Source organism: Mya arenaria, chromosome 14 (assembly GCF_026914265.1).
Source record: "Mya arenaria isolate MELC-2E11 chromosome 14, ASM2691426v1".
Taxonomy (NCBI): Eukaryota; Metazoa; Mollusca; class Bivalvia; order Myida; family Myidae; genus Mya; species Mya arenaria.
The window spans coordinates 31,927,244-31,996,827 of NC_069135.1; the positions used below are offsets into that span (position 1 = coordinate 31,927,244).

Sequence of the window (69,584 nt, forward strand, 5' to 3'; positions counted from 1 at the left end):
AATAACTTCAATCATAGACATAAGGTATATGCATATAATGATTAAGAGTTTAATACTGTACATGAATAAAACTACAACTCAGGTACTATCTAGTCTTTTGAAAACCGATTGTACTATCGATAATCGGTTACATGAGTGGAACCGATCATCGATAGTAAAATTGCAACCGATTCCCAACACTAGCAAAAAGACACTTGAGTCGAATATGGCACAAATCAAAACACTATTAATTTCCCTTTCATTATTTGTATTACTGGTTTAAATCACTTTATAGACATGTTATTACATAAATTATGACACAACATCATTACATATTAAGATGCACTTTAATGAAGCACTATTTGGTTTAATGACATTATTTTGACAGTGCACAATGATACTTGTTATAATCACAATTATATTGCAACAGAGTAGAATTGGGCTGTATTGGATGTTGAATACGGGCTACATATTTTGACATATGTTGTGAGTGGGGTTTATTGACTGATATAATTAATAGGGTTATTAGTACTGCGATTTGATCCGGGAGTTTGTATTCGATTTGAATGGAATTTTACAGATTCAGATTTCAAGAGGTGTTAGCCGAGTGAAATCAAAATCTTCAAAAATCCAAGAGAGTCGAATCCAACATTTCAGATCAAAACTCAGTACTAATAACCCTTTTATCATATGCATTACTGGTTAGATCACTTAAAAGCCACATGTTTTCATAATAAATGTCATTTTAATGAAATTTTGTTATGTTTTATGATGTCATTTTAACATCGCGCAATGATATTTGTTATGGCGTGACATCACAAGAGTGGAATACGGCCGTATTACACTGGGGTGGAATACGGACTACTGTATTTTGCGACATGTATTGCGTGTGGACTTATGATGGGTTTATAATAAACTAAAATACAATATAAGCAATACATAAAAAAGTTACAAATACTCAGCTAATCTTTACTCTTTACACTTCCAGGTGGCCAAGTTTATAAAGAAGAGAGCCAAAAACAAGCCTTATCATTTCCTACTCCGACCAAGTAACAGAGACAGGTCAAGGCTCACAGCATCAATATTGTAAGTCTAGAGGGTAATTGTTGAGCTTTAACTTTATTATGCTCCCCTTCGAAGAAGAAGGGTATATTGCTTTGCACATGTCGGTCGGTCGGTCCGTCGGTAGACCAAAGCTTGTCCGAGTGATAACTTTTCACATGAAAATAGGGCCTGACCAGTAGATGACCCTTATTGATTTTAGGGGCCATTGGGTCAAAGGTCAAGGTCACAGTGACATTTAACACAGAAGATTGTTTATGTGATAACTTGACACTGCCTGCACCCATGGCCCTCAAACTTGACTTGGAGGTCCATGCATATCTCATTCAATTGTCCACATAATCCTAAGCACAAGATGGCAAGCCCTGCACTGGTTAAATGTTTTCTGGGCTTGCTCAAGTTCTGGGTTTGTTATAGCAATGCTAAATCAAAAATGTAGTGCCAAGCACTAGTTTAAGAATTCGGGCTTGTTCGTCCAAAAACATAATTTCGATGACTGATATGATATCCATGGTTACTGTAGTTTTAGACATATTCCAAAATGTATTATTTTTGTATGATATAGAGGATATTTGTTTATTTCAGTGTAAGATCGTATTTTATTTCACGAGTGTCATAGAAAAACATATTTTCACGAGTGGCGAAGCCACGAGTGAAAATGTAGTTTTTTTATGATCACGAGTGAAATTAAATACGATCTTACACTGAAATAAACAAATTTTCTGTTTCTTTTATGCTTATTTTCGGAGTTTTATTTGTTTTTTATTTATTTCTGAATTACCCTCTTTTTTGAAAAGGGTGGGCTTTACGCCGCTACCCGTGGGGCGCCCCTCATGCATAATTATAGCTGTCAACTTTTCTACTTTCGGTTTGCTGAGAAATAGTTCTCTGCTATTCATTCTTATTGCTTAATATTCGCTCGTTTTTTATTGCAAAGCTTTATGAATAGTAAACATGAAGTATTATTAGTGCACTAATGTTCCAAAAAATAATTAAAACACTTTTTATTTTAACCAAATTACTACGCCGCTATTTATAGAATGAAAATTTGGAAGGTCAAATGTGTTAGCAAAACAAATGTGGATACTCATTGGATTTTAACCATTCTTCTTAATTTAAGACTGGATATACGCGTGTTTTTAAAGTAAGTTAATTTTCAGTCATCTTACTGTCAGAGACCAGTCTGTTTCGCTTTAAAATGTTTATTTTCCGGAAGAGTAAATGCCCGCTAGTTTGTTGACACATTTTGAGAGGTGGGTGGGGTAAAAAATATCGGATCTATCTGTAAATTGTTGTGTGAATTCTCCAGGAAGCTCATTTTACGTACTACAACGGTTAACAGTTCAAAATACATTTGAACGATGCTATAAAATTTTATTTATGTTCGAACAGTTGTTTTTGTCTGTAATTTGTTTGGAATGAAAGCAAATGTTCGAACATTCAGCTTCAAAGATCAGTAAAATGTTTGATAAACGGGATAACCGGTAATAAACGGTAAGTTGTTAATTTCCAATTATATATTTATTTAAATTTATAAAATATTTCTTTATTTTTTTAAACATTTTTTGACATAATTTACTGAAGTCCAGTGTTCTGTTTTGACCAAGGCAAGTACATGTAACAACAAAGGATTTTAAAAGTAGTTCTGAAAATTGATATTTTCACTCCTTATTTTGCAGTGAAAATATCAAATTGATATTTTCACTGTTGCTATTTCACTGTTAAAACCCCATATTTCATTGTAAAGCATGAAAGAAAATGAATTTATTTGTTTGGGAAATTAGGGCTGTGGATAAAGTACCAAAGATAAAGAAAACAGAGCAAATTGAAGCTTCTTTATTATTTCTGTTGAAAATAACACAAAACAATTGAACACTCAACAATTGAACGTCTTATGTTAAAAGACTAAAACTTTCTTTTTGGTGAATGGTAGCTACCAGTAGATTTACTGATTTTTTATTTTATTTTTTTTAATAATTGTTATCATTCAACTTTGATTCCTAAATCCAACTTCACATTTCTAGGATAAATTAAGCAGGTTACCAAATTTTATTGTATAATTGATACACATTGGTATGTTGTTTTCTTTCATGCTTTACGATGAAATATGGGGTTTTAACAGTGAAATAACAACAGTGAAAATATCAATTTGATATTTTCACTGCAAAATAAGGAGTGAAAATATCAATTTTCAGAACTACTTTTAAAATCCTTTGTTGTTACATGTACTTGCCTTGGTCAAAACAGAACACTGGACTTCAGTAAATTATGTCAAAAAATGTTTAAAAAAATAAAGAAATATTTTATAAATTTAAATAAATATATAATTGGAAATTAACAACTTACCGTTTATTACCGGTTATCCCGTTTATCAAACATTTTTAATACTAATCTTTGAAGCTAAATGTTCGAACATTTGCTTTCATTCCAAACAAATTACAGACAAAAACAACTGTTTGAACATAAATAAAATTTTATAGCATCGTTCAAATGTATTTTGAACTGTTAACCGTTGTAGTACGTAAAATGAGCTTCCTGGAGAATTCACACAACAATTTACAGATAGATCCGATATTTTTTACCCCACCCACATCTCAAAATGTGTCAAGAAACTAGCGTGGCATTTACTCTTCCGGAAAACAAACATTTTAAAGCGAAACAGACTGGTCTCTGACAGTAAGATGACTGAATATTAACTTACTTTAAAAACATGCGTATATCCTGTCTTAAATTAAGAAGAATGGTTAAAATCCAATGAGTAACCACATTTGTTTTGCTAACACATTTGACCTTCCAAATTTTCATTCTATTAATATCGGTGTAGTAATTTGGTTAAAATAAAAATAGTGTTTTCATTATTTTTTGGAACATTAGTGCACTAATAATACTTCATGTTTACTATTCATAAAGCTTTGCAATAAAAAACGAGCGAATATTAAGCATTAAGAATGAATAGCAGAGAACTATTTCTCAGCAAACTGAAAGTAGAAAAGTTGACAGCTATAATTATGCATGAGGGGCGCCCCACGGGTAGCGGCGTAAAGCCCACCCTTTTCAAAAAAGGGGGTAATTCAGAAATAAATAAAAAAACAAATAAAACTCCGAAAATAAGCATAAAAGAAACAGAAAATTTGTTTATTTCAGTGTAAGATCGTATTTAATTTCACTCGTGATCATAAAAAAACTACATTTTCACTCGTGGCTTCGCCACTCGTGAAAATATGTTTTTCTATGACACTCGTGAAATAAAATACGATCTTACACTGAAATAAACAAATATCCTCTATATCTTCCATGGAATATAATTTAAAATATTGCCCATATCATCTTGAAATGCTGATTGCAGAGGAATCTTGAGAAATGAAATTTAAAAAGAAAATCTTGCTTTTCTAACATATTTCGCCTTGCTTATTATCTGTCTTACAATATTATCTATATTGTAAAATCTGGCATTGGTATATATAGTTAATATAGGTTAAAATAGTTTTTTGTATACTAATGTGCTTCATTGTCATGTTTCAGCTGCTCTGATGACAGTGTACGGCATACGACCCTAATGTCTGAACCTGGGGGGAAGCATGGAACCTTATATTTTCTAGTGCCAGAAAAGAAGTTTGAGTGTGTTGAAAGCCTGGTAGATTATTACGCGAGCAATCCAGTGAAAAATCTTGAAAATGTAAGCAATGTGTACCTTCGCAAGCCAATAAAAAGGGATGACTGGGCTGAAGGAAGTCTTGATGGTGACTCATTAAAGCGAAGTGTTTCAAACAGGAGTATAAACAGTAATCAAAGCAATGGAAGTATTTCACGTATGGCACAGAGCATGTCATTCGATTCTGGAAGTAGTGCAGGAATGTCAGTGCCAGCTCTTCCGATGAGACCAAGGACCCAAAGCAACGGCTCCAATAGCACGATTGGGTCCGTGCAAGCAAGCATGCCCTCAAACATGTCTTATTTAAGTAGCAGACCACCATTGCCGTTACCTCAAGCTATAAACACTCAAAAAGATGATGGCCCGTATATGTATTCGAAAGCTCGTGATGTGTCTGAGGATATTTCAGAAAAGTTAAAGGATGTGTTGAAATCAAGTGAACGTTGTGAATGTGGCATTCCACGGCATTTGGCAGAGTTACCAATGGGTTGGACGGTTCATTTAAGTAAAGATGAAATGTCGAAAGGACGTTTGTTTTACCAGAATGATGCTGGTATTACTTCGTGGACAATGCCCAATGATGTTAAAATGCAACTTACGAAAAAGCACATACAAAATTTAACCCGTATTGACCCGAACTGGAAATTACCACACTGATATACATGTACATTGTGGGGTAAACTTAATCATCTTTGACTAGCTAAGATAGTTTTGTTTCTACTCCATTCTAGATTCTCATCACAGACCCCGATTGTCAGAAGTTCAAGAACCCAGGGGCTACATGTGTATATTTATTACCACTCTTAAACTTGGCCCAAAAAATATGTTTGGTTAGGGTTACATCCTTTTCCAAAACAGGTAGGGTAGGTAGGCTTTTTTTTTTTTTTTTTTTAAACTTTATATAAGAACGTTAATGTCATTATTGACGAATGCTGTAAAAGTAACATTCGGAATAAAGCTTTTAACTACATATTAAACACACACATTTATGACTTGTATTTTTTTTTTTTTTTTTTACCAATTGACTTTAAAAACAGTATTGTCAGCGCCTATTTCGTAGGTAGGGTCGGGTAACCCAAAACAAATGTTTTTTGTTTTTTATTGGGCTTTGTTCTTAGTGGTACCTCCGTGATTCCTTTCAGTATATTGGCCAGTTATATTTACTGTCCAACTAAACCACTTGGATTCTTGTGTTAAATTTAAGGCAGTTATTGAATATGCTTCAAGCCAATGCTTTTACTTTGACAAAATATAATGTTGGAAAATATCTTAAGTTCTGACAAACAGAACCATTGCTCCAGCCAGGATTTGAACATTCAAGGGCAGGGTGCTAGGTAAGAAAGGGCACTTTTGATGCGCATTGAATAAGCCTTTATCGTTCACTTGCAAGTGCCAATGTTCAATTCTTATTGTGTATATGTGGTTATTACTTTCAATACTAAAATTTTGTTATGAATACTTATTTCTGAATATTGACTTTATCAAACAAAAGGGCACAGCAGGGTGTAGTAGAAAGGCAGAAGGGGCAAGCAATGGGCCCCACCCTGCTATTTAGGCCTAACTAAGGTGCTGCAGAACTATTATAAAATGAAAATGAAACCACAAAAAATCATACTGCTTGCCAAACTCCTGCTTCCAATTTAGCCTTTGTTAATGTGATGAGAATCTACTATATATTTCTCTTGAAGTGATGTTGTGTTTATTTGTTGTTGTTGTTGTTGTTAATATATAAGTGAAATTTCTGTCTTTCATTCAATAACAGTGCCTTCATTGTATTGCTTAATTATGTTAATAACCAATGTAAAGTTAAAGGAGTTTTAGATGGGTAGAAATGTAAGGCATTGCTGTAGATGATAGTATGCTTGTACAGCTGATTTATGCATGTATGTTTATAATAAATATAAGGGTGGCTTAATATTATATGAGGAAAAGTAAAGATTATTTAATTTTCTAATTTTTATAAAAAAAATGATGAAAATTTAACTTTTTATGCACAGTACTTAAAACTAATATTAATTAATAATTGTCACTCACAATGATTTTGTTTAGTATTAAAATTATTAATGTGGTGATTTTAATATGATGCTTTTTTCTGTCATGTAAAATGTAATAAAATAACAATATTGTTGTGGAAAATATAAAACTACTGGTTTTTGTGGTGATTTTTACATGTTTCCATGACATTGTTACAGTTAAGTACCAGTTTCTTTAATATATGATATGATGCGCTGATTGTTCAGAACTTAGTTGAAGTAAACAATGTTGGGTTTTCTCATTGTTGTTAACTTTCAAATATTTACTGCTCTGGCCCGGATTTCTCGAAACTTCTTAAGTCCCTTATAACAGGATTAAGCTAAACTCATTATTTTTGCTGTTCTATAATATGCGTTATATTAACAGCTTTAAGTGGTTTTAGAAAATATATAAGAAAAATCTGTATGCTAATTAGAAGAAACCATTTTTTATCTATCAAAAATCATTATTAGTATGTATTTGGGCTAATTGAAATAAACAACTTAAGCCTGTTAAGCTTAAGAAGTTTCAAGAAATTGGGGCATGGTAAGTTAATGGACACATGTATGATCTGCAGTATTTCTAACAAGCTTTGAGGCAACTGTAGCAGCTTTACTTGTTTAAAGCTGCACTTTTACAGATTGAACGATTTGGCATCTTTTTTATTTTTTGCCCTGAAACGAGCCAATTTTTGCGAAAATCCATGGAAACCAGTTATATAAGACTGCTGACAAAAAATTGGATTGAAGATTTTTATATTTAAGTTCAAAAATTGATGTTTTATGCATTTTTCTTAAACTGTTACGGGTTAAGCCATAAAACATTAATTTTCGTACGGAAATATGAAAATCTATGATGTGATTTTTTGTAAGCAATCCTATATCATTGGTTTGCAGATATTTATGCAAAAATTTGCTCTTTCCAAGACAAAAATAAAAAAAAAGTTGTAAAAATGGTATATCTGTGAGAGTGCAGCTTTAAGTTAAATGTATAAGCACATCATAAAGAAGTTCACAGTTAATAGTTAACAACAACGCAGTTAACAATATTGTTAACTTTGACAGCAAACTTATGCAATGGTGTAATATGTATTTATCTATGTTGAGTTTTACTAAATGTTATTCTAACTACTTCCTGGTGGTTTTGTTTTTATTTAGGATAATGTAAACAGTGCTTAAGGGTTAAAGTATGTTAAGAATATATTTTCTGATTCATGTTACGCAGTTTCCTTTTATATCAATCAAAAAATCCTTTCAAAGTTTTTGCATGTATATGAGAAAGCGGCTCAGTGAACAGAACATTCTTTGAATGCAGGAATTACCGCATTTCTACTTAAACTTGAGTTTATGAAACAAGGAAGTTAAAATTTCTATTTAAAATTATCATTTTAAAAGATAGCTGATTTAATTTCTTGCATGATTTTTTTTTTAAATTACCGATACATGAATGGTTTATTTATGTCGTTAATGAATGATTAAGTATGATCTATCAATGCTACACTATACCTTCAAAGAGCATATTCGGTTTCTTTCTTATCTTAAATACTTCCTTTTATGCAGACACTATGCAGCATTTTATGATAATCAAGCACTTTTGAAAATTGATTGTTCATGCATGAGGTCACCAATAATTGATGGGATATTAAGGAAATCAATAATCTCCCTGAGATTCTATAATGGTATAAAAAAAAAAATGTACAGTATAATATTAACAGTGATTTTTAATCTAATTGTCTTTGTCTTACTAAGTATCTGGGATTATTATTAGAGTTTTAGCTGAAGAGTTATGTAAGGGTGATGCACCCTGTCCTTTTGGGTATCGCCCTTCTGCCCTCATGGAGACAACCTCTTGCCTTCATAGAATGAAATGCTCAAGTTGATCAAATAGTTCTTATGTTTTGAATGGAACGTTAAGAGTATGATTTTAAATACACACACAATTTACAAATTTGGCAGATGAAACCTTTTATTACTTCAATTAAACACAATTCATTGCATTTTCTGTGAAATTCATGCTTCACAGTCCAACTCAAGGTGCCCATTCTCCCTGCATGGCACTCTGTCCCTTTTCTGCAGCACCCTGTCCTTTTTTAAGCATGGCTAAAACTCTAGATTATCATTTAACAATTATAGGTCAATTAACACAAACACTTCACACGGCAATGTATGCATTTCATAGCAGTTAGCAGTCCTTTCATTATTTTTATTAGGATGCATTTTTAATTTTGATTTCATTATTGATCATTAATTCAAATGGCTTACCTATTTTATTATGATCATGAATTATGAGTTTGGAACAATTTTCAATTCATAATTCCTACTGCAATTAATCGTTATCGCTTTTGATTTTTAACCTTTTATTCATTGAACTTCAAACAGAAAGTGTTCAAGACAGCAAAAGCCAAGAGCGATGTTTTCCTTTAAAATTATGCTTTAGAAACTTTAATTTTTAATGGGTCTTCAATGATAAACAAATCTAAACTTCATGTGGCCTCGAACCTGATGCAAATCCTTTTCTATAATCATTATTATTAAGTTCTATTTGTGTTATATAAAACGAAATTAAAACTCTCTTCATTAAATTGATGAATTTTTGGTTTATCCCATTCACCTTTTAAATTTAAAATAAAAAAAATGAAATGAGATTTGCTCAACTTTATTATTATTATTATTATGCATATTGTTAATATTACATGTATGTATTCAGATAATTTGAAAGAAATCGCTTTAAGTAATTAGGTGTATAATTTGGTTTGAAATGATTATGGACATTATGTTACTGTACATATATTATTTTTGTATATAATCCAGATGAACAACTTGTACATAGAAATTGTTATTTTTTTATACACATTTTTACTCTTTTACTCACTGTGCTTAAAATTGATATTAATTTTTTTAATTGAAAAACCTTACCATGAAATCTATCCGTATTAAGCATTAAACATTTTAATCAAACATTTAAAACAACTTACAAACTTCATGATTTGTGTACGCATATAATGTATTTAAAGAGGCATATTTCACGCTAACACATATAGTACAAGAATTGTTATATCTTGAATTGCCAGTTACCTTGTATATGAAACTACATGTATACCATTAAAGATAAAAATTGAGCCAGGTGAATTATTATTCATGGTGATAACTCAAGTACAATCAAAGAGAATTGTATAATGTATATGTTCATGTGTTGTACATATAAGGGGTTGTAAAGTTCTGGATTTATCCTTGAATTAGGATTAAGAGCTTTTAACTTCAGACTTAATTCAACTGTTTTTACCTCGGACAATTCAACAGTTGTAAAGACTGTTTTTACCTCGGACATTTGCATAAAAAATAGTAGGAAATACAATAAAATGTGTATTAATGACTTTGGAAACGATTTCAAAATGGGTCTTACCTACTTAACCCTGCTCTGGGCATGACTTTCTCATACTCTAACTTTCAGGATTTACAATTAAAACCCTAGGCATATATTTGTGACAATGTCAGCAAGAATAAGGTCAGTGAAGGAAATAGTGACATTTCCATTTTTTTGTGAGGTTTTGTACTACATAAGCAGGCCATCTAGCTGTTTTTTAAAAAAGGTTTCTTTATATAAAATTAACTTATTGTTATGAGTTTGTTTTGTAATCTTATCATTTGGTTGAAATTTGTTTTTGTTGTTAACATTAAAAGTCCTCAAGCATGACCCAGTTTCGCAAATCGCAAAAACTTCACAAATAGTCATCGCATGACATTTGCAATTATTGTATCATTAATTCATTTGATTCAAACATATTTTATTTTCAACATGTTTATATATATATATATATATATATATATATTTAATTAATCATCAGAAATTAGTTCACATTAAATACAATTAATACATTTACATATAATATATTGAATCAGGTCGTTTAATGTAATGACAATGTTGATAATGTGGAATTTTGGTTTTGTATATAGCTGAAGAAAAATATAAAAAAACATCTCTCTTATTGTGTACTTTTAATACCACTACTGACTTTATCATATTCGATCGAAAACTTGATTGTACGAGTTTATCTCCAAAATGTTTACAAGCTAACTAAAATAAGATAAAAATCAGTACTTTAACAGAATGGTCCACATTATGTATTGTTAAATGGATTTCTTTTGAGGTTATGAATTCGTTTTATTTATTGTCATCAAAGTTTTAATGCAAATAAATTACTCTGAATTATACACACCTTCAGATTAAGGGAACTCTTCTATGAATAACATCACTGTCCTGTTCTCTATTGGTAGTTTTTTTTGTTGGTTAAATAACATTTTTTTTGCAATCTTTAGCAGTTTGTTTGGGTACTGCTCCCACTCTACAAGCTTTTGAAATTTAACTCATGCAGGGCATAGCATCAAAATATGTTTTAAAATGCGTTAAAATCACAAGAGCTGTTTGTGGTAAATATTTTTGTACCATATTAATTGTCAGAGACAGGATTGAATAAGTAGTGTCACTTAAATGCTAGTGTTTGTATATTGAAATACAGTTGTTGTTGGCTCGAACTGGATGTAAAGGACCAATTTCTATTTATTGAAGGTAGACATTCCTCCTTGGCTCAAATTTTCCGAGTCTCAAGGTAGTTTCACCGGTCCCTGGAAGTTCCAGCCATCGGGGTTTGACTGTATTGTTGTTGAAACTTCTGAGAGCTATTTATTGCATGATAAGGGCCCTGTTCAGATATATAATTATGAGAATTAATAAAGAAGAAAAAAAACAAGAATTTTTTTCGAAATATTTTATATCAATAATTTTTCTTCTGAGAATATAATTGTACAACAATGTTATTGTAAGTGTTGATATTTGTGCCTGGCCTCCTAATTGTTTATAAGAAAAAAAAAGAAGATGCTAACTTTCCTGGTGTTAAGTAGTAAATGTCCCTCAAATGCCTTTATATAAGCATCTGCCAGATTGTTAAAAACTCAATAAATAAAAACAATTTATGACAAAATAGAAATTTATCGACTGATTTCGTTACCAAATGGAAATTTGCCAGTAGTTGAAATTGTTGTAAGGGTTTATGTTTGTAAGAGCACTTCTAAATTATTAAAAGTATATCTGTCTGTCGACTGTATTTGTATGAACCTGAACGCTTCGGTAAGTTAGAACATTGAACACATTCTGAGATCTTGTTATGACTTTTGCTGCATTGTGATATAAAAGTATTGCTCTTATTTCTATGCAACTTTTCATGTATATAATATACCATATCATACCCCACGTTTGTATATAATTGTTATTTTATATTCAGTTATGTTTTTAAATGTATTTTATTGATTGAGTGTATATTGGCAGGACACTTACATGTCTGGGTATTGTTTTTGTACAAGCCTGTTTGTACCTCTTAAAATTATATATATTCTTTATAAGAACATTTTGCTATAAGTTGATAAATGTTATGTTTTTGTCAGTAACAAAATGAGTATACATCATATAGATATTGGACAAATGGTGTTAAGTTAAAGGCTCTATGCATTGTAAGGTTGTACTAAGAGATGTATAAAGATAATTAGGATTCCATTATCAAAGAGTGTCTGCAACTCAGCACATTTATTTGTTCAATGCATACATATAAACAATATCAATATACTAGTAACCAGCTTAGTGCTTGAGTTTATATTTTGTTTACTAACCCAGCCTCTATAAAAATCTACCGATACACCTGATTGAAATTATTAACGACTGACTGCTGTTTATCAAAATAATGCAAAGTATATTTGAGAAATACTGCCATCGGATTGGACAATATAACATTATCTGTAGAGTTTATTAATCGCCGTGTCATCAACCATCTGCCATTAAATCAATTATCTTAACAGTCTGATCATATAGTTTTTTTTATTCCTCTGTTTGTTATGAACACATTTTTTTTATATACAATGTAAATATACATTTGAAAATTGGTACTTGGTACCAGTTTATGAAATTGTTGCTTGGTAATAGTTATTGAAACTGGCGCTATGTACGGTACCAGTTTATGAATCTGTGTTGGGTACCAGTTTATTGGTGCTATGTACCAGTTTATGAATCGGTGCTGGGTACCAGTTTATGAAATTGTTGCTTAGTAATAGTTACTAAAACTGGTGCTCTGTACCAGTTTATGAATCGGTGCTGGGTACCAGTGTATGAAGTTGTATAAACAGAGTTAAACTTGTTTGTTCCATACAAAATACTCATTCTAGTGTATGCTTGTGATCATTATTACTTTATTTCAGATATACATTTGTATCTGTATATTTGACTCTTTTAATAAAAAGATTACTGACTAAAAAATGAGTTATTCTGATATATATTTTGGAAGAAATGTACAAAACTAACGAACTGTACCGGCCTTTATTATCATAACAATAAAAATGCCAAAATAAAACCTTGACCATGATTTCAAAGTATTCTCCGCCTTATTCCAGCCTTAGTTTAAGCATATTTTATTGCATGACGATACATTTACACATTATGTGATGATGATAACAACAAAGAAACAGAGACAGTGCAATGTAACAAAGCTTACGTTTATATATATAAAAGGACATGCAAAGGGATTGGGCCACGAGTTTTACCAACATCAGTTACGGCCTTTTCCCAAAACGTCACATGAAAAGCAAAACTGATAACGTTGTCACATAAACTATGAAACCAAATGTTCATATACATAGGAATTAGAATAATGTGTCAAATAACTACGAGAAAAGTGATTTCTAATTAATAGATCGTGTAATGCAATAAATAATAATAGAAAAGGTAGAAATTAAGCTAAGTGTAAGAAATAAGATTATGGAGAGAGATATATCAAGAGATAAAAAGAGAAAGATGGGAGGGAGAGGTGGAGTGCTCCTTGTGCTTAGTGTGGAGGGTTTAAGAAGCGATTTACCACTGTACTTTATATAGTGGTGCACTTAGTCCGTAAATATTGCAAAGACCCGCACCTCCATTTGGCTGGGGCCGGGATAGTAGGCTTATCTCAAAATATGACACCCCTTTTTGAATGTGGGTTAAAATTTGACTTCAGGCTTTCTATTTATTCTTGTGAACTGGCGGCAATTGCACTAAAAATGCTGCTCCAGCAAGCAGAAGCAAACAATATACACAACAAAGTAACAATACTATCAGACTCTTTAAGTGCACTCATGTCAATGAAAACAAGCTTTTCTAGGTCACGACCAGAAATTTTACAGCAAATACTTAATATAATAATAAATAATACTACACTGCTTCATGATCTAGGAGTGTCAATAACATTTGTCTGGATTCCTAGTCACATAGGCATCTTAGGAAATGAAATGGCTGATAAAATTGCAAAACAAGCATCAAGGCAAGGTTCACGAACAAACATCAAATTAAGCGTCCCTGAAGCATACAGCTGGATAAAGAAACTAACAAAAAAACAAATTTGTAAGAGACTTTGAAGTATATAAACTTGAGCACAATTTTGAGTATGGGGAAATTAACACTACAATCAAAACATATAGTACTAATACACTAAAAGATAAAGTATACACACGACTTCGTTTAGGAACCAGTATGCTAGCTGCTGAGAATTATACAAATACTGACTGCTGTATCCAATGCGGAGACAAAGAAACATTCCATCACATTTTCTTTAAATGCCCAACTTATATGGAACAACGAGAAAGCCTGAAAATAGAACTTCTGAAACTAAATATGTCAGTCATCGACAGGTATCATCTGCTGTTTCCCGAACCTGATATAACAGAGAAGGTAAGGGAAGCAGTGTTTGCATACCTGTCGGGAATAAACTACCTAAACAAAATTTAATACCACACAAAACAAAAGGTTCTATAAGAAATAGGGTCTAAATAGCACAGCACTTATTAAACAACATATGCAAAACATGTTCATTGTATACGCCGTGTACCTGTTGTTGGGACCCTTTTTGAAAAGGGTGGTAATACAATGACTGTTTTAACATCAATAATAAGCACAAAGCACAAATAATAATCTTCAAAAAATTAAAAAGCACGTTCATTGTATACGCCGTGTACCTGTTGTTGGGACCCTTATCAAAAGGGTGGTAATACAATGACTGCTTTAACATCCCAAGAAAGCAAAAAACATACATTAATAATAACTTGAGAAATAAAACAAAATAAAATAAAAGGCACGTTCATTGTATACGCCGTGTACCTGTTGTTGGGACCCTTATCAAAAGGGTGGTAATACAATGACTGCTTTAACATCCCAAGGAAGCGAAAAACATACATTAATAATAACTTAAGAAATAAAACAAAATAAAATAAAAGGCACGTTCATTGTATACGCCGTGTACCTGTTGTTGGGACCCTTATCAAAAGGGTGGTAATACAATGACTGCTTTAACATCCCAAGGAAGCGAAAAACATACATTAATAATAACTTAAGAAATAAAACAAAATAAAATAAAAGGCACGTTCATTGTATACGCCGTGTACCTGTTGTTGGGGCCCTTATCAAAAGGGTGGTAATACAATGACTGCTTTAACATCCCAAGGAAGCGAAAAACATACATTAATAATAACTTAAGAAATAAAACAAAATAAAATAAAAGGCACGTTCATTGTATACGCCGTGTACCTGTTGTTGGGGCCCTTTTTTAAAAGGGTGGTAATACAATGACTGCTTTAACATCCCAAGAAAGCAAAAAAACATACATTAATAATAACTTGAGAAATAAAACAAAATAAAATAAAAAGCACGTTCAATGTATGCGCCGTGTAGCTGTTGTTGGGGCCCTTTTTTAAAAGGGTGGTAATACAATGACTGCTTTATCATCCAAAAGAAACAGAAAGCATAAATAATTTCTTTTTTTTCTAAGTAAAATATAAAGCACGTTCATTGTATACGCCGTGTACCTGTTGTTGGGGCCCTTTTCAAAAGGGTGGTAATACAATGACTGCTCAAACATCCTAATGAAGCTTAGAAAATAATTCCCTATAAGTAAAACTTTATCTTAGTGAGGGGCATCACGATCCCCTCCGGCGCCTTGCTTAGAGATACGTTCATTACAAACAACAAATATGGCAGGTTTACCTGACAACTACAAACACATTATATTATATTGAACAAGAAAGTTGTCAAGAAAGAAAACCAATATCGGTATAAACTGTATAAAGACATTTTGAGTTAACAATTCTACCGATTTAAACCGTTACATCCATAGTGCTATTAGAAGTCCATGATGATTTTACATGCTATGGTGATGGTGTTGTAATATAACGCTTCTGGTCCAGGTTTATTGTTAGGAAAAACAGTTTTTGATCCTAGCCCTAATTCATTCATTCACTTAAAGATATTGAAATTTTGAAAATATACATGGTTACGACCTATTGATAAAAAAGAGAAGGCACTGGACCAGGGGCTACATACCTGTGTATAGAAAGTATACTATGTATTTTTTTATCCCGCACATACATATTAAAATGGAAAAAATCGGGCGCATGCATTTTAAAAAAAAAAAAAAAAAAAAAAAAAAAACCTATATTATTAATCATTATTATTTTTAAAACAACCATAATAACCCTCTCTATATATGTACATGTACATTTAAAAAACATGTAGGCAAAGTAATGTCAACGCACTCTCTGGTCTTGAAGAATTTCCAATAAGTAAATAGTGAGGCAATAGTCGGGCATCAACAACAAAGTGGTCAGTTCATATATATATTAGAAATATTAATACATATAGTGGGCAAAAAGTCCTGTTCTCACAACACTTTCTTGTCAATGAACTGACCGTGAGTCTTGCCCATCCTTCAAAAAAATACCATTCTTACACGTAAATGTTTTTTAAGATACAAGACTGGAGAAATGAAACCATATCCAATATTCAGAGCTGTGGGACCTCCCTAGATGTCATTCATCGCAGGTTTCGCGGCATTTTGGGTAAAAAATTACTCCTTTGACGAATATCCCATCAACCGATGGGGGTAAAACTCCCCTTTTGGCTTCAAAATTCTGTTTAAGTCACACTTGGGGATGTGACGGGGTCAAGCCATAATGCAGCCATTATAGGGCGCGGGCAGACCTTTATAAACTCAACAACAACAACAACCGTAAATATTACAACATTGTCCTATTAGAGAGGTTAAAAGATCCGAAAAGTAGTTTGTTTGTGCTCAGAGGATGAAATTGTCTAGTGTTACGAAAAAGTATCTGCCTTTCGACTATAAATAGTGAGAAGTTAAAGAATGATAAAAGATTGCTGACAAAAGATCAGATCGTAGATTTTCATATTTCCTTTCGAAAATGTGTTATGGCTTAAACCATTACTAACGGTTTAAGAAAAATGCATAAAACATCAATTTTCGAACTTAAATATAAAAATCTGTGATCAAATTTTATCAGCAGTCATATATCACTGGTGTCCATGGATTTTCGCAAAAATTGGCTCGTTCCAAGACAAAAAAATAAAAAAAAGTTGTCAAAACGTTCAACCTGTGAGAGTGCAGCTTTAATAAATGACTTTATATATTGATTTTCACTCATTTCAATTGACCAGGTTTTAATGAAAACCAGCGCTGGAGGAGCAAGCAGGCAGCCCGACGCCAAACCGGTGGTTTGTGCTCAAAAAATAGTTAGTATTGATGTATAGTGGCGAATCTAGGTAAGCAGAGAGCTCATGTGGAAATGTTCCTTAGGATTGCATTTGGGAGATGTGGGATCAAAGTCGCCGTTGCTTCAACAGAAAAATGGTTTCCGATCAATGACTTTAGTTATATATTGACCTTTACTGATTAAACTTGGTATGCTACACGCTCATGTGAAGACGCAACTTCAGAGTGCATTATGGGATATCTGGGGCCAAGGTCAACGTCGTTGTAATTAAAAATAGAATGAATAGTTAATGCCAAATATCTTTATTCAGGATTGACGAACTTTTAATTGGAATTCGCTTCAAGCAACCTGATGTAAAAACTTATCTTGGGATTGCATTAGGGAAAGTTTGGTCAAGGGCAAGGTCGCTGTTTTTGAAGATTGAAAAACGTTTTCTGCTAATAAACTGATGTAGGAATTATGTTAAGCAATGAAACATGGTGTGTGTAGAAGTAATTTTGGATTGCATTTATTGCCAAATTCAAGATTGCTGATACTTATATAGAAAAAAGGTTTCGAAACAATAATTTTGAATGATGTAGATTGTTGAAACTTGATGTCTAGAAAGTTCATGTAAATAAGTACTTGAAGGGATTACTAATAAACAGTGTCAATGTTATAATTTGAGTAAGGAATGGTTTATAGTGATGCAACTAGGTATATAGCAAACTTATCTAAAGATATACCTTTATAATGCTTTGGTATTTGTAGGGTCAAGGTCAATGTTACTGTTGCTTTAAATAGAAAATGGCCAATGGTTGACTGTATAGTTCTCAATCAATATCTTCAAATAATGATGTGAAGTGATGCAACTCGGCATGTGTAAACATAACTTGGCAGTGTATGGTGAGCGAGTTGGGTCAAGGCCATTGTTTATAAATGGCATTTTTGTCTCCATAACCAGGTATTAAATAATGATATAAATCGATGAACTAAAGCTATGTGCATGTACCAAGCTCATACAGGTGTAAACATTGAGTTGGTACAAACAAACAAGCCGATTTCGTCTCTTTGCGGCATTTCTAGTTTGTATTCGTATTCAGCTAATAATTATCTTCAGATGATGGCCACCAGGCACAACCATTTAATCTTATTTGTTTATCGGGTACCTTTATTGTGTTATCAGTTTAACGACCAAAGACAGTGAATGCCTCAAATCGGATTTCATTTTTTTCTACGCCCAAAGTCGATACCGATTGTATTTTATCAAATCAAGCAGACTTGTACCCCTTAAGCATCAAGATCGGCTATTAAATACACACAGAGGTAATAATGCGGAGGAAGCCAGACTCGTTAGTTTTGTAACTTTGGCCACATTTTAAAGTTTGTCTTTACTACTATTGCTATTTTCTTAAGTATGGCAATACAATTCGAAACAACTTATATTTAGTACCTATTACGAATATCGTTGTAAAGATATTTTATTGATTTTCGTTCACAAAGAGAAAGAATTACCAAACGTAAACCATAATAGAAACAAGCTTATATAGTCTCATTTTTGGACTTATAGTTTCTGCCCTTTTTTGTTCACATTTAATTCACAAACGCATGTCATTGTCTGAATATTAACACATTTTTGATCGAAGTTACGAAACTAAACTTTTCATTGATACTTAACAGCTATGTAAGGTACATAGCATACCTTTATCAATGGTTATGCATTGTTAAGTGAATGTTTTAATGAAAAAAATATCGCTTATCGGAAAGAACATCTTATCTTTGAATAAATGTCATCAATAATTAAGAGGTAAACAAAAACTTGGATATTTTATGACCCAGTTTTGAATATCAATTTGAAATTCGAATGTAACAATAGTGCGTATACATTGGTGAAGTCTACAGCACGTGCGTTTGCTAAATACAATGAAGACCTCCTGTTTTTAACGTTTTGCGCATACGCTCCTCCTAGTGACAGCACATACCCTTCTTGTAGTGATAACACATACTCTTCTTGTAGTGATAACACATACCCTTCTTGAAGTGATAGCACATACTCTTCTTGAAGTGACAGCTCAAACCCTTCTTGAAGTGACAGCTCATAGCCTTCTTGTAGTGACAGCACAAACGTTTCTTGTAATGACAGATCAAATGCTCCTCGTAGTTCAAGCGCATACGCATTTAGTAGTGACAGCTCATACCCTCATAACAGTGACAGATACAACGGGTTTTTTAGTGGAAGACATGCGCTTCTTGAAATGACAGCACATACGCATCTTGTAGTGACAGCACATATGGTCCTTGTAGTGACAGCACATACGCGTCCTGTAGTGACAGTACATATGGTCCTTGTAGTGACAGCACATATGCTTCTTGTAGTGACAGCACATAATAGTATGCTTCCTGTAGTGGCAGCACATATTCTTATTGTAGTGACAGCACATATGCATCTTGTAGTGACAGCACATAAGCATCTTGTAATGACAGCACATGCGCATCTTATAGTGACAGCACAAATGTTTCTTGTAGTGACAGCACATATTCGCCTTGTGGTGCCAGCACACATGATTCTTATAGTGACAGCACATATGTTCCTTGTAGTGGCAGCACGTATGAGTATTGTAGTGACAGCACAAATGCGCCTTGAAGTGACAGACGTTTTTTGTAGTAACAGCACATATGCGGCTTGAACTGACATCACTCATGTTCCTTGTAGTGGCAGGACATATGCTTCTTGTAGTGGCAGCACATACGTTTCTTGTAGTGACAGCACATACTTCTTGTAGTGACAGCACATATGGTCCTTGTAGTGACAGCACACATGCTTCTTGTTGTGGCAGCACATATGCTTCTTGTAGTGGCAGCACATACTTCTTGTAGTGACAGCACATATGGTCCTTGTAGTGACAGCATATACTTCTTGTAGTGACAGCACATACTTCTTGTAGTGGCAGCACATACTTCTTGTAGTGGCAGCACATATTTCTTGTAGTGCCAGCACATACTTCTTGTAGTGGCAGCACATACCTCTTGTAGTGACAGCACACATGCTTCTTGTAGTGGCAGCACATATGCTTCTTGTAGTGACAGCACACATGTTCCTTGTAGTGGCAGCACACATGTTCCTTGTAGTGACAGCACATATGTTTCTTGTAGTGACAGCACATATGCTTCTTGTAGTGGCAGCACATATGGTCCTTGTAGTGACAGCACACTTGTTCCTTGTAGTGACAGTACATATGTTCCTTGTAGTGGCAGCACATATGTTCCATGTAGTGACAGCACATATGTTTCTTGTAGTGACAGCACATATGCTTCTTGTAGTGGCAGCACATATGGTCCTTGTAGTGACAGCACACTTGTTCCTTGTAGTGACAGCACATATGTTCCTTGTAGTGGCAGCGCATATGTTCCATGTAGTGGCAGCACATATGCTTCTTGTAGTGACAGCACATATGCATCTTGTAGTGACAGCACATATGGTCCTTGTAGTGGCAGCACATATGCATCTTGTAATGACAGCACATATGCATATTGTAGTGACATCACATATGCATCTTGTAGTGGCAGCACATATGCATCTTGTAGTGACAGCACATATGGTCCTTGTAGTGACAGCACACATGTTCCTTATAGTGGCAGCACATATGCTTCTTGAAGTGACAGCACATATGCATCTTTTAGTGACAGCACATATGCTTCTTGTAGTGGCAGCACATACTTCTTGTAGTGACAGCACATATGGTCCTTGTAGTGACAGCACATATTTCTTGTAGTGGCAGCACATACTTCTTGTAGTGGCAGCACATACTTCTTGTAGTGGCAGCACATATGGTCTTTGTAGTGACAGCACATATGGTCCTTGTAGTGACATCATATACTTCGTGTAGTGACAGCACATACTTCTTGTAGTGGCAGCACATACTTCTTGTAGTGGAAGCACATACTTCTTGTAGTGGCAGCTCATATGGTCCTTGTAGTGACAGCACATATGCTTCTTGTAGTGACAGCACATATGCTTCTTGTAGTGACAACACATATGTTCCTTGTAGTGACAGCACATATGCGTCTTGTAGTGACAGCAAATATTTTTCTTGTAGTGACAGCACATATGTTCCTTGTAGTGACAGCATATATGCATCTTGTAGTGACGGCACATATGCTTCTTGTAGTGGCAGCACATATGCATCTTGTAGTGGCAGCACATATGCTTCTCGTAGAGACAGCACACATGTTCCTTGTAGTGGCAGCATTTATGGTCCTTGTAGTGGCAGCACATATGCATCTTGTGGTGACAGTACATATGTTCCTTGTAGTGGCAGCATATATGCATCTTGTGGTGACAGCACATATGTTCCTTGTAGTGGCAGCACATATTCTTTTTGTAGTGACAGCACATGCGCATCTTATAGTGACAGCACATACGCGCCTTGAAGTGACATACGTTTCTTGTAGTAACAGCACACATGTTCCTTTTATTGGCAGCACATATTCTTATTGTAGTGACAGCACATATGCTTCTTGTAGTGATAGCACATATGTTCCTTGTAGTGACAGCACATATGCATCATGTAGTGACAGCACATATGCTTCTTGTAGTGACAGCACATATGTTTCTTGTAGTGGCAGCACATATGCTTCTTGTAGTGATAACACATACTTCTTGTAGTGACTGCACATATGCATCTTGTAGTGCCAGCACATATGCTTCCAGTAGTGACAGCACATATGTTTCTTGTAGTGGCAGCACATATGCTTCGTGTAGTGATAAGACATACTTCTTGTAGTGACAGCACATACTTCTTGTAGTGACAGCACATACTTCTTGTAGTGACAGCACATATGCTTCTTGTAGTGACAGCACATACTTCTTGTAGTGACAGCACATATGCGTCTTGTAGTGACAGCACATATGCATCTTGTAGTGACAGCACATATGCGTCTTGTAGTGACAGCACATATGTTTCTTGTAGTGACAGCGAATATGTTCCTTGTAGTGACAGCACATGCGCATCTTGTAGTGACAACACATATGTTTCTTGTAGTGACAGCACATATGCTTCTTGTAGTGACAGCACATGCGCATCTTGTAGTGACAGCACATCTGCATCTTGTAGTGACAGCACATATGTTTCTTGAAGTGACAGCACATATGCTTCTTGTAGTGACATCACATGCGCATCTTATAGTGACAGCACATACGCATCTTGTAGTGACAGCACATCACATATGTTCATTGTAGTGACAACACATATGTTCCTTGTAGTGACAGCACACATGTTCCTTGTAGTGGCAGCACATATGCTTCTTGTAATGACAGCACATATGCTTCTTGTAGTGACAGCACATATGTTCCTTTTAGTGTCAGCACATATGTTCGTTGTAGTGACAGCACACATGTTCCTTGTAGTGACAGCACATATGCTTCTTTTAGTGACAGCACATATGTTCCTTGTAGTGACAGCACATATGTTCCTTGTAGTGACAGCACATATGCTTATTGTAGTGACAGCACATATGCTTCTTTTAGTGACAGCACACATGTTCCTTGTATTGACAGCACATATGTTTCTTGTAGTGACAGCACATATGCTTCTTGTAGTGACAGCACATATGCTTCTTGTAGTGACAGCACATACGCGCCTTGTAGTGACATATGTTTCTTGTAGTGACAGCACATATGCTTATTGTAGTGACAGCACATATGCTTCTTGTAGTGACAGCACATATGCTTCTTGTAGTGACAGCACATATGCTTCTTGTAGTGACAGCATATATGCTTCTTGTAGTGACAGCACATGTGCATCTTATAGTGAGAACACATATGCATCTTGTAGTGACAGCACATATGCGTCTTGTAGTGACAGCACATATGTTTCTTGTAGTGACAGCGAATATGTTCCTTGTAGTGACAGCACATGCGCATCTTGTAGTGACAACACATATGTTTCTTGTAGTGACAGCACATATGCTTCTTGTAGTGACAGCACATGCGCATCTTGTAGTGACAGCACATCTGCATCTTGTAGTGACAGCACATATGTTTCTTGAAGTGACAGCACATATGCTTCTTGTAGTGACATCACATGCGCATCTTATAGTGACAGCACATACGCATCTTGTAGTGACAGCACATCACATATGTTCATTGTAGTGACAACACATATGTTCCTTGTAGTGACAGCACACATGTTCCTTGTAGTGGCAGCACATATGCTTCTTGTAATTACAGCACATATGCTTCTTGTAGTGACAGCACATATGTTCCTTTTAGTGTCAGCACATATGTTCGTTGTAGTGACAGCACACATGTTCCTTGTAGTGACAGCACATATGCTTCTTTTAGTGACAGCACATATGTTCCTTGTAGTGACAGCACATATGTTCCTTGTAGTGACAGCACATATGCTTATTGTAGTGACAGCACATATGCTTCTTGTAGTGACAGCACATATGCTTCTTGTAGTGACAGCACATATGCTTCTTGTAGTGACAGCACATATGCTTCTTGTAGTGACAGCACATATGCTTCTTGTAGTGACAGCACATACGCGCCTTGTAGTGACATATGTTTGTTGTAGCGACAGCACATATTCTTCTTGTAGTGGCAGCACATATGCTTCTTATAGTGACAGCACATACGCGCCTTGTAGTGACATATGTTTCTTTTAGCGACAGCACATATTCTTCTTGTAGTGACAGCACATATGCTTCTAGTAATGACAGCACAAATGCTTCTTTCTTGACAGCACATATGTTTCTAGTAATGACAGCACGCACATACGAGTCTTGTAGTGACATCACACATGTTCATTGTAGTGACAGCACATATGCTTATTGTAGTGATAACTCATACACATTTGTAGTGATACATATGCTTATTGTAGTAATAACTCATACACTTTTTGTTGTGACAACACATATGCTTATTGTAGTGATAACTCATACACTTTTTGTAGTGACAACACATATGCTTATTGTATAATGATAACTCATACACCGTTTGTAGTGACAACACATACGCTTATTGTAGTGATCACTCATACACTTTTTGTAGTGACAACACAAATGGCTTCTTGTGGTGTTTGCACAAGAGCGTCTTGTAGTGACTACGCATACCCTTCTCGTAGTGTCAGCGCATTCGCTTTTAATAGTGACAGTTAATTCGATCCTAGAAAGGAAAGCACATATGCTTCTCGGAGTGACAGCTCTTACGCGTCTTGTAGTGACAACACATACTCTTCTTGTAGTGACAGCACATAAACCTCTTGTAGTGACAGCACGTACGCGTCTTTAGTGACAGCAGATACATTTCTGGTAGTGAAAGCACATACGCTTCTCGTAGTGTCAGAACATACGCGTCTTGTAATGACAGAACATACGCGCCTTGTAGTGAGAGTTCATTCCGTCAATATTGACTCTCCACTATTTTTAGTTCAAGCAGTTTAGAACCAAAGTTGGCCATATGACTTGTACCTTCTTACATGAACTTATTGTATCTTAACAAGTTCGAAAGGTGGGCTTATAATAAGTTAGCATGTAGCATATGGATAATTTATTTGCATAAACGAGTAAGACTAGAATGTTAACATGTTACAATATAACACATATTTTTACATGGTATCTTAATGTTGGTTATTACTTTACTGAATCAGCAAATAAGACTGTATTAAACTAACACGAATAATGCGGGAAAGGAAACATGGCATAAAACTGGAAAATCAAGCAAATGAAGACTCAAATAAAAGAGAAATGGGATAGAACACAGAGAGAAGTCATTAAAAAACTAATGGACATAATAAAAATCTTACAAAATAAGAGACACAAACAGACAATAAGTGACTCAAGCTCCTTGGAAAGAGCAACAAGTATGATGAAAGTAAAAATGTACGACGGTCACACTTGTCACGACTTGATAACTTGTTTGCCAGTAACGAACTTAAGGTATTCAACATCCATGGAGATGGAAACTCTTTTCACTGCACTAAGAGAAAGCTTATTTTATTTTCATTCACCATATATCAGGGAACAGTGAACAGTAAATTTCATTATGCAAAACCACTGATCAGGTGTTTGGTACAGAGCAGTTCACAGGTCAAAACATGTGGGCATTGACATTAAAGTGTAGAAGATGTTTTGAAAATGGCAGTTGCCAATTACTATCATTCCCAGTTCATTATCTACACCAGCCCGATATCGTATCTGTAAAAGTAATACATGTTGCATACATGGCAATAAGAGGGAAGGAGCACTATTAACCAACAATTCACATTCAGGACATGTCGTAGATATTTTCGACACTACAATCAGAATGGAGACACGCGATGATATACAGACAAAACCACCAATAATAAAAATAACAACACCCAAGCAACACCACATAAGGTGAAAGAAAACAGTTTTAAGCCATATGAAGATTGGACTTTTCAGGTGGTAAAATCGTACCAAACTCACATGTGCACAAAATGCCGGTTTAGATGTAGCGAAAATATTTCAGAAAAACAAAAAAAGAAGAAATTGAGTTTTATTACGCATTTGCAAACTATGAATGACAAAGATGTGGATACTGACAAAATACCTATTGTCATGTTTACGCCCCAAACTAATATTACAATTAATTCGATAAAACTTGACACAATTATTGCGGTGAGTAACGGACAAATATAAAAATGATGCTTCTGTTGATACTCCATTAAGAAAACATGAACTTTAACACAAGCAAGCTCGATTTCTTCACCATTCAATTCATACATTATAAACCCCAAAAAGAGGAGAATAAATTTTGTATTCTAGTTGTAAGTTTTCACATTTAATTAAGAAACTTAATGTTGTTTGCCCATTAATTTAACATCTTTCATTCTCAACTTTCAGAAATACTGCCGTCTGTTATGCCTCGGTCGACAGTATTTTCGCAAGAATGCTCGTCATCTCGAGAGAAAGAAAATAAGCTCTAATTTACAAATTAGTCAGACCTTAAATACAGCAACTGTAAGCTTCCAATCCTGGCAAATTATATAAAAAGATAACATTAAAACTGTCAAAGAAGCTTAGCTGGCTGTCCAAGGGCTTCATTTTCCTTGTGAGAAACACTAATCTCATTTCTCAAATAGAGCTTACCGGGCCACTACAGGAAATAATGTGGAGATACCAATCTGAAAACACATAAGGATTCCGATGAAAATTTTACAAGGTTTTATAGTTGTAGATAAGACAGCTAGCAAAAGATACCTTGTAAGATGAAAATACATTAATTGACTTTGGATTGTTTGGAGTATTGAAAATGAATTAATGATAGTGTAGGTAAAATATGTTGTGAGTTTTATGTCACTGTAAACAGCTATTAGTCCCAGAATACAAACGATTAGTTCACGTTCATTTCCATGTAAATACAAATACATGTAATAATAATAAAAAAAACGTCTGGCGTAATAATAGTTCTACTTATCACTTCGTCATTTGATTTTTTCATCCTCCACCAGTAATTGTATTTTCTCATTTTTCATATATCTATATATATATACACTTCCTAATTCATTTTTTGAAAAGAATAATCTTCCTCTCAGATTCAGAAGAAATCTGGCAGTCAACCATCTTTGGAGTTTTGGCTTTGAATGATACATAATAGGATATGGAGGAGGTGTAAACGGACACAATGTGCTAGAACGTAACTGCTTCTCTGCTTTGAGCATGTTTTTTTCTATAACGTATTTTTTGTTATATCATGTATTTTGTTTTAGTATGCAAGACCCCCTTTTTTCACCTCGACGGGCCCCTCAACGTGTCGGTTGTCGGTATGGCAGTGACGTGTAAACTCACTGGTCGGTTCGTATGACGCTTGGTTCACATTGGTGGGTGACATGCGATAAAAAATTTTACCGCACCCTTGAAATGTTCGTTCTCTTCATACTGTTTCTATATTACGCCGCATTTTTGTAGCGACAAAATTCGTTGGAAGGGTACAAATGATAAGGACTGGATCCTGCAATTTATCATCATCGCACTGTCGCGTGATCATTATCGCATAATAGCCTTCCGTTGCGCCTGTTTGTCCTCAAAGTTAAATCCGTTAATATCATAGATTTAATAAAAGTGTATCCGGATTTATAAACCAGAATTTATGTTTTACCTTCAAACTCTGAATCCGACAATTTGTCACATGAAGGGTAAATTCTTCTACGTGTATTTAAGCTAATTATTTCTTGCATTGAACAAATACCTAGTTTGTAACAGTTTGCAGGCCTGTACTTGTCTTGTAAAGATATGGACAGATGTTGGGCTAGTCAAGACATAAAGAAACAAATGTTTCGGTTAAAGTTGGAGCTACTCTCAATAGGGATAATTGTAGAGCTACAATTGTCACGGTGGTGCAGTAGTACATATTTGGTCAACTCAGGGATCAAATGATTCTACTCCTGTGCGCCGTAGCGCCAAAGAAAATGAGCTAAAGGGATTTACATGTATACAATTACTTTTAATAGCAAATGATAAAGAATGATAGTCTTGATTAAAGTCTCTGTCAAATTTAGAAATGGTTAATATCAAATCTAAATCTAGGTCATTTGATATCATTTTTATTGAATCTTTGTGAAGCTTCATTAAATATGTTTATCACTATGAAAATTCGATCTGATGCATATGTTTATCATCCATTGCTTCAATAATATGCTGATGACCTTGTAGCATCAATCTATAATTTTACTTTATACAGAATTCATGAATGTTTTTATTGAAGTGTCAATATGGTAACTAGCTGCATTTAAAATTCCAGACTCGATTGTTTATGCAGAGCGGAATATATCGCTTCCCACGATCCTTTCCTGATGCACCAGCGATCTTGTAGTCGTAATCGTGATCAACATCTTGTTGAAACTGAGACAGGCGGTCACATTGAATGTCATAAGGGTGGGAGCGATTTAGTTATGGTAATCAGGTGCCACTCGAGGATCCTAGCAGACCAATGGTGAAACAGTCTTTGGATGAATCTCAGGTATAACTTCGTTGGCCAGTGCCACAGAGTATGGATATGAATGTAGGATTCAGTCGCAAGCCCAAGTATTTCAGCAAATTAGTGTTTGCTTTGCTAGTAGTGATTGACTGCTGTATTTACGTCCATTGAATATAAGGTTAAATAGTGACTTTTATATGTAGACCATCTGTGAAACTAAGGCTCTTAATTTTTCAAAATGGAGGGGCCAAGTCCCGACCTCAATACAGAGAGGCGAGACCAGGATAAATCTCCATGCATACTTATGATATAGTATTTACCCTGTCAATCAGTTTCAATTAATTTGTTAGAGATCCACATGGAGTGGCGCATACAATTCATGCGCTAATATCAGAAAGGTTAAGGTCACACTTGGAGATCATATTAAATTAAACATGAACATTTCATCAGATACATCACGAAAATTCTATAATTAAAATATGATAAACAATACTTTATAAAAGTAATGTACATTCCACATATCAATTGAAAATTGATCAATAATTATATTCTTAACAGTGATGAACAACTTTTTCTTTAATTTTGCATATAAATAGATTTCATTTACATAATCAATACTACGTGTCTGGCAAATAACTTAATATGATCACGAATCTCAACTCTTGAGGCCTGTGCATTCAATTTTAAGAACTATTGAATACAATTAAATCTAAATTCTTGAAATAAAGAATATTCAATATACATAAGTGAAGACCATTTAGACAATTTCAATAATAAATTAAATAAGTTTTTCTTTTCTTTTCTTGAACCATAGTTCGAGGATTACTTAACAACGAAGTTTCAGGAAAATTAAGAAGGTTTGCCAATGATCGGATAAAATGACAAGTTCATTCGTACACATGGCACCTTTATGTAGACCAATGACAAAAGACGATATTTTTTTCATTTTTTCTGTCCAATGATTTATGTTGATCGATTCTTACGAATGCACCAACATATAGTTTTATAGAAGACATTTCAGTCATTTCAGTTTTTACCAAGGCTTTCTCGGACTCTACAACCATTTTCCAGCCCCAATTGGTTCATACCCAGATAATGACATCAATAACTCAAGTCATTCCTTAAATAGGATCATATACCGCTGCATATCATATATAAACCAAACTGAACGAACAAACATTTCACTTTCGAAAGTTTTTTTAGAACTAATTTATTGCTGTATGGAACACATTTCGAGTACCCATAACCCATAACCAAATAAACCTTACAAGAGCTATCATTTTGGAGAATTATTAGGGTGTTATTCACATGTTTCGTTTTCACAGTGTCAAGGTCATTGGTTGTTTACTGAAGATTGAAAGGACATACATGAAATATCTCGATGACAGATCAAAAACATTTTAAGAAAACTGATTTTTTTTCATATTTTAACTTATGAATAACAAATGTATTGATTTGAGTTTTGTTGACAGTGAAGTTTTCAAAGACTCATTTGAAAAACGGAAAACACCGACCTCGTTCAATAATATCATGACTTTATAGAGTTCCTTCAAGAGATCCCAATGTCTAAGTAAGGAAGATATAAAGACACATGATACCACTTAAATGGCCTTTTTTTGCAATACGCTAAACACTTTAAAAAGAACATTAAATTTTAATAATGTTTGATCAATGTCCCTTGAAGATAAGACCATCAGGAAGTGAAGTTGAAGAATACAACAAAAACCACATGTACAAGCCAAATAGGAAAACACGTAACTTATGATACAATATAAACCACATGCCAGTGACAAGATAATAATACAACCATAGCTAATGCTGTACTATGAACCTTATGCCAGGGACAAGACACAAACTAAAGCTATAGCTAATACTACAATATAAACTGCATGGGCAAGAGAAATAGTAAAAACATAGCCAATACAATACAAATCACAAGCAAAATAGTAAAAGATAAAATAGGTCCCAGTTTTGAGGACAATCTTTTGGCCTGACAACCAACACTGACGGACCACACATGCATCAATACATATTCACAAACAAATGTTCGGGTAACGCAGGGACACGCCAAATAGTAAAATATGTCCCTTTTTAGTGGAAAATACTAAAGCCTAACAACCCTGACCATCAAAACATATGTATTAACAAATGTTTGGGTAACGCATTGGAACCCTCAGCGAAACAAAAGTTAACTTGTGTGTATAAATATAAAAAAATAATATAAATATCCATCTCGAATGTGAAACACTCTTAAAGCCCCTTGCATCAGCATTTAAAACGGTAATTGAATTTCAACGAATACGTCATTTTTAATTATCCTGATTGAGCAGACGACAACTAGCAAACACCATGGACGAAGTTTGGGGAGAATATTAAATAGTCAGGTACCGGTTACATTCTGATAAGATTTCGATACTGATTGCCATTTTCTTAATTGTTACATAGAACTAGTGTCCATTTACGATTAAGAACATTTGGCTTTCAAGGTGACGGAACGAAAGGTCGACAGACAGATATGGTGATTACTTCAGCACAACCGCAATCTTTGTGAGGATCAATTTAATATATACAGTTACCAATCTGCTCTCTCATGTTTTGTTTATAAAGTTATTATTAACAGGAAGAAAAATCAAAACAAGTTCATTTCGTTAAACAAGAGCAATTGACCGATATAGCCTTGCCTTAACCAATAAATAATATGTTTTATCACGTAGTATTTTATATCAAAATAAACAAGGCAGACATGTGTATTTACATAGCTTGTTTTACGACAGCTAAATGACTAAGCAGGAAGTACAAGCACCAACTTTATAAAGGTTATATCTGAACGGCTTTGATTAAATTTAAAATGTTTTCTTTATAAAAAGTTATATACAGTTAAGAATTGATTATAACCTATGTTTATTGAAGAAAATATTTAGGAAATAAAATCGGACGTGAGATAATGAACTATTTTCAAGTCAGTTTGATCAACTTTAAGTAAACCTGCATCCTGATCGAGATATATTGCAATTAAACGATTGCGATACTTAAGAATGTATTTAAGTGTTTATGTGTTGCTTTTGTAATTATCCACGTACTGATCATGGAAATTCAGAATAATCCGGGTCATGCAAGATTCTTATGAATATTGTATTTATATCTTATATAAAAAAGGATATTTCATAATTCGTTATTAAAGCGAAGACGTCGGCCTTAAGCTAAAGTCGGCAAAACAGTTTAATACAATAATAGGTCAGAAACGAGATATATAACATTCTTGCAACATTTAAGATAATTCTATGATCATGATACTTTCGCTAATCTATTCGAATGTTTTATCGTCGTAGATGATTATATTGTTTTATATTATATTTCTTTTATAGATTTACATCGTGACGTCAAAAATCATCGAGAGGGATAATAGATAAATGGATATTGACGAATACAGTCTGTGTGTTAGAAACATAAACTAAGGTTGATACTTCATTGCAGCCCGGATAATACCCTTTTTCACGTAAAACGAATATACTTTTCCTGTCAAAATGGATGGAATAGAGAGCATCGCTTCAAACAACATCAGTGAACAAATCAAAGGTGGTGATGACGATTATTTTGGACGCCATGGATTTATCACGACACAGCCTGCAGTGGCAATTCCGTGTATAATCATTATTTCTATTGCTTCATTGTTCGGGACGTTTGGCAATCTGCTCATCCTCTACGTCATAGCAACAAAATCGAGTTTGCGTAACAAAATGGAGTCAACGTTCATTGTCAATTTGGCCATATCCGACCTGTACGTCACTCTGATCGCCGATCCAATGAGTATTATTGGTAAGGCTTTATACATGTTTATATTGGCAATATACCTGATAAGTTTTATTGTAAATGGTTGAGAACGAATAATATAACTGTGACGATTTTTCCGTTAATGTGCGTATCGAATATGTGATATCACCGCGTGGAAGCGCTTCACAAAAGACATGTGGTGTATACATGTTGAGCATTTTGCATTGCTCTTTCGCGTAGAAATAAAACACCAGTATAAGTTATACGCTCGTTAAAGATAGAGACTAACCAGCCGCCGGTGATAACTACGATACCACAGACTTGATCGAAGATAAAAAAACTAATAACTGAACAATTACACTATAAAATGAATACAAGAAGATAACAATCATCATCAGATAGCGCATACAATCATATAGCTATGAGAATCCATGCTCGATAAGGATGTGTATGGAAACCAGTTTAGCATACGAGAAATTTTGTGATTGAGATATTAGCCAAAGTGGCTGATACGATTACTAATGGAATGAGTTTTGATCTAGGTAGTGGAGCAAATCATTGACAGACATGAGGGTGTTTCCCAGCTCCCCATGCATACCAAATGATCTTGTAAAATACCATTTCGGAAGTGGTCGGTAATTTTCAGAAGACAAGTCACATGACGAGTAATCATGTAATTAAGCTAGCTATTGAAATTCTGGAGTATAATTTTGCAATGCCACGAGGAAGGAAGAAGTTATTACAAATGTTATTTACGCAAATTCACGTGTAGTCTTTTAAACAACATTTTCTTTATTAACTTCTTTTAGCAAACATTTCTGAAACCTTTTTAACTGATAAAAAAATGTCAAATTCCCCGAAAAACATGTCATATGTGGTGTTTCTCTCGGAACAGGCGACACTCAGTTTGTCGTTCAAAAGACTCGCTCACGATTGGTAGTGTAAGACATCGAAAAGACAAATAGTACAAACTAAGTAGAAAGCGCCTATTGCATACATAACATCGGCAACAATTCAATTAACGGCGTCATTATTAATATTTTCTTTAAAAATGACATAAGATGCTGCCAAAAAGCGTGTGTAACATTACTGAAAATTGAATGGATTCAGGCTAGGACTTACAAGTTTGTTCAAATGAGTATCAGTCAGTTGTGTGTTTTTCCATGAAGAAAGTAGACTTACTGCATTTGCGTATTGTGTAACAAAAATGCTGCTTAAAATATGTGAGCAAGCCCTTTTTAACGCTTTGAATATCTTTTACTTGCATTTGGCGAACTTTTTCAAAATTTCAGTGCCTGTTTTTTTTCCTGCGTATCCAATCCTACCCTCTTTCGAGACCCTTACTAATAAAAACCATTGAAAACCGAGTACATAAAAGGGGATTTCACCCAGTACCATCTTTAAACAAAATAAAGACGCAGAGGAATAAGACACAGTCGTAATCGATACTTAATGGGAAGGAAAACACTTAAAGTCAACTTCCTATCCGAAATGTTTAATTCTCACTGGTAAATGAAACAAACTTTAAAGTTCAAATAAGTGTATACTATATACATATACAGTCGTACCTTATAATAAGCAAAACCAAATGTAGTTATGTAATTTTGAGCGTGAATGGCTTCATGAAGCCCATACTTATTTGACGTATACGTATTTTGAACATTCTTTTAGCCGGACAATATAGATTTGCTCTCATTTCTAAAGATGATGAAGGATGACTGCATATATATAAGATGCAAATTCCTATTTAACAATTTATGCTATTCAAAGCGTGAAATTGTTACAAATAAGTTACTTATTTTGCTGGCTCCGCTTATCCGCTTGAGCTACCGAATAGTTCTTAATTATCTTTTGCGTATGCATACCTTGTTCTAATTCGGTCATCATGGATTTGGTTTTGTAACAAAGTTTTGGAAATAATGGTTAGTGAAAAACTCTCATGTCCAGCTGAACAATGCTCGAAACATCCATAGTACATGTACCGAAATATCCATCAACTTTCTCTTCAAATGTGCCGTAGCATCCATCAACATTCTGTTTACATATGCCGTAAAATCACATGTTTTGAACACTTATGATTTAAAGTGTTGTGCGTAGTGTGTTCACTGTATTAACAAATCTCAAACAATAACTTGAACATCACAAACAATAAACTAGATATTATAAAGTACGGGTTTAATAGGTGACCTAATATGGGATATACGTGGCAAAGGAAACCGTAATGGATGAGAGCGAAGCTTATACCCGAATATGGTTCCCTCTTCCCTGAATATCTCATATCGGGTCACCTACTAGACCCAGCACGTATATATCACGTCAACAACCTGTTTACATTGATCCAGAAGCCAACACTATATGAGACATGCTTCATTCATTGATCGGAAAATAGACGTCATTTGGGTACAATACATGTATTAAGACTAAGTGACCCGGTATGGCAAAATATGGGGTCACCGCGTGACCAGACCTCGACTTCCGGCGGTGCGTCATTCATGTTGAAGGCGTGATATATGATTATATGCTTCGATGTAGCTATCACGTTACACATACAGTTTACATATCATTTCTTTTTCCTGCAATTTCAAAACTTTCATTTGTTGCTCAAAAAGTTCTTGTTCATGGCGTCTTTTCATTTTTAACGAGTCCATTTCATAAGCATGTTTTTCAAGTAGGAGTTTAACTTTGACCTCATGTTCATGCTTCTCCAGGATACCAATTTCAACACTTGGGTTGAATACATGGAAGGGTGTTTGTATAACCTTGGCAGGTTGAGACAATGAATGTATATCAGTGGCAAAAGATTGGCCGGAAGAAACAGAATTTTGGCCCAAAAACTCAGATGAATGGATAATGTTTTCCAAGTTGCTTGAACCGATTGACGTTCCGACATGTCCGTTATCGCTGAATTCCTCATGTCTTGCTTCAGGAATTACCTGAAACAATATTGATAGTTTTGCTGTGATGAAATGTGGTCAAAGTGTGATCTTATAAATTTGAATGACTTCGTTTCCTGCATGCATTAAAACATTGTTATTTGCAAAGTAGACTTGGTTTCATTTTCTGAAGAAACTGATATGTTTTCAACATGATGCTTAACTATTTAAGAACATGCGTCCTCTTTTGCATTTATTCAACACATATTTCAAATAAACTCATAGACTCATAGATGAATTTGCATTTGACTTTAACTTATTGCTGTGCACTAAGGCTAGAAAATGGTTCTGGATCTAAAAACTGTGTTTCTTTGAAAACTGTGTTGTTTATTTTCTCCCTCTCGTACCTAACCATTATAACTTCCACTGCTCATATTGACAGTACAGGATTTTTTAAACAACGATCTTTTATTTCCGTCATCTTGCAGTTTTCTTATAACAATTATCGTGCATTTATATTTTAAGAAAATGAATAAAGAAAGATTGATAAAGGATGATATTAGCATGTCATAGCTAACTAATTCGTGTAGATTCTTATATATACATCTTAATTTGGAATTCTATATGAAAACAATAAGTATAATACGTACTGTGTCGTGGTGAACATTGGTATCGTCTGTGAAATCGTTTGAAAAACTGCATGGCTCAGTCTTAACCATCGAACATACTTGTTCAGGGTGATATCCGATATGGTTGACGTTATTTGCGTGCCTATCCGTCTCCGAGAACTTTCCCCGAATCGCCGCGACGTCGCTTTTTGCTCGCGTCTTTAAATTCTTCCAAAGAACTTTCAACTGTTGAGTGCTTCTTGGATGGACTTCTTTCCTTAAAATCAGAAAAAAAAACAAGTGTATAAACGCCGCTTTTCTTTACTGTAGTTTATGCGTGGACTTTATTGAAATTAAAATTTCCCCAAAAAAACCCTACATTTACCTGTATTACAAACAATAAATTAATGAATTATAAAAATACATAGCACTCTTTAAAACATTGATAAAAACACAGTACCTGCAATTGTACTCCGTCGTTAAATTTGTCCAGACCTTTTCTTTTTCAAGTATTTCATTCGTGCTATTAGCCTTTCTGAATATAACCTTCTCATTCTTTTTAATTAATGCTAAGAAGAATTCTTTTTCAAACGCTGAGAACACAACTGTTCCTTTCAGACGTGGCATAGTGAGTAAACCATGTACATCTATATCACTCCAACTGAACCAACGACTATTGATTGAACGGTGAATGATGTATTTGAATATAATCCTAGCGAAAAGCTGGGAGATCCTTTTAAATCCGATCTCCAATAAACTGTTTATACGATAAGGCTCAACAACTCAAATATAATCGGCTTACTCACTGGCTGGCGTCTTCACAGATAGTTATTTGACCTCGCTTCGAGTGACTGGCCGTTGAATCGATAACAAGAGAAATGATAATTGTATTTCAAACGCTGGCAAATTGAAAGAGACCTCGATTTATGAATACTTCTATCATTTCAATCTTAATCCTGCATAACATTTAGCTTTGAACGAATTTGAGAGTCTACAAGACGCATGCAGTCTATTTCTAGGTAACGCGTTCCACTGTCTTGCTTACCGAATACTTCTTAAAACCCAATCAAATGTTGCATATCAAAATGAAGGGTTTCGGCACAATTTTCTACACATGAGAACATCTTTTAAAGAAAGTTGTTTTTGCAACGTACTTCGTAGATGAAAACGTTAACTTCGAATGCCATTGGTAAATGACCGCACACTTATTATTTTAAATATCAATACTGGTGTTATTAATGACGTCATAGCCCCTTGCGGTTCATGCAATATCGACGATAAGTTTACCCGATACAACAAACAAGGAAATGTCATTTTTAGGCTCATGTTGCTTTTATAAAATTCTTACGATTACGTTTGCCTATATCCGAGGCTAAATTGGCATATTAATTATATATTTCAGCAAAAGTTGAAGGAGAAGATTTTTTCAAAAAGGTACCGGGACTATGTGAGACCGTTGCGAGTCTTTGCACGATATCATGCGTGGCATCGCTAATGACGATTGCTATGATGAGTATGAACAGGTATTTCTTCATCTGCGCAAACGACATATACAGGAAAATATTTACTAGGAAACGCTGTATCGCCATATGCGTCTCCGTTTACTTTATTGGTACCACTTTAGTCATTTTAAATACAGCAGGCGTCGGCGACCATGGCTTCGATAAAAAAAGTCTAGAGTGCATCTGGGACCGAATGGCAACGTACCCATTTACAGTCGTGTTTTCGATTGTTCTGGTATGGATTCCTTCGATTATCATTGGAGCCTTTTACTTGAGAATATACATGTTCGTGAGGACACATAGACTAAGGATGAAAGAGAATAGAAAACATTTGGGTGGAAATCAAACGCCGTTGAAAAGTTATCACCTTGCGCAAACATTGTTTGTCATCTACATTGCTTTTATCACATGTTGGGCGCCATATGCGCTGCTTATGGTGGCGGACTCCAAAGACACCTTTGCACACGAAGTGCATGTGTACATAACAATGTTTGCGCATCTGCATCCTTCACTCAACTGGATGATCTACTATCTTACGAACAAACATTTTGCGAATGCATACAAAGAAGTATTTGCAAGTTGCTGTTTGAGTGAACGTCGCGCCCTGCCGGTGAGTGTCACCTCTGACGATTCAAATAAAGCTGGGACAATGACGCCGTCATCTATGAAAGCTAAGAAAACAAACCTGGAACATAGTCAGACGTACTCGAGTTCTTGTGATCAAGTGGAGATGACTTTGACATAGGAATGGTATCAAGATGTATTTGAACTTAACAATTCATGAAAATACAGTATTGTTATTGTTTGAGTTGGGAAGATTTTGTCATAAAAATACTTTTTCATTTAGTTGTATGCTTTTTCCTTATTATCAGTTTTTTTATAATACAAATTAGCAATGCTTTTCATTTGTTTTACAAATAGGAAGTTGATGTTCGGAAACAATATAGTATGTTATATTTACTGCACCCCCTACACAATTTACTTGAATTATAGACGAACACAAAGCTCTTGCGGGTAAAGTCAATTTTTACTACAATGTTGTCAAGAAGTGTGTCCAATAACTAAGGTGGTATAAGTCAACGACATTATAACTTATCTGTACGTTATCGATTACACGGTTAAGCTCTGTTCCACTATGGACTATGTATATACCAATGAAAAGAGGACACTTCCAAACATGGTTACTGTTATGTATCATTATGTCAAACATATTTCAAACTATTTCGCTCGGAATAGTGTGTACAGCCATGTGTGATACAAAGAAATGACAGGTTATGGTTGTGAAAATAATTACTCAAGCAGCTTATATTTTCTCCTGTATCTGTCAATTTTCTGCTTTCAACCAGTGCAGTGTTTCCTGGATGCAAGCCCATTTATAATGTCGTTGTATTAAATGCTAATCGTCCTTTTTGCCATACCTGGAGCATACAAGTTATGGAAACTTAACACTAGCGGATCCAGGGTGGAGGGTGCACACCTGGAGCACACCCCTTAAATCCGTCGAGTTTATTTTTCAATATAGGAGAAAAAAGTATTAACATACGCCACCATTGAACCATTTCCGACAAACAATAAAACTTTTAACTGTTAAAACCAAATAATATATGTTCTGGGGGAGGGGTGCAAGTCAAAACCTTACGCTACTTACGACCCCACAAACGTCAAAACCTGGATCCGCACCTGACTACAGTCAGGATTTGCTTTCTCTTGAGTATCCTTTTTATATAAGTTGATGTATTCAAATCAAGGACGTTCGGTACTCACAGCTCTTGTTTTTGTTACTTATCATTTTCTTATGCTCATATTTGTACATTTCCAACTCATTTTGTTAACTCGAACAACATGTTGCGTTATCAATTTTTATTACAGGAACATAAAACTAGATCAAGTTGACAAGCTAGCGTTCAATAAGTAGCCTGCGAATAAATCACAGCAATATGGTGGATAAATGTGCGTATCAGTTTAGTATAGTTATATACTGCATCGAGTCAGAAAACAACGGCTATTTCTCCCACCTCAGATAAATTGATCCATTAATTTAACCATGCTAGAAATTCTTATCTTGCCCACGGGCGAAGATAAAATGCCCGTATGGAACTTCTTTTAATGGTCACCACATTGTAATTACCTCCCTTGTTACAGACTGTCGTCTGTAGCGTCTGTTTAAAGCGCATCATAGAAACCTTGTCTTGTGGCAGTATTTAGAACGCTAGTTAAGTATTTCTCGCTTCAAATGTCACCAGAAAACAGATTTCACGCACCTTTCAAGAAATAATGCTTCACTCTTCTTAGAACTATTTAAAGACCGATCAGACAATTTACATACTCTGAATCACTGCGCGAATATCCATGACAACCACGAATTATCGCATATCCATACGCAATTATTTTCACTAAGCACAAAAGAGTTCCAGCATAAAAATACATTTTTACTTAATTTTGTTTAACTGAGGTGGGAGAAAAAGCATCTACCATAGCGCTCGTGTAAGATAGGTTCATGCCGACCCTCGCGCAGGGTGTTTTGCGGAAACTCGGTAAACCTCGTTTCCGCAAAACACCCTACGCTCGGGTCGGAATGAAGCTATCTTACACTCTCGGCCATGGAAGATACTTATAATCTTTACCCGGTGGGGGGCACTTAAAGAAGACATATACTATGCCTTTTCAACGTCATTGTTAGCCTAATTAAGATCCGTATGAAATAACAGAGATCAGTGGATTGCGATTTCAGTATCGGTAATTACTTCATAATCTTTAAAATAAGAACGTAAAGCAATTAAGGAACACAATAAATAAGTCTCTTCAGAAAAAGCCTCATACACACCTACCAAATAAACTTGTAAAGAAGCAATATATCATGAACATTATTATCATGATTCCGGTCTATGGTTTGTTGTTTCATTCGTGGATATAACTAGGCAATGGAAGTACTATTACTCTCTCGAAAGCGACATAAACTTGAAGAAAATAATGATTGACGAAAACAAACTTGTATACTTTAATTAACACAACGATTTTACCAACCAAACAGCAGACCCATATTTTAAATGCTATTGTGACAAAGCTCATAAAAAGTTTAAAAAGTTTGATTTAAACAAACATTACCCAACCATTCAAAATAAAAATATATCTTTAAAGAGGATAAAAATGTGTAATAAAGAGGCACTTGGGTTTTATTGATAAGCTCTTGAGTGAAACTAACCATTTTGTTGATTTTCCCAACTTGATTCAATTCACATAATCATTAACCAAAATAACGAAAGTATGACACAAAGATCATTTCAATTAACGACTGATATCGACTTATTTTCGTAAATTTGCTGCATATTTGCATGAGTTACCATGCCATTGGTGCTAAGTAAATTTTGAATGATACATCCGAAGAAGATCATGATCAAAATGCAATAAAAATGGTTTATATTGGTTTGAAACTGGACTTTTAATGTTATTTTCAGTTCTGCTAAATGTTATTTGACAATGCTAAACACAAAAACAAACATGTTCCGATGAATGATCATAGAAACATTTTTCGATGGAACAAAAGTGTATCATAAATAAGTACTTGCTCAGTGTTTTTTATTAGCTCTGAATGGAACAGAACAGGATTTTATGCCAATAACTATTTGTGAATTTTCTTAAACATTTCATTTTGGCATGCGTACATCATTAAGATAGCTTATTATTCTAAAGCAAAATCGTATTAACTAAGACAGCAACAAACTGAATAGTTCTTTCAAGAGGTTCACTAAATAATCTTATTCGTAACTTCAGTCAACTAAAATCAGTTTAAACGGCCGGAATGGCAACAGATTTAGTTTGTATTTTCTCAATTATGTTTTTAGATTTAACACTGGCTAATGGTCAATTTAATCAAAATTTGAACAAAAAACAACAACAAAATTATGACACTAAGATCATATTTTGAAACGGGGTTCCAGTGCTTTGCCATTAAGCGATTGGCATTGGAAATAATTCCTATGATCAACTGTCGTGCCGGGCAATAGAGTCCGTATTGGTTTCCTTCCGACTACAAAGGATTATAGGTTTGCATGATATCTTCGATGTAACATTGTGAAAATAACTACGTTTGGCTCATATTTGATTTTGCTTTAAAAGCCGTCTCGTTCCTTTTAATGGTTAACATTTCGAACATATTTGTTTCATTCGGATTACATAATGAAAGACTTTTAATGATCGCGTCATAGACAACATTCCATCAGGTGTAATTTGATATGGACGACATTAATCTCTTATATGGTTCATAGTGAAAAATAACGCCGTTTGGGCTACGTTCGATTTTGCTTTAAGAGCAGTCTCTTACCTGATAAAGGTTAACATTTCGATCATGTGTTTTTTTTTCGGATTACATAATGAAAGATGAATAACTCTGAAGACACGATTGGAACTTTAAATGATAGCTTCATAGACAACATTCCATCAGGTGCAGTTTTATATGGACGACACGAATTTCTGCAGATTAGGCCTGAACTGGCAATTCCGTGTATAATTGTACTTGGCTTTGCGTCTCTTGTTGGAACGTTCGGTAACTTGTTGATTCTGTTTGTCATTGCCACAAAGAACAAACTAAGGAAAGTGGAGTCTATTTTCATCGTGAATTTGGCCATTTCGGACCTGTATGTAACCACTATGGCCGATCCCATGAGTCTTATAGGTAAATATAAAACATTCGTCGTTTTAACTCGCACACAACTTAATCAAGTATTGTTATTTAAAAAGAAAATTGTCTTTGCAAGTTTCGTCAGTGTTCAACGATAGCTAAGAACAAAACAAAATATCATTTCACTGACATCACAAAATTGTATTAAATAAAGATGCAACATTTCTCTCATGTGCTTCGCATTGTACATAGCTAACTTTTTCCTGCCTGCGATACGAGTTTAATCTTCTCTAAGATGCAGTGTTAACAAAGAATCATTCTACTTCTAATAGTACATGGTACTATATATAGAAACTATATCTAAAATGAGAATAAGGTATACATTCTAATGTTGTGATAAATAAATATATGGAGTCACTTATGTTAACGTTGTCGACCATTTGTGTCGATAATTGTGAAAAGATTTGATGTAATTTTGTAAGAGAAGAAACTATCGTCGTTGAACAAAATTCCCCTTAACACATGTATACTTTCATTTTCTTTTGAGCTCTTCGACAAACTAGCATAATTAAGCTAAAGAGCAAAAGATACTAGTTATAGCGCAGCAAAAACCCATACCGTTTCAAAGGTATGATTTAAAGTTGTTGTTTTTTCTCATTTCATTAATTAACATCCCTATTGCGCTCAGTCGATGCTTTACTATTACAATTTCATTACGATTGTTCTACCTATTTCTAGATATATATATAGTTCAACGACGGCAAAATGCAAAATCCCGTTTTACACCCTTAGGGCGACGCATACCATTAGATTAAGCATGACCTATTACCATAGCGCTAATAAATAATTAACGAGCTAGCGCTGTGGTATTCTGTGGATGTAAACGTCATGCTATACCAAATGATATGCGGCACCCTTAGAGTTTATATATATATATGTTTGACCATGTCTTACTAAAACTGCCATGAATTTCCAAACTTTTTATTTATCAACGTTAATGCTTTCTGGTATGTAAATTATAACTTTTTAAATGTTGAAATTATGAATCTGGGTAAGAATAATCGAAATGGAATTAGAATCAATGGCTATATTAATTGATATGTGTGGTTCTTGTTATTTCTTGGTAATTGCACCATTGAAAGAAGTGCAAATGCAGAAGGTTTTGTTATTGTATCATTATTGATCAACTTTAATTTTTGTTATGAAATGTTGCAAAAGTGTGAAACTGGCATCTTAGGGCTTTATAAAACACGTTATTTGATGATGGCATCGGACAATATCTAGAATATTCATAGACCACACTTCCTAAAGAAGCAGCGCATGCTCAACAACACTGGTATGGAACAGGACGCTGATATTCATAGTTTATGCATAAATTCAGCACTGACGTCGTGAAAATAGGTACATAAAGTGCCTACTTTAAACACAGTTGTCGGGGAATAGTTTTCGACAATAGTATACGTGGACATAAACCGCACGATTTATTAGTTTTTAGCAAACAGATAACACACATGGCGTCGACATGTACATAAGTGGACGATTGAGTGTTGTTTCGCGTATTGCATTATGTGTGAGGTAAATAAAACTTCCGGAGACCATCTATAGCCATTTACAAAAACCTTGTCATGGATTTTAAGTTTGAATATATTTTCGTAAAAATGCATTTTTTGGCAAACGGTATGAAAACAAACATGTAGAATAACACACAATTAGAAATACATTTGAAAGTCCACATAGCTTTTTCGTAATAACTATTTTGTTACAAGCTGATGATTCCATTGTATAGCATTACAATGTCTTAAAATAATTTAATACGATGGGAACTACCGAAACAAACTTTGAACGCAAACCCTTTTAAGAAGCATAAGGTTAAGGACCAAGATATACTAAAACTATGGCCAAGGCGCCTTTACATAAGACCACATAAGACAGACATACTACAAATTTGATATTTTAAGCATTTCCATATCAGGGAATGTCTCACTTCCCTTGCCGAAAATCTTTAACCAGGCCTAATCATACATCATCAAAGATGTTTAATGAATATAAGAGTTACGCCTTTGAATGATCAGCAAAAAGAAGTTCATTTGTGGTTTTAAGCTGCATGTAGTTTACGAGACCCGCGTATTAATACCATAATGCAAAGGAATCCGAAACTCGGTTTTGAGAAGGACAATCTTAAGTGATTCAATTTCCAATAGCGTAATTAACGCTCTAATAAATAATGAATTTCCTGTCTCATTTTTGTAATAGTTATTAACAGTAGAACAAACATTTCAAGCTAATGCTAAAAACACATACGAAACAAACTGTTTCAATATCTGACCCTATAATTCAAAAACGTGAAGGAAGCCCATTACTTAGAGACACACAAGTCAACAAGGGCGTTGCAAATAAACTGAACTCACTGAATGGAACTTATAATACGTCTCTCATTGTCATATTGATCAGGTGCTGTTTAATTAGATTTAGCAACTGAATCCGTCTCTGTGATTTCAAAATAAGAGAACATGGTTTTGAATTAGCCTATTATCTTGCAGGGCTGGTAAATCAATTGAATTATAACTAAAATCCGATTAAAGTTCCCATCCCCAATGTAAGGATAATATTGTATGAAAAACAAAACTGCATGGATGTTTTAGTTTTTCTTTATACGGATTTCCTCCACTGTTTCTGATTGCATGAAACAAACTTAATAGACCATGAAATCATTAAATGTCATACCAGGAACAATGTGAGAAATTGGCAAAGTAGTAAAATGAGCCATCTAATTAAAGATAGAATATTCTATTTTGAAGTGTGTTAAAAATTTCACTTAGTCATGCCATTATTAGAAAGAAATAGATGGATAAAAGTGTCGCTCATTATGTTTAGAAATTAGAAGAGGTGGCAAATTTACATCCAAGGGATGTCACTTAAATATCGATATGTGGGATAAGGTATTAAAAACGTTATAATCAAATATCAAATCAAATACGGACAACCATTTTTTTTTTATTGATTACAAGGTTATGGATATGTATGTTTCTTTATACATTGATAAAAATATATATATATGTAATGTTATACAGAGGATATTTGAAATTTATATGCATTGGTCCCTACTACATAGTTTTTTCTACACTATTGTAGCATCCAACATTAATACTACTTGAAATCGATGAAGTTTATTTAATGTTTAATCGTCAACTGTGTTTTACTTTCAGCCAAGATAGAGGGAGAGGATTTCTTTGGGAGTATACCAGGACTCTGCAAGACTGTTGCCAGTATCTGTACCATATCGTGTGTGACGTCAATGATGACGATTGCTGTCATGAGCTTGAACAGATATGTTTTTATTTGCGCCAACGACATGTATAACAAAATATTTACCAAGACAACGTGTTTCGCAATATCATTATCGCTATACGCTATTGGAATAATTCTCGTCCTGATAAATACAGCAGGCGTAGGTGACCATGGTTTTGATCGAAAAAGTTTAGAATGTATATGGGACAGAATGGAGACGTTTCCATTCACGATTATATTTTCTGTCATTTTGGTATGGATACCTTCATTTATCACGGGTTTATGCTATCTGAGGATATTTGTTTACGTCCGGACACACAGACGTAGAATACAGAAGCAAACCTCTCAATCATACAATGTCGACAGGCCGCTGAAGAGTTTCCGCCTTGCTAAAACGTTGTTTTTAATTTACGCCGTATTTGTGTCATGTTGGACGCCCTACGCACTTCTTATTGTTATCGATTCGAAAGACACATTTCCGCACGAAGTCCACCTATACATTACTTTATTTGCCCATTTGCACCCGTCTATGAACTGGTTTATCTACTTCATGACAAATACACACTTTGCAAAGGCGTACAAAGAGGTTTTTGAAAAGTTTTTGTTGTGTAAAACACAAGCGTGCTCCTGTGTATATAGAATAGAGATACATCAAAATATGATAGAAACACCACTGACGTCAAGGTCATTGAAGCCATTAGACACATCTAGTCTAATGCCTCTTAACGGCTTCCGGAAACAGGGTCCTGCTACAGTAACAATAGAAGCCGTTGCTGATACTGTTATATAAATATTTAATGAACAATGGTTTACAATCAAAACAGTCAAAATACGTTTTCATTTATAATTTTGGCTGACTAACACGTTGTTTTTTCACTATTCGATTTTAAACGACATTACCCAATTTACGTCAGGACGCTACATTTTTCAAAGAATCTTCCAATTAACGCCAATTAAGTTGATATTTTATGAAAATTATCATGAAAGAAACAGAACACCTTTGCATTTCGGTGCAAATCAACATTGTCTTCACTCATGATTAAAGATAATTTGAACTGTTATTATTACATGTTATTTATCATCTCTGGCAGCACCATCCGTGAACAATATTACTTCAATTTCGTTATTTCACCAAAACTCAAAATAATATCCTATGAATTCGTTTTATTGTTTAGATCTTTTACATGGTCATGCTTTGTCATTATAAACATATGATGTTTGCTGTCAATGTGTACGGAGTTGGAGTTTAAAGGCGGAAAATAAATATTGAATAATTTCAATGCATTTCTTAATCTCATTTGACTTTAATGATCAAATAGAATAAACCATATGACTTGGGTACATATAAATATTAGCCTTTATAAATAGGGTAATATTTACGTCACCACAAATTCCCGAGTCAAAAAGCGCCAAAAATATCGCATTGTATGCTAGGACTTTTTCACCGTATCACATGACATTAAATTTCAATAAAACGTGCGCAATTTTTCGGGGCATGCAATGCGATATATTGGGTGGGGTAGAGTATTTGAAAGGTGCTATTCCACTATTTTCGAAATTAGTTTATAAACGTTTTATTCTTGCATGTTAATCCGGCATACAATATTTGGCTATGTCTTAATTGGTTCACAACATGACACTTGCTGAAATACGAGAACCTCAAGACTAACGAGCTCCGAATAATTTGCAAAGTGACAACGAGGGCCATTGAGCCTTATCGGATATATTAATATATGAATTGTGAAATACAAAATGAGATAAATGATAGCTCTGAAAATATAACGCCTATGGGACCATAGTTACATCGGTTACACTGGTTTATTGTAAAGCGCATTTGTTATGTAAAGTGTGGTAGACTTTCAAAACGGTTTTATCGACAATTTTCAAATTCAAAACTCGAGCTTTCAGTTTGTCATCAGATCAGAGTTATACGGTTACAATAGCAAAAATGAGTTACAGCAGGGTTTAGCAAACGTTTGAAAAGTGTTCTTTTCTATCTTTAAAGCTGCACTCTCACAGATTGAACGTTTTGAAAACTTTTTCATTTTTTTGTCTTGGAACGAGGCAATATTTGCGAAAATCCATGGAAACCAGTTATATTAGACTGCTGACAAAAAAAATTAGATCGCAGATTTTTATATTCAAGTTCAAAAATTGATGTTTAATGCATTTTTAATAAACCGTTAGTAAGGGTTTAAGCCATAAAACATTATTTTTCGAACGGAAATATGAACATCTGCGATTTGATCTTTTGTCAGCATTATTTTATCATTGGTTTGCAGATATTTACGCAAAAATTTGCTCTTTCCAAGACAAAAATAAAAAAAAAGTTGAATAAATATTGAATCTGTATGAGTGCAGTTTTAATATAGGATTATGCGGTTACAATGGTTACAACCGCTTACATTGGGTACAAGTTCAAGATTAAAAGTCGACTTTTAATGCCGACATCTAATTAAAGTTATACAATCACATAAGTCTTAATTAGTTACATGATTGTTTTTCAAAAGTTTGAAAAAAGTGTTGTTTTTTCTATCTTAAATTTCGGGTTAAGCTGGTTACAATCGGTTATATCGGTTTCATAGATTTTCTTCAAAGTTTCAACTATTAAATCGACTTATCAGGTCGCCGCGAGATCAAATTTGTACGTTAACAATATATACCATAAGTAATAAGAGTTTTTACTCTTTTTTTGTCAAATATCGGTTAACGCGGTTACAGGAGTGACATCGGTTATATCGAAACAAATCTCGAGTTTTCAGGCCGCCATCTAATCATAGTTATTTGGTAGCAAAAGGTTCAATGAGTTACAGCAGGTTTATTTTCAAAAGGGTTTATATATGTCAACTATCAGGTTACGTGGTAACATTGGTAACAACTGGTTACATCAGTTACATAAAAAATCCAACCGAAAGATCGAGTTATCAGGCCGCCATCTAATCAGAGTTATGCGGTTACAATAGTGACAGTGAGTTAAAAAGTGTTTTCCAAAATTTTGAAAAAGATATTTTCTTCTATCTAAAATAAACGGTTACATTGGTTACAACCGGTTACAACGGTTACACCGAAAAATCGAATTTTCAGGTCGAATCAGATCAAAGTTATGCGGTTACAATTGTTACATTAAGCTGCAAGGGTGTTTTTCAAAAGTTTGAAAGTTTGTTTTTTCGATGTGAAATACCGGGTTACGCGGTTGTATTATATTCTGCCGAAAAGACATTGACTTTATTCAATAAAACCACCTTATATGTTAGGTCTATGTATGAACTAGAGAATAAGGTCAAAATTTATGTAATTAAAGAACGTTTGTCAGTCCGTTTGCGACAAACAGTGCAATTGGTGAAATTGATATTTGTAAATTCAAACTAGCTGTAAATAACGTCATTATTTAAACAATCATTTGTTTCAAAACAATTTGAATGTACCGGTTTGATAAAAGTGATCTCAAGATACGATCGTTGATAACAGTTTGAATTTTTGACAACTTGGCTATGTCCTTGTTCCACTATTGAAAATGGACAGGTATAAAGCTTGGATTAACGAGAATCTGCTCAAATGGATAGTTATCAGTTCTTGATTCGTATCTTTTCTTTTGAAAATTAGTCCAAGAACTCAATTTTGACAAAGTTTGCAAGAAATTATTGCTGACATAAAATGTGTTAATGACTCCCTTTAAATTGTGTATACGAATACATACTAAGCAAACCTCTGTACATACCCAGTGAGCATGGTTATATCGGAAAGAAATCGGTATCTTGTCGGGTTATCGGCTAATCGGTTCGATGTTACCCGGTGTCTGACCGATATAAATATAATAATTGAATAATTATAATATATAATTTATTGAATATATATATATATATATATATATATATATATATATATATATATATATATATATATATATATATATTCAATAAATGTGTAATGGCTGAATATTATTAGTATATAGTATGTTCTCTAATTATAAAGAAGTGTGATCTGGCGCCAATAAAATAACATAGGGATGATCTGTTATTAATCAGAAAACAATAGCGGATTAATGTTGGCCCAGTATCGGTCGGAAATGCCATGAATGAAAATATATGAATATGGATCGTAAACATATATGAATGTAATGATTATTTTTAACCATGAACACGTGTATGTGTAATAAAGAAATGGAAATGATGCTTAATTGATACATTTGAGTTAAAAACAAATATTCGGTGCTGCGTTTGAGATATTCAACGCATTTTGCATTGAAATTGACCACGCCAACATATCAGATATTTGCAATGAACAGTTGGCTTCATAAAAACAATTATTGATAAACTGTTAAAACATTTGAATACAAAGTATGTCATTCGCTCTGAAAAAAATCAGTTTTTAAAATGAAACGAATTGTTGAAATGATAGACAGTTTTTGCGACTATCAGTGCGCGGAGAACATATCGTTTGTAATGAGCAGTACAAGAAGTAAATACTGTAGAGGCACAGCTTCAGGTTCACGCAGTAGACAAGGTGTTGGTAGGAGATTTACTATTAAGTCGTACACTCAAAATCTATACAAAATTTACTTATTTTGTAGTAAGACCTAATAGATAGAAACACAAATGTTAAACCTGTTTTGAATCTTAATATTAGCCATTGTTTTTTTACTCTTTGTGACTTTTGACCTACTTTCTTATTTTTGTAGCTTTAGAAATGATATTTAGACTATGTAAACAGTTTTAAAACAAATATCACTGTTGTCCTTGAGTGACATTGATTGTGAACTGTTGACCTGGTTCCTTACTTTGAAGCTAAAGCAATGTCATTTTGACCATGTTTACAGTTTTGACTTCATATAACAATATTGTACCTGACTGACACTGACTGTGACATTTCGACATACCTTTATTTAGTTACAGGAATGAAATTTAAAAACAAAAGAACCAGGTGTTCAGTTTTGAAAAGAAAAAAAAAACAATGTGTGCTTGGATGACCTTAATTGCCACATTTTGACCTATTTCTAAGCTACTGCACTGACATTTGGACCATAAATACAGTTTTGCAAAAAGTATCAATTTCAACATTGACAGGTGACCTTTTGACCTTCTTTTTATTTTCGAAAATACAGCAATGACATTAAGATCATGTGTTTAGTTTTGTGAACATATTTCAAGCTAAGATATTTGGTGTGTTGCATTGAAAGAAGAATATAATAACTATCGGCTACTGCTATCTGTTCTTCAAATGATAAAACCTATTCAACAGCGTCTGTAATTCCTTACATCAGCATTCGTCTTGTGCGTTTTTAGGCTTTTACTCACGCTGTAAAGCGTGCTCTGTAACATAACTGCACGTTAATTATGTGGCTTCCTTAGTGCACATGAGTCAATGATTCAGGTAGGAAAGCTTGTCACATACAATATTTAGTAGGCTAACATAAAATCTTAGGCAGATGATCAACGATAGCTGATGCTAAAATTTGCACCGGTTTACCCGGGAAATAACACTATATATACTACAAGACGAATGTTGATGTCAGGCATCAAAGACGCGGCTGAATGGGTTTTATTGAATATTAATATATATCTATTGATGTTCATGAAACATTCCCCTCATTCAGTATACAGTCTACATCGACAGCCGTTAATGAGGACATGTGGTTGTGTTCGTAACTAAAAACAGCCAATAATGCAACCAGAGCCATAGTGGTACAGTGCATGCCATTGTATGGAGAAAACAAAGTTTGCCCTTTGTGAAAATGTCCTAAAGCATCTCTTACCATAGTGAGTTTTCGCGTTTTCTTTCCCCGCAAAAAGGTGAAGGAGGATGCTGAATCGTTGTGTCACGTGAAAAATATCGATACCCAATTGGCTCAATAAAGTGTGACAATATATACAATTGTTAACATTCCGAATAAACACGGACATAGCCGAACTATGACGGTTTAATCAACTTTCTAGATCGTAGATAATCGGTCGTCTCCGGCATGGTTAAATTATTTAGACTAGTACCTTGCATTATCACCGATAAAAATATTGGTGTCGGGTCGATTCGGCCGAGATATCATTTCGGCCTGATCCTTTTCGGCCTACTTTTATTCATTAATGTCTGTTTTAAATCGTGTGAATTACGCTTTGAACTTTCATTTTATATCAGTTAAATTTAAATTGTGTTAATTTCGTTATTGCGACTTATATTTGTTAGTAAAATCGTGTGAATTAAGCTTTGTACTTCCATTTTATATCACTTAAATTTAATATAGTCAATTAATGTCGTGATAAGGCACTTATATTTGTTATCAAATGCATAATTTAAGCTATTATTCACAATATGCCCGTAAATTCTCACATGCTTATTTACTACCACAGCGTGTATATAAATCGTTTTCACAGAAAGTAAATTTCTGAAATAACAAACTCGTATGACCGGCGACCAGTCAATACAAAAACACAGAGAATAACTTTTTTTAATTTCCTGTTTTTAAATTTAGGCTTATTCGTTTTATATGACGTTTTGGAATTTTTACACGCATCAAAACGGTTATTGATGGCAAAATTTAAGTAAAGTTGAATAAGAGTTGATATCATTAACATTTTTTTCATAACTAAAATTTATCCGTATACACTTCCCCATTGACAACTGCAAACATGTATCCCTATGTAGATGTATCCCTCTTATAAGGATGTCTGCAAACAGATTACAGGTAGAGGCTGGTAAATGGCATAAACCAGCGGCTATACTTTATTCGGAAAGAAAATGTCATTTATGTGATTTACTGGAAGATGAATATCATTTTGTTCTTGAATGTAAATTGTATACTCACATAAGAAAAGCTTGCATAGATAAATAATATTATGCACGACCTAATATGATTAAATTTATAGAATTATTCACCTCTCAAAATATTTATATAAATAGAAAATTATCTATGTTTGTATTCAAAGCTTTCGAGTTGAGAAATGCCTACTAGAGTTATTACGGATAATATTAAGTTAATCCTCTAGCTGTGTTAATGTTGTTATAGATATGGAACTGTGATTGTTAAACCAATTTGTAACTGTATGGTTGGAAGATTGAGTGACCTTTGACTGTGTTATAAACATTAACGTATTTTATTGATTGTGTACGCATGGGCGTATTGCCTATTGTATTTTGAAATAAACTCTATATACTAAATACTAGAATAAGTATGAGCTTGTCTTAGATACTATTATTTTCACACTCTGTTATCTGCTTCAAAATGCTTGTAATATAAAATCATGGAATAATTTATTTTAACTTATTTCATACGCATAGATAAAACTTTTGTGATTCTTTTGGTATCTTTTTTTTCTGTTTTTATAACATTTTAACAATAATATTTTATAACGCACATGTGTTTTTTGGTGAGTAACAGTTGAAAATTTGGAATGATTTGAGTAATGGTTTGGAATTTAGAAGTACCGTACCTTTTCTAGTTTATCAGTAATTTGAAACTCAGAAAATATGGGATTTTTAAATAATTAATTGTTTGTACTCTTCTTTAATTTATCATACTCCACAGCTGTGTAACTTGTATAGAGAGTAAGTAAGTAGATTTTTCTATTTCATAAAGTAGCTTTTATCTTTTATTTGAGAATGTTTTTTTACTTGTATGTGGTGTATAGACGTTTATTTAAAAATTAATTTGAAAACAAAAACCCAGAACAGTTTTTGTTGATGTTTTCAGTGATTATAGTTATAACACTAGTACTTAAAATATAATTAAATGAATAACTCTCAAATGTGATCAAACGCTTTTGGACTCAAGGACTATAACGATTTTTTCTCTGACTTAATGTATCGCCAAAGTAAGTAAATATGCCAATAAACGTCTAGGTGCCCGACACATCATCGTTGAATACCCGGGAACACATTTTCTCTGCTCTTTTTAATACCGCTTTGTAACCATGAATAGTTAAAAAACTAGTTCCATTGGTGACAAATGGGGCCTTTTGGGAATGAACTGAAGCCAATGAAATAATGTCATGTTATATTCCATGTGTTGTGGACAACCCCTATATGATTTCATAAATAATCTTCTAAGTTAAAGCATATTATGATATTTGTAACATGTGTTTACATTAGAAGAAAAATTACTACTCTTAAAGCGAAATTTTTTCAGCTAATTTTCCAACTGTACTAATGAAATGTAAACGAAATAAAGTACCATGGTAGCCAACGATTCCAGAACATAGTTAAAGCACGTTGATTTTGAGTTAATGTTTTCTTTCGTTACCATTCATTAATTTGCTACGTTCTATTTGTGGTGTTATCAGTATAATTCCATGCGTGAGTTTAGGGTAATGATGTAACTTGTTTGCTTTATTTTGTAAGCAGAAAATGACTGTCTAAACAAGTCTCTAGAAGGTCTCTTTATTGAAAACATGTATTGTATTTTCCTAACCTTAGCTTCTTGTTTTGCCTTGCTTTGTCGCCTTTTTTAAATCTTTAACGAAGTTCTTCTACTTCAAAAATGAGTTAAGTTACGATTAAAAAAAACATTGTTTTCAGAAAGTGCCATGAAAACGGCAATTGCAAATATATTGTTATTAAATTACATTTTCCCTTAAATGATATGCATACAATTTTAAGCATGATTAATTTTGTGATAGGTGCTCTGAATTGTATTCCGCCGTCTGCAGATAGAGTTGGTATCTCTGATTATTAAAGTACTTGGGGGTTACCTAAAAGTTTATTATAATTTGTTTTATTATTAAGTTTCCTCAAGTTAATGCATCCTTTGATAAGATTTACCTTTTACGCTTTTTACAAGGATTGTTGGGATAAGTGTGAGGTTTGTGCACGTAAACTGGTTTAAACCCCCAGTTAACATTTTACTGACCGTTCCAAGGCGGTACCTAACAATCCTTAATAAACATACCTAGTTATTTTTAAATAGTTTGTATGCACTGTTTTGTTGTGGAGTTTTGTGCTGTTCTTCCATGTTTCTTGTTTGTGACTTTTGTTTTTGTGTTCTATGTCTTTGGCGTTTACCCAGTGCCGTTAAACCGGGTTTATGTTTAAACCTTTTGCTACTGAGCTTGTTTATGTAGTTTTTCATATAAGTATTGGAGTAAGCTCCCTGGCATTACAGTGCAACATGCATTCGGAACTCCTCGGCCATTTTTTTCAAAAACAACCTCGGATGTATGCCGGTACATCTGTTGAAGTAGTCCGTATTTTTTTGAATAAAAGCATTAATTAAATGTAGTGTTTAAGAGTTGTATTCATTGCTCTCAGTTTAAATTGATTGCCAGTGAAGTGTATTATTGCAAACATAATTACGATTCCCAAGAGTTAAGTCATAAATGTTAACTACTAAATAAGATTACTACGCGATCTATTTGCAGCGGACTTAAACGTACCACTTTTTAAGTATGTAAACCGTCCATATACATCCGAGGTTGTTTTTGAAAAAATGGCCGAGGAGTTCCGAATGTGCAACATGATAACCTTTGAAAACCAATAGTAAGGGTGACATATTTGGACTTGTGCTTTGGTATCTGTGCTTACAATTGTAATGTACCAAATTTAACTGCGTCCACAAAATTAGATTGTCTGCGTATACGGTTGTTGACAAATCAAAAAATCAAGTCCAATTAAGACTGATTCAAAAACAATAACTGGGATTAAAATTGAGACCGGATTTTACCTCTCCTTTCTCACAATCTTTCGTCTCACAATCTTTCTCCCAAACTTATTCCTCTTACAGTAACCACTGACACCATGCAAATTCTATGACCCGATATCACGGGGTATAGAGAGTAAGGTTGTAAATTATCTTTGAATTTAAGTTTTATTTTCGTATTTCAACCTCCATTCCCCTTAAAAGCGTTTATATAGCTGAACTCTAACTGTACTCGCTCATGGTGGCATATTTTCCGTTGTAGAATTTGGTATTCAAGTGCGGGATCACCTTAAAGATGCACTCTTACTCCCAAACCATAATTAATACAATTGTTTAAAATTACCAAAAAGGATGCATAAATGTCAAAAACAATGAGTCTTATGAAGGAACCGAGTTTAATTTGAAAGAAAGGTGCAGAAAACAAGATATTTTTACCTCATGAGATGATAGTAGATCATAGTTAATCTTTTAGCATTTACCAATCATTTAATATTGTCGTGTGTTTAGTTTAAATTTACGGTTACAATCTTGTTATCAGTAATTAATATTTCCATAAATGCATCATTTAGTAAGTAGGTAAAGGTTTATCACTCAAAATTTATGTTTGTTATACATGTGTTTGTATTGATTTTGAATCAGAGTGTCACTTTTAGGTTTTGGGTCTTTGTCACATTCAGTGACGCTGTTGCCCCCACATTGAGTACCTTGAGCTTCTAAGAGCCGCTCAAATTGGAAACTAGTACTCAGGGTCCATTATTTAAAACATCTTAGTGAAATAATTCAACTTACTGAAAACGTCCCAATTGTTGACAACGTTTGTATTAAATCTTATCTTCTTTTCAGCATTTGTTTTCATATGAATGCATAACCTAGACAATTTCCTTGTATATCGTCATTTTTAATTGTACAATTATTGTTAGTTTCTTTAAATTTATCTACCAAAAAAGATTTTGAAAATTCATCCCAAGGCTTCTGAGCTAGCCTACTTTTATTAAGTAGTTGTAATTTTCATTCTAATTAGATTAGTGAAAACTAAATTCTAACTCTTCCATTTAGTGATTTATCACGCTGCCTAGCAAACTGACAGCATAGACACTATATGTTATTCAGATGTATATCCTACGTTTTGCCATTCTAGCAATTTGAGCAACAGAATTGCTTATGAGATGAAGTTAGGATTTGTGAAACTAATTTATCTAACCTGAAAACACACTTAGGGTGTTGTGGTAGTATTGGTGTTGTTGATATTGGCCGAGTCGTTAATCAAACACCGCACAAAATGATCAAATAAAACTTAGTACACTAATAACCATACCCTCTGTCAATCCTGGAAAAAACACTATATGTTATACCTAAATTGTCAATTATATGCCCAAAATCGCTTTCATTTCTTTGACTATTAAAAGTAAATGAACTTCAATGTAATTTGGAACTTATTTCGTTTGATCGTTTTGAGCATTAATGTCCCAAGTTTTCACTTTCTAAATCTGTAAAATTTGATTCTTGGAACGTTTTCCTTCAATAACTTTCTTGCTCCACTATCTACGAACGCGAAATAAAACAAAACTGAGCGATACCCAAGAGTAGTAGAGCCGTCAGGGCATCATGATCTATTGGATGTTTATAAATCGTTCTTTAATCAGAATTAACATTTTTACAGTCAACCACTGCTTATTCATTTATGCTGAAAAGGTTGTGTAAGGAGGATATAGAGTAAGATGGCTTTGTAATATAAAGGGTTAGAGTCGTTGAGGTATATAGATTACCCAGTAACTGACTAGGTAGGTTTTATACACCCTCACTGGCTTGTTACCACACAAGAGTGAGGACTGTTAAATCCCATAAACACCTTCAGTCACTAGCAGAGTAATTAGTATATAACATGCGTTATCAAAGAAACATCATCAAAAATATCCTATACTTTTGTCCATTGCTGTCATGCTTGTAAATACAAGAACAGGCTTGATTGTCAAGGTTATTACTTATCCGGAATTATCTGGCGATATTCTCAAAAAGCTACGTAAAGTTAAAATGATTTCTCCAAAAGACTTTTTGACATTTTAAATACTTATTGAAATCGAATGTATTATGGTACTACATGTATTATACATTATACAATCTTCTAGTATTTGTAAAAGATTGAAATTCATCTTGATCTCAACTCATTACGACGACATTAATTGACAACCTTAATAACACTTTTGTTTTAAGTTACACAAGTGGTGATCTTCGTCTCAAGCAATGATAAAGATTGACAAGCTTCAATTTGAGAGGTGAAAGCGAAAAGGTTCTATCTTCTTCTTGATTTAATGTCACTTAAAACCATTTTGCATTCACCCCTGGAATTGACCCTCTGAATACCTTTTTCGTTAGAGGTGAGCATTGCAGTCCGCGAATAGTTTTCTTGGTGTATCTTTAAGACCATTTTTTGCTGACATTTTTTGGCTCACGCTTCTGTCTCATATATAAAAGACTGTTCGTATGTGTGTATTCATTTGGTTATAACAGCTCGAAAAATAATACACAGCATTTATATAGTTAGGCTCACCTGAGTACGGGTCAGAGTGAGCTAATGTGATAGGTGATTGTCCGTCGTCTGTCGTCGTCCGTCCGTCGTCAAGTTTATCCTTTAAACATTTTTTTCCACTACTAAACCACTGGGACAATTTCAATCAAACATGACTTGAATGACTCTTGGGTAGTCTCTACCCACATTCTTTCAATAAAAGTGGTTCCATGCATAACTCTGGTTGCCAAAGCTGCCAAAAGTAAAAACTTTGAAAATCTTTTTCTTAGAAACCGCTAGCCTGAATTTAACAAAATTTCACGGAAATGTTCCTGGTCGCCCTGTATCAAATTCCTTTACCCTTTGTCGATTCATAAAAAGAAAACATGGCCGCCATGTACTTTTTACTTTATATGTCTAAATTTTAAAATAATTTTACAGAAATGTGCCCTTAGGTGACCCTCTTATCAAATGTCTTCACTCCATTTAGATTCGTAAAAGAGCATGGCCGTCAGGGGTCGTGGCTTATTTTCACTTTATATGTCCTGATATAAAACTTTGGAAATCTTCTCCTCAGAATCCGCTGTTCCGATTTAAAAATAATTTAAGAAAAATGTTGCTTATGTGACCCTCTATCAAATTTCTATACCCCATGTTGATTCGTAAAAAAACGTGGCGGGCATGGGGCGGGGCTACCTTCCACTAAGCATGAATATGGGCCCTTTAAAATTGTGACCTTTTGTTAAATTCCTTCACCCCATGTAGATTCATAAAAAACACGGTGATTCATAAAAAAAACATAGCTATATGTCTATATATAAAATATTCTCTTCAAAAAGCAGTGACCCGATTTCAAAATAATCCTTAGGTGACCATATAACACTTTGTTCACCCCATTGTGGTACAAACTTCATGAACATATTCACAGTAACAATTTGTTCTTTTGTTACAACTTATATAACTCCAACTTAAAGTGACACTCTTATTCAAAATTAATACATACACATGTATAACAAACATAAAATTTGACTGATAAACCTTCAACTACTTACTAAATAATGCATTAATGGAAAATATCAATTACTAACACAAAGATTGTAACCGTGTATTTAATAGCAGAACGCGCAAAAAATATTAAATTATTTGATGAATTCTAAAAGATTTACTGTGGTTTAATATAGTTTTATAGGCTAGAAATACCGTGTTTTATGCTCATTTCTTTCAAATTCAACTCGGTATTCTTCATAAGAACCATTGTTTTCGACATTTATTCATCCTTTTGGGAATATTAAAACAATATTATAAATTGTAGTAAATCTTAATTGAGAGTTAGAGTGCATCTTTAAATATTGGAGAATATTTCATATATTATTAGCCCGTTTAAAAAAAACGGGACGTATTATAGTATACGGCATACAGGTATGTTGTTTGACTAATAACTTTCGAACCCTTTGTACAATCAGGTGAGCTTTATAGGACCATCCTGACCCTCTTGTTTATTGTTTCAATATATGTTTACTGCGTTTTTCCTCCAAGTTCGTTCAATGATACTTGCATCATTAGAATAAATGATACGGTGGCACAGAGGTGACACCCGAAACCTAGTAACTTGTGGCCAAATATTAGTTACTTGTGGCCACAACTTAGTAATTTGTGGCCACTACTTATTGAATCGTGGTCACTACTTATAAAATCGTGGCCACAGCTAAGTAACTTGTGGCCGCAACTTATTAACGTATGGCCACGACTTTGCCGCTTTGTGATAATAACACAGTTAGCAACTCATGGAATTCAAATAAGTTAACGTCATTTTCACAGATCACTGAGCTCGTTGACAATAACGCGAAAAGAGTACAGAGACGGTCGTTCTCTGATTGACTTTGTTGTAAACTCGATCGTGCATTCTGGACGCTATCATGGTTACAGAAGCATGCGAAAACTATGCTTGGCGATTAAATTTAGCGTATGGACTGACGGGAATAGGCCATGATCACGACTTTGAAAAAATAACATTTTGTAAAATTGGTTTAGCCCAGTCACACTAGGGAAAGGGCAACAGTAAAATGTTTTCAAAATCATAATTGTCAACCAACTTACAATTTTAAACTATCCACGCCAACTTAACTGACGAACGAGCAAGCTTTATCAATGTTCTCTTTCTCAATGTTTTGGAGTTCTGGGGCTGTTTGGTTTTAATATGAGTATCATGGTCTGCCCTCCCCTATAGGCTGCATTATGGCTTGGCCCAGCTCTAATACTGTGTTTAAACATCATAAGTACCATGCAATAGACGTGACTGCTGTTCCCTTCAGGTGCATTATACCCTAGCTATACACGCAGTTACCTGATTTTTTATGTGCTTGGTGTAAATTCCTTATACACGAGATACAACATACCTGGGTTTCAAAACTAGGAAACTATTTTCACCCTTTAAATCCCGAGCGCTAGGCAAGGGAACTACTGAATCATATTTTGACTTCTTTTGGTTTTAAGGGGCGCACAGTGACCTGAAAATTCTTTAATGTGCTTTTTTACGCAAAATTTGGCCCTTTCCAAGACAAAAAAATTAAAAAAAGTTGTAAACAATGGTATATCTGTGAGAGGGCAGCTTTAAGAGATTTTCATTGTATTTAGTAGAGTAAGATACAAGTTACTGCAATTCCAAATCACTTCTCTTGATATCAGAGTGAGGTACAAAATTGTCGGGTTCGAATCCTTATATCTTTACGAGGTGACCTCTTTACTCTATAACATTCTTCATCTTTTCTGGACCCACTCCCTTAATCGAAATGAATACAAGTAAGAAAAAGACCCTGTTTATTTTCATATTTATTCATATCGCTCTATATGTATGTAGTCGATAATTATCTCATTATACTTCAGCCAATATAATGCAATGAAGACAAGCATACAATCTAAATGGTCATACTATACATTTTCAAATAAAACATGTTATTAAAACAATGACAGCTACAGGTGCAACCCACTTTTAGACGAACATTTAACGATTAATGTCAAACTACAAGAAATACAAATAAATGAATGGTCAAAGACACAGGCAAACATTCTGATTTGTTTGCTACAAACAATTTTTAGTTACTTTTTCACCAAAAACACGGATGGGTTGGTGTCCAATTGTAAAGGCATAATTCCTGGCAAGCTTGTCGGTTCGTATCCACTAAGTCTGTGGTTAAAGTCTAAATACAAATGAGGATCCAAACTCGGTTTTGTCTTGGAAGCTTTTTGTTCTTGAGCTGGGGCGCTTTTTTTCCTTTTCATGATTTTTTTGCCGGAAAACCATTTCTTTAAAGATCTAAGTGCTTCTGTCATCGAACGAACTTTCGGCGACTCTTGATTGCAGACACTTTCGTCTATGTTGTCTTTGCACCCAACACGGTCGATTTGGAAGTCTATGTTGCACTGGTTTTTCTCGGTTTTGTCAGCACATTGTTGTGGTTTGACTTCGAAGTCTTTGTCGAGTTTCTGAATATCATATGCGGAACGTACTAGCAATAAACTGTCTTGTCGTTGCTTTGTCTGTGAACATTTCTCAGTTTTCTTTACGCTGTTTTGATCATTCCTCTGAAAACAATACCTCTTTGACGAGTAATACTCTCGTAAATTGTTGGCCCGCTCAGTTCTATTGTTGCCAACTCGAACGCACAAATTATTATAAGCTTCTTGAAAATAGGTCATGTGGGTTGTGATCTGCAAATGCTCTATTTTGTCTATAAGATAACTAACACTTTCCTTAGCATTAGACATACAATCGTCGAGACATTTAATGACATCAAAGGAATCCATTGCTTTATCTTTATAATAAAAAGCTCGTTCACGTTTGAGATTGATGCGCAACTGACTTGGTTGCTAATGGACAGCTCTTTTTATACATTTACGTAGTGTTTGGGATGGAAACTCTGTTCAAAGATTTGCTCGACAATACGTAATCTTCAAGGGTAAGGTTTCTACGTTGACCTATACTGTATTGCATACACGGTAACAGTTTGTTGTAAACTTGTCAAAAACAACTAAACGTGCAGTAGCGGACATTTCGCAATCCATAACTCTGTGGTTGGTCCTTCTGCAACTTCGTTGTAAACAAAAACAACATGGAGTGCATTGTAAACACATAAAACATGGATGCATCATCATGACAAGACATATTTATTCTTACTTTAATGCTTAGTATTATATAATTTGTGACATCTCACTGGTATGTGTAAGTGCAAAAGTGTAAGAAAAATAATGATATTGTAGAATCAGAGTGACTATGAATGAATAGAAATCTAAACGACGTGATAAGTGCCTATCCATCCATGGCAATAAAAGATAATTGTCTTTTTAACGGGGATCAAGGCAAATATAATGGTGTTCTATTTAAACCGACATTATGAAATGCTTATAATACTACGTATCAACATAAGTAAAATCTCTAAATTTAAAAAAAGAAAACAATCAAGGATATTGTAATACTGGCCAAAGGCAAGAATTTGCTGATACACCCACTAAGTTGAAATGCTATTTGTCAAAACAAATCAAGGAGTTTTTCAGCATTTGTGAACCGTTATTATGCCAACTATGTGTCCAGCGGACATGAATTTTTTTTAACTTTGTTTTAGATTTTCTTCGAGTGATCTCCTCTGCAACTGCAACAAATATTTACCATTTCGTAAGTAACATACAATGACATCGTGTCTGTTCTTGCAGAGAAAACGTATGAAATACAACTACTCCTTTGAAGAAGTTATTTAAGATTTTTTAACCTGCAAAACAAAATGGTTTTCCAATTACAAACAACACTTTGTATTTTGTCTTTGGAAAGCATTGTTTTCGCATCGAAACTGAAAGTAATGTATGAAAAGTATTCGTTAGTTAGTATTGTCATATGACTGTTTATTTTATGAAATATAATCAATCATTCTGCAACACAATACTATACAAAATAATACAAAACACATTTTTTTTGTTAATAAGGTGACACCTTAAAACAAAAAATAATACTCATTCCCTATCGGGCAATGTACATGTGACAGTGAATGACAGTTAATAGTATTCGAGGCGATTCCGAGCGAATGTTGTTTTTGTTTCGAACACTGTCACTTCATATTAGCAGGTTTGCCTTTTTTAACTTGTCGTGGTTGTGCCTGTCAAGAAGTACGCATGTTGTCAAAATACCAAGGACACGTATAGTACATGCTCCTTTAAATACCCTCTAAAATTAAGAGTGCAACTCAGGATCTATTTCAGACATTTTCATAACCAATACATTCAACCGTCATGTATTAGTTTATTATTTTAGGAATGAATACTTCGAACTAAGTGATAAAAAAGTAATATCTCATTGTAATTTATACTTGGTATATTTCCGCCCTTTTTATTAGTCAGAAGGGTGTCAAGTTGAACCAAAGAACGTAATGTACACTGGTAAAAAATAATATTCGCCGTCAAAAAGGTATGTTTTCGTAAACAAATTCGCCAGTAACTAAGTTGTGTAATGTCATACCCATCTCATGATATTATATACAAGACGAAAGGAAGCAGGATTAAAGTAAGCATCAGTTCGTTTAAATGATATTTATTGACATAATTAATATGTCATTTAAAAACAATATTTGTCCGTTAATGTTTATACTGATCTCATCGGTAAATATCACTTTATGAGGTCAATATATGAGTCAATTGTTGTATATTGAATGACGCAAACATTTACGATTCGTTGTAAAACATCACAAGTTCGTTGCTTAGCAATAAAGTAAGCTCATTTTTTGTTCGACAAAGCTCTTGTCAAAACAGCGTTCATCTATTTTATTATTTCATCAAATTTATTTGCGAATTAAAACAACGAGAACACGATAAAATCAAGTAGCAGTAAATCTACAAAAACTAGTTAAAATATATATTTGAAAAACAACTTTCAAATTGTAACTAAACTGTGGTTACTTTCATGTGCTCATCACTGATGATTGTTTAATATTTGTTAAACATTTGTTGCTTTGTAGATTTGCGTCTATTGTTTGATGTTAAATATGCTTTGAAAAAATAATATTGCTTGAGTATAAGGCAATTGGACTCGTCCCGAGAGTTCCATTGTTTTATTGTAAAATTATATATTGGCAGGATAGGGATTTCCAGTGAATATATCCATGCTGGAATATTCAATCTGGCACACCCCATACCAACATCGCGTCACTTCTTATTTGTTTTATTGTAGGTTAAAAAGTACATTATCATATTATAGCATTTAATTTAAAATGTATGCAACACTTTAAATTTAAAATTAAAAAAATAAATTTGTCAAAAACTTGGGGCCATATTACAGAAGCATCTTAAGTTAAAATTTTACCTTGTCCTTAAATTCAACAATTTCCTTAAACTGAGTTATTTCATTTGAAGAAAGTGTTATGCTAATTGTATATTCTGCAATTAAAATATGGACACTTAAGTTTTTAAAAATGAAAAATCCATTTTAAAGAACTAGTTTTTTAAAGAAATATAGCAATTCCAAATTTTATACTTAAGTTAGAATATGTTTAGCAATTCTTATGATGCTTCTGTAATATGGACCTTGATGTTTTTATAAACTTTCTGCCGTCAACGGTGAATCAAAATTTCGTTTCAGTTTAAGTTAATCCCTTTGTTATTCAAGTTTATCATAAAACAGTGTTTTTGTTTTACCGGTAGACTTAAATAATTAATCGGCTTCATCTCATTCTATGATTTCAGCCATTTTGTGTGTTCGCCTTTACGCGGCGAAAAGGAGTAGATGCGCAACATGGCAAGGTAATATCCGATAATCGGCCGAGCGAATATGTAAAATATTGTTCTTATTATTTTTTAATGATAATCGTCCTGCCACATGACGCATGTTTCCCCACCTCTCGCGTAGTGCGCGTTTCTCTTAACTGCAGTTCATATAAAGCCAATCGCGCTTCTGAATTTATGCTTTCTTAATTGAGAACTATAATGGAAATAACGCGAACCTTCGTTTTGAAGCAGGTGGACGTTGGTATGTTTATCATAAACAGGTTATTTCGTTGTTTATTGGTGTGATGAGTATACCTTCCTTGCAAATTTAAATTAACTGTCAATGGGTTTAATGCGCATATTGAGGATAAAGGGTTGGATTCTTTTACAATCGAACCTTTCCTTTAAAATATCTGTTGAAGGCAACACTAAATTTTAAAGTTGTAAACAAACCAGCACAGAAACGACAGTTGGAAAGATTGTTTTTATTTGAATTTGAACCGGCGCATTTAACTAAGAGGCAATACTGCTGTTCGCGTTTGGTTAAATCGAGAAAAAAATCATCGATTACATTCGGAACTCCCCGGCCTTTTTCTATCGAAAACAACCTCGGATGTAAATAGACGGTTTACAATGTCAGAAATCTGTACACTAACTACGCTGCAAGTAGATCACGTTGTATTTCAATTTAGCTGCTTAACTTAATGATTAAACTCTTGGAAATATTAATTATGTTTGAATTTTATTAATAATTCAATTCAAAATTCTACTTCTACTGATGAACCGGCAGACATCCGAGGTTGTTTGCGATAGAAAATGACCGAGGTGTTCCGAATGCCTCGATTATTGATCTGAGGTAGTCAGCTTCAGCGCTCAACCGGTCCGCAAGGTTCAACATTCCCGGAAATGTTTAAAATCACATCACGACAATTACATTATTCATGAATGTTGCTTCTGTCCCGTGACTAAGAAACTCACCTAGATCTCTAAAAAACAATGTCAAACCGTTTTAGGAGAAGCAAAGGGCATCAATGAAAGTTATAAATGGAAAAAAATATGCAATAATCGTTATTATTATGGCTTGAATTTATGAATCTTGTTAAAATGTAAAACACGCTTCGTTAATCTAGCTTTTCACTTGCGACTTTGATAAAGAAGGGTGTGGACATCATTTCTTTACAGTATAATTCTTCTACTTTCTACCTATTTTTAAAGCAATGACATACGTTTTTTAAAAATATAATTAATTAGTTTGCGATCATGGCAGTCCAATGTGTTTTACCTCTTAACATTGGAATTCAGTATAATTATTGCCTTTCTCGGAAAACTTGTTAAAGCAAAGTTGTCATTGTTGTCCTTCCGACTGCGGGCCGATATAATTCTGATATTGTACAAGAAAGAATACAACTCTTGTAATAAGGTAGTTAATATAATGGTTATCTGATAAATATGTTTTAATAGTTTTTTTGAAATAAATATGTTTTTGTGAATGTATTTTTGTAAATGTTTTGCTTGTATAATTAAGAAGTGTATTTTCTGTATTAACTTTTGATCCACTCGATATTCACGTCCATCCTATTATTGTGGCCCGCAAACATAGAAAGAAAGCTCAAAGTTGCCAATCAACTAAATCGAATTCACTTGTTAACTTGTATGGGGGGCATTTGTGTCTTATACTTATTTGATCCATAAACATATTAACTTTTGAATATTGCCTTCAAGCAGACAAATATATTTCGTATTTGTAATTCTGTTACGAAATGAAAAAGAAAAACGCTGTACCGTATCTTGAAAATCTAATATCGAAAATGAAAGATAAGATCAAATGACGATAAACATGTGCAGCATGTTTGTTCAACTAGTAGTAATACCTGAACATATGCAGAATGCGAATGTGTACTTTTTAGGTCAATCGTCTGTCTGTGCTGGAAGCGTGAGCCAAAGGTTCGCATACAAATGGTGCAGAGAATGATCAACAACATTTTGACATTGTCTCTGGTAACAGAGTTTAATTTTCATGTGTATAAAAGGCAAGACAGCATTCAGAATTCTGAGCAATAAAATAAATTATCATTGTTTCCTCTGCAGAAATTGTTAGCTTATTTTTTTTATTATTTGTTTTGTTATATAGATATATATTCCTTGTCAAAGAAACAATTCATGTTGGTCTAGTATGTGACACTGACATGATGGATTAATTATAAAACTATATGTAGTGTTTGCCATGAACCCCAGTGGTACCATCAGGAACAATGTTACGAATTTGTCTCTACGTAGCTGATATATAAACACCTTCTTGCTAAGGTATGGTAGATACATAGTTTATTAGTTTTTCGTGGATCCTACAATGGGATTTTATTTTTCTCTTTAAACTAAAAAACAGGTGCTTGTTCACTTTGGCTCAACAATGATTTTCGCCTTTACAGAAGCTGTCAGGAAAGCTGAACCTGATATTTAAGATTCTGAGGTGGAGTGTTTAGTGTGTGAATTGCTCTGCTTTGCTGGCTAATGAAATGGTTGGAGGATGAGAGGAGCCATGAGGCTCAATTCAGCTCCATCACCTTCCAATGAACATAAAAATGAGCCAAGAAATGACGATGTTGCCAGTGTATGACAATAACTTTTAACTTGCCTAGTTAATCTGACAAGCCAATCTTGAAACGTCATCATAATATATTGTATATATTGGATTTTTCCTTTGATATTTGGAGAGTTCCATTGAATTGAAATCATTCATAAGCATCTTTAATTGTGACACAAGTCATTACTGTTTTTGACTTCTAATCCGTTATAAATATTATTTAATTGTTCTTCATTACAACCTGTCAATTATTAACAATCATCGTAGTATATTGTAAATAACCCTACTTCGATGATGATAACATTTCAAGTAAGGTTTGTTTTTACACTCGCCATTTACGTGTTGTTCTAGTCATATAATGGGTCTCATAAATACTACTGATTTTTTAAATCATTTTATGTTTGATTTTTTTTATATGTGACATAAAACAGCTATTCGTAATGTTATTTTTTATTTGTCATCATTTATGCTAATTGAGGGTCATTTTTCACTTACAGTGTATTGTTGTTGTTGTTTTTATTTGTTATCGAAATACTCCTCGATCAAATCCCTATCCCAATTCAAGTAAGATTTGACCATACATTGCATTTATAATTCTTATTACTGCTATGCATTTAGTATAGATTTTGGTATTAATCAAATTATTAAAATTAACATTTGTATTTAATTCTGAACACTTCAAACTGAAAACGAATTATGTAAATAGCAGTGATGCTTTACAATGCATATCTTATCTTTATCACTGCTATGAAAGCATCAACTAAAGAAACTTTGATACTTAATATGTCAAAGTGCTTCTAAATACATGAAAAATCACATGACGTAATTTCTCTGGGTTAGACTATGGGTTAGACCCCTAATATTTCCCCAAAAGAGTTGCCTCATTGATAATGCATGATTACGAGAGTATTCCTAGCCACATGATTCTCAATGAAACAGAATGCTTCGAATACAGAAGCACGTGCATTGACTATGTTCATATAATAAGGGAAATGCATAGGGATTGGGGCACTTGTTTTTCTAACATAAGTTTACCGATCCATGCCCTCACGTTGCTTTATGCAACCACAAATCTCAAGTAAGAAAGTCTATCCTTCAAAATGTCCTACATTATAAATGTTACATGGACCAACAGGCTTGATAAGAGTGCATTATTAAGTATACAGAAGCCAAGATAATTGTAAAACGAATTATGTCTTTTTATAGCTGGCATGTAATCGTATGATATGTACAGTTACTAGCTAGTTATACGCTTTGGGGAGACTCATTATACGCCCATCAATTTCCTTTTCCTAATCCAACAGTGAAATTACTGCATGGCGTATTGAAAACTGCCTATCGCGATACTACCGTTTTCCATACCCGTATCAGCATAGTATCATGTGTTGAGTGCTACCTTTTACAGAATGGTGTTTATTCGATTTATTACAATATCAACTTACTATTCAATATCTTTTTTTTTTAGGAATTTATCATATTACATAAAGTAATTATTTTGAATGTATTCAATTGCTGACTTGTGTTACTATTCAAGGCACTAAATAATTAATGCGATTTATTTATGACGTCATTTCCAGCCTGGAAATGTCGTGTAACATCTATGTGCAGTGTCGTTGGTTTAAACTAAGGGCAGTGCGCTTAAACATGGAAATACTAAAAAAAGACATATAATTTTAGGAATACAACAGGACGCTTTTTTGACGACCTGTATATAAACATTAATTCCTCCCGACCGTTACGGACGTATAAAGAGCGTCCAGTCATAATCTCCATCTTTATCAGTTAAATATATTGATATTCTATTTTGAAATTTGAGCTCGCTTTCAAATCCAAAATCAAACGTCAGCGCGCACAGGGCTGGTGCAAAATTTCAACGACGTCAAAATCAAAATCGCGTTTTGTTCGCATACACTTGCACGCGCTTTTATGTATTAAAGGTATTTTATATCATTTAAAGGCATATAATATATATTATAAAAAGGCAGACTGTTATGGGCCATGATTGGGGTAGTGATGAAAAATGAATTTCCATTTTGGGGAGTTATCTTCCTTCGATTCCCTGAAGGATTTTAACATATGTGTATCATTGCACCGTCTCCCATAGAAATTCATGAGTGGTTATCTCCCCTAAAATGTAGTGGCATTTCCCAATGAAATCCATGAGTAGATATCTCCCCTGAAATGAAGTGGTATCTCTTAAGAAGTGCATGGGGATAAGATGTATCCCCTAAAATGCAATTAATCTCCCCTACAAATCCATAAAGAAACCCTTTCTCCCCTATAATTTAATGGAATTCCATTAGAAATTCATTCGTAGAAAATGTAGTGATATCTCTTCTGAAATGTAATTGAATCCCGCGTATAAATCCATGAGAAGATATGAAGTCATGAGGAGAAACCCTAAACGGTAATGGAATCCACCTTAGATATCTTTGATATCTATCTTAAAATAAAGCCGTATATCTCTCAGACGTCCATGAGAAAATTAGTTCTCCCTTCAAATTTAGAGATAAATCCCTTTAAATCCATAAGGAAAAGATATCTCCCCTAAAATGTAGTGATATCTCCCTTAGAAATCCATGAGAAGGAGGTATCTGATGTGATTCTGGCTCTCCTTGTACACGAGGTACTCGCTCTGGCCGAACTGACTGTGGTTCCATCCCGGATTTCGGATTGGCTTTCCCTGGGGTACCACCACCTTCTTGCCATCTAATGTCAGTGTTGTGTTCTTCTTAGGGTCTGGAATTGATTTAATCAAATATTGTTTTTCTCAATTAGTGTTTACAATTTTCATTGTTTAACTCCGATCAAATGGAATTGTTAAAACATAAGGGCTGTTTCATTTACAAATCATAAAGAGTAGTGTAACAGATATATGTTTTATCCTATACACATTATAAATCTGCAAGAAAAACATATCGCAAGATACTTTTTCGTATTTGACCTATTGCAATACGGTCAAGCATTCTGCTGAAATCAAGTCATAACAAGTATTATAGCGCAATAATAAAATGAAGGTTGAAAAACAACTTCATAAAAATGCAAATATGATATTACGTTACTTATAATTAGTGATTTAAACCAGTATGAACTTATATGATTAAATGGTTATTAGTATTACGTTTTGATCCTATCTGACTATTTGCATATTTTAATTTCACGCCTTGTTATACACGAGTCTACAAAAATATGAGTGTGAAATACAACCTTCCAGAACACACACCGTACTAATAACCCTAGTGTATGAGAAGGTGGCAAACAATCTTAATA

The 69,584-nt window shown here is 34.0% G+C and overlaps 6 protein-coding genes across 12 annotated transcripts in view; 3 read left to right on the forward strand and 3 right to left on the reverse strand.

The window, feature by feature from the left end:
* The window catches only part of LOC128217615 (uncharacterized), a 15,153-nt gene extending 2,154 nt beyond the window's left edge, over positions 1-12,999 (forward strand). Inside the window, exons 3-4 of the mRNA XM_052924879.1 lie at positions 968-1,065; positions 4,564-12,999. Of these exons, the coding sequence (XP_052780839.1) occupies positions 968-1,065; positions 4,564-5,350 (885 nt within the window). The 3' untranslated portion in view covers positions 5,351-12,999. The remainder of the gene's footprint in view (positions 1-967; positions 1,066-4,563) is intronic.
* Positions 13,000-19,451: 6,452 nt separating this feature from the next.
* On the reverse strand, positions 19,452-20,765 carry LOC128216011 (uncharacterized). The gene has a single exon (XM_052922606.1). It carries the CDS (start codon positions 20,763-20,765, stop codon positions 19,452-19,454), a length of 1,314 nt encoding a protein of 437 aa, XP_052778566.1.
* Positions 20,766-30,545: 9,780 nt separating this feature from the next.
* Positions 30,546-37,797, forward strand: LOC128216816 (melatonin receptor type 1A-like). Of its 7 annotated transcripts, none has more exons than XM_052923493.1 (3): positions 30,546-30,585; positions 31,567-32,017; positions 36,856-37,797. In XM_052923493.1, the coding sequence occupies exons 2-3, from the start codon at positions 31,726-31,728 to the stop codon at positions 37,698-37,700; spliced, it is 1,137 nt and encodes a 378-aa protein (XP_052779453.1). In that variant the 5' UTR covers positions 30,546-30,585; positions 31,567-31,725; the 3' UTR covers positions 37,701-37,797. The 7 variants fall into 7 exon arrangements, with proteins under 7 accessions (XP_052779453.1, XP_052779452.1, XP_052779451.1 ...); XM_052923492.1 differs by lacking the exon at positions 30,546-30,585 and adding an exon at positions 30,986-31,017; XM_052923491.1 differs by lacking the exon at positions 30,546-30,585 and adding an exon at positions 31,033-31,077.
* LOC128216817 (myb/SANT-like DNA-binding domain-containing protein 3) lies at positions 33,458-36,175 on the reverse strand. Its single transcript, XM_052923495.1, has 3 exons — positions 35,914-36,175; positions 35,496-35,730; positions 33,458-34,905 (listed from the first exon to the last, which is right to left on the reverse strand). Exons 1-3 carry the CDS (start codon positions 36,078-36,080, stop codon positions 34,513-34,515), a joined length of 795 nt encoding a protein of 264 aa, XP_052779455.1. The 5' UTR covers positions 36,081-36,175; the 3' UTR covers positions 33,458-34,512.
* Positions 37,798-41,332: 3,535 nt separating the features above from the next.
* Positions 41,333-45,651, forward strand: LOC128216012 (melatonin receptor type 1B-A-like). Its single transcript, XM_052922607.1, has 2 exons — positions 41,333-41,627; positions 44,780-45,651. Exons 1-2 carry the CDS (start codon positions 41,333-41,335, stop codon positions 45,649-45,651), a joined length of 1,167 nt encoding a protein of 388 aa, XP_052778567.1.
* A 23,232-nt stretch (positions 45,652-68,883) lies between these two features.
* The window catches only part of LOC128216013 (protein mono-ADP-ribosyltransferase PARP3-like), a 5,918-nt gene continuing 5,217 nt past the window's right edge, over positions 68,884-69,584 (reverse strand). Inside the window, exon 7 of the mRNA XM_052922608.1 lies at positions 68,884-69,053. Within this exon, the coding sequence (XP_052778568.1) occupies positions 68,884-69,053 (170 nt within the window). The remainder of the gene's footprint in view (positions 69,054-69,584) is intronic.

Bases quoted from the DNA above. Each gene is read 5' to 3' on its own strand.
- LOC128216816 (XM_052923493.1), top strand. From the start codon at position 31,726: ATGGATGGAATAGAGAGCATCGCTTCAAACAACATCAGTGAACAAATC. The intron at 32,018-36,855 runs GTAAGGCTTTAT...TATATATTTCAG, and splicing joins CGATCCAATGAGTATTATTG to CAAAAGTTGAAGGAGAAGAT.
- LOC128216817 (XM_052923495.1), bottom strand. From the start codon at position 36,080: ATGCCACGTCTGAAAGGAACAGTTGTGTTCTCAGCGTTTGAAAAAGAA. The intron at 35,731-35,913 runs GTACTGTGTTTT...TCTGATTTTAAG, and splicing joins ACGACGGAGTACAATTGCAG to GAAAGAAGTCCATCCAAGAA. The intron at 34,906-35,495 runs GTACGTATTATA...ATATTGTTTCAG, and splicing joins CCAATGTTCACCACGACACA to GTAATTCCTGAAGCAAGACA.
- LOC128216011 (XM_052922606.1), bottom strand. From the start codon at position 20,765: ATGCATATGTGCTGCCACTACAAGGACCATATGTGCTGTCACTACAAG.
- LOC128216012 (XM_052922607.1), top strand. From the start codon at position 41,333: ATGAATAACTCTGAAGACACGATTGGAACTTTAAATGATAGCTTCATA. The intron at 41,628-44,779 runs GTAAATATAAAA...TTTTACTTTCAG, and splicing joins CGATCCCATGAGTCTTATAG to CCAAGATAGAGGGAGAGGAT.